Source organism: Emys orbicularis, chromosome 13, assembly GCF_028017835.1.
Source record: "Emys orbicularis isolate rEmyOrb1 chromosome 13, rEmyOrb1.hap1, whole genome shotgun sequence".
NCBI classification, from domain to species: domain Eukaryota; kingdom Metazoa; phylum Chordata; order Testudines; family Emydidae; genus Emys; species Emys orbicularis.
In genome coordinates, this window is record NC_088695.1 from 5188395 (window position 1) to 5255495 (window position 67101).

A 67101-nucleotide genomic window follows, 5' to 3' on the forward strand; every position below is an offset into this window, starting at 1 on the left:
TGGTAAAGTTGCCCAACGCTTTCCTTTACAAGCCCTTGTGTTCAGTTGCTTATAACTTTGCTATGCATCATCCATTTGGGCTGAAACTTTCAACACTACGTGTCTGCCTTGGGTTGAATATTTGGGAGAAATTTCAGCCGTTTCCAAGAATGAGGCTAAGGAAAAGCACCTTATTTTATGCAAGCTAAAAGGTTCTGGTGACCATGTCTTTGAGAAGTTCTGTTCTCCCCATGTTTCAGAGCAGGGACTCAAAACTGGGCAAGGGCGTAGCCTGTGTGTCAAGGCTGATGTGCTTTTAGCCATCCCTGGGAAAATTTTGCCTACATTTGGCCACATCATAATCCTTTGAAAAATTGTGCTTTGCACACACTCAGCGGAGACGCTTTAGATTTTAGCTGCTAAGTTCTCCAAAGATCCTGTGTGCGCGCTCCAGCCTCGGGCTGAGCACAGCTTCCCCTGTGATTGCAGCTCTGGGCAGACTGCTGGGCTCAGGCCTGGGGGCGGAGAGCAGGCAGCCGCTCTCAGTGCCCCTCCGCTGGGCCCAGGCAGTGTGGAGGAGAAACCTGCCTGGTTGGAGACAGGGGCTGAGAACCAGTCTGAAGGAGGAGGGCAGATGTGTCTAATGGGTGCTTATGTGTGGGGAGGGAGAAAGGGACAGGAATGTGGGTGGAGGGCATGCTGACTGGAGGCAAGGGTGAGGGGAGGAAACCGGGACAATAGAAGAAGGGGCAGAAAGTGTCATGCTGAGGGGTTGCTGGGTGGGTGGGGGTGAGAATATGCAGAGGAGTCTGTGCCTGCTATGACACACTCCCCTCCAGGCCAGGAATAGAGCCGAGATCCAGAGGCTCACTATACGATCAGCAACTAGCTCTAAAACCCACCTGCAAAGCATCTCCTGGCCTTCTGGTGCTAGGCTATAGAGAGGATGACAACCTACTACTGGTATCAGTTACACTGGTAGCTCAAGTGGCAGAGGGCTGGGTGGGGGACCTAAAAGCTCCAATCTTGCTAGGTGTCAGTATGATGCCACAGGATGGAATTTGTTTTTTGTTTGCTTTTTAAAAAGGGGCCCTGTGCAGTCATTGCTGGAGGGAGGGGTGGTGAGCACCTCCTGCTGCATGGGTTGCTCTAAGAAATTGCAGGTGGGGGGGGGGGGGGTCAGAGTCTGAGGTTTAATCCCTTCCCTCCTGGGCAGCAGGATTCTGTGTTGCTGCTTCCCCCCAGCAGGCTGGAGGCCAGGGTAGAGGAACTGGCACTGAGTGATCAGAACGAGCACCACACCATGCTGGTGGAATAGTGCACCTGATTGGCCCCTGCCAGCCCTTTTATGGCTGCAGAGAAGCTTCCACAGGTGCCTTGAGCCACAACAGCTGCTTGTACAATGGCCAACAGACTCACGGTCTGATGTCCCCCTTTCCAATCACCTCAGTGATCTGTTTGCCCAGCAACCATCAGTAGGTTTCAGAGTTTTCACAAGTGGACCAGGTAGGACAGCTGTACAGTGCTCAATGAGCCAATCTCCTATACCGACCATTCAACTTGCCAGATGTTAATCCTGAAACCTACTGTTGACAGTGCAACTGGTAAATGGGACTTGATGGGCTGCTACAGGGGCCTGTAATAAACAGGTCTGAGATGAACAACTCAGCCCCCTCACCTTGTTCACATCAGGGGGTGTTGAGTCTGAAACCGACCAACGATGACTTGGCCATCCTTAACTACCTTGCAGTGAATCATGTTCACTGACAGGGCCTGGATGGGGTCAGGGGGAAAACGGACCCAAAAACAAGGTCACTTCCAGCCTTGACTCATCCTTGCCATATCTAGCACCTAGAGACCCTGCTGCAGTCACCTTCAGCTCTGTTTTCCCCACCCCTGCTGCTTTTGCTGATCCACGGAGCATTTAATAGCTAATGCTGAGCCCCACCCCATGCAGCATCAGCTCACTGGGATGTACTAGAATCAAGGGCCGACCATGGCCCAGCCTGTGCTAAAGGAGAGCAGCTGAAGGAACAGACACGCTCCCAACAGATGCAGGGTAACAGAAGGATGCAACAAGGGAGGGCTGAATCGGCCTGGCAGAGCTGAACATGGGGACTGCGACTCTGAGGGCACCAGGCTAATGTGCTGGCAGGGGGAAGCAGGTGGGGGACAAGGGGGGTGTCTACACTTGCCCCAGCCTGGGCTCAGCTCCCAGGGACTGGTTCACTTAAGGCCATGGTTCCCAACCAGGCAGACACACCCCTGTGGGTGCACTCAGGTCTTCCATGGGGTACATCAACTCATCTAGATATTGGCCTAGTTTTACAACAGGCTCCATAAAAAAGCACTAGGCAAGGGAGTACAAACTAAATTTTCATACAATGACTTTATACTGCTCTATCCCCTGCACTAAGAACAATCTTTATATTCCAGTTTAATTTATAATTATATGGTAAAAATACGAGAGCAATTTTTCAGTACTAGGGGCTGTGACACTTGCATCTGATTTTGTGAGCAAGCCATTTTTAAGTGAGATGAAACTTAGGGGTACAGTAGCCTGGAACGGTGGAGAGTCCCTGATTTAGGGAGCAGGATACAGGGGCCTTTCTGCACTGGCAGGCTGGGCTCTGCTCCAGCCAGTTGAGAATTGGGCCTCTGATTTTACCCTAATCGAGGCCCCCGTAGGCAGCAAGTTCATTAGACTACACCATAGCAACCCTGTGGACTGGAAAAGGTCTGAAAGGGGAGAGCCGGACCCCCAGCTTAGCCCAAACACACAAGCCTCGTTAAGAACAACAGCGTCAAGCCAGAGCTCCATGACCATATACCAGTATGTCCGAAACTAGGCCTAAGGGGGGGTATGAAATGAGGTGGGTGGGCTAGCCTATACTCCTTCCCCCCCCCCCCATTCCTTTTGGGGATTCTTAAAGAGACTCGAGGGAGGAAAAATTGGCTACTGTCTGGCAGCCTCCCCCACCTGGGCCCACCTTCACCTGAGCAGAGCAGGTCTAAGAGGACCCAAAGGACCCCTCCGCTTGCTGCAGCAAAATCCCAACCCCCACATGGGACATGACTTAGTCCCCCAACCGATGTGTCTTTTCCCTTCCTCATCAACACTGCTGTAAGCCTGCAGCCAGAGAGGTGGCCTGAACTGCCCGTTGCTGGCACAAGTTTGCCACGTGGTGGAGCTGCTGATCAGACCCCCACTGGGCCCATGCTGCTGTGGTACCTGAGGTTGCAAGCGAGAGAGAGGTGCGAGTGCCAAACCCTGCACCCTGTTCTACATGGTTCAGCCTTTCCCTCTCTGTGGCAGTAACACAGATGGACCCATCCCAGTCAACCTTTTGCCCCATGTTTGTCACGAGTTGTGGGGACTCAGCCCAGCCTCCAGCAGGGCAGGCACCCCGCTCCCAACGCCCCCTCCCCACCAGCCACGTGGGCAGAAATGGCCCCAGCTCCCCTCTGCCCCCTTGAAGGAGTGAGTGGGCCAGACAGACACCCTCTGCTCCCAACCTCGCCGGCCATGATGAATCCCCACCCCCCGCACAATCAAAGCCACCACCAGCCACTTTTTTCCTTCCTTTTTTAATGGAATCCTGTCACACAGAAGCAGAAGGAGGCTCAAACCATCCTCGGAGCAGCTGGGGGGGTGAGAAGAGTCCAGCAATGGGGCACAGGCCCCTCCCCGCCTGGCCCAGAATAGACCATTCCAATACAAACATCCCCCCCCCCCCCTTCATATAAATAACCGGTGGCCCTTCCCAGAAAGGAAGCGGGTGGCAAAAAAAAGCACCCCACCTTCACAGGTTTAGCCCCATCCCCAAAGCCACGCCCCACCCCATCATTATAGCCACGCCTCCTCCGCTATCCAGCTGCACAAAAGTCCTGCTGCAAAGGGGCAGGCGGGTGAATGGAGAGTCCATCATGGGGGGGGAGGAGCTTTGGGATGCTCCACCCCTGCCTCACTCGCGGGGCCGGTTGATGATGACCTCGCCCAGGGCCTCCAGCACCTCGCGCTTGTAGTCATCGAAGTCGCCGTCAATCTGCTCGACGCTCTGCTCCTCCACCACCCACAGCTGGCAATTGGTCTCCGTGATCAGCCGGGCATCGTGGCTCACAATGATGACGGCTGCAAGGGGAAGGGGGGGTTATGGGAGCAGGGGGATCCCCCATTCCAAGAGGTGGGAGATGGGGCATATGTTTGAGGGTATCGCCCAGGAAAATGCATGCTGGGTAGTTTGTGCAGGCCCTTTTGTGGAGTGGTGTCACTCAGTGAGGGGCATTATAGGACGTGGTTTTTATCCCTAAATAACCAACCTCTTCCCCTCGGAACAGACCAATGGGGCCCATCCAGCCTCGTATTCCCTCCCTTCCCTGCGGAGCAGACCAATGGACCCATCCTGCCTGGAATTCCCATCCCAGTCCCAGCCCTGGACCAGACCAACAGACCCTTCTGGCCCAGAATTCCTTCTCCCCACCCTTGGACCAGACCAATGGGCCGTTCCAGCCTGGAATTCCCTCCCCACCAGGGCAATGGGCCCATCCAGCCCGGTCCAAGCACCCGCTGGCGTCACTCACCCCCTTTGTACTCATTGATGGCGTCAGCCAGGGCATCGATGGACTCGATGTCCAGGTTATTGGTAGGTTCGTCCTGCGGAAGAGACAATGGGCTGAGATGGCGAAGGGGCAGATCCCAGAGAGAACCCAGGAGTCCTGACTCCCAGCACCCCCCTGTTCTAACCCACTGGACTCCACTCCCCTCCCAGAGCTGGGGATAGAACCCAGGAGTCCTGGCTCCCAGCCCCCTACTCTAACCTACGGGGCCTGGTGCTCTCCAGGGCCCTGTCCCACCCCTTGCCCCAGAGACACTCACCAGAATGAGGACGTCGGGCTCCCTGCAGGCCAGCTCGGCAAACACCACACGAGCCTTCTGGCCTCCTTGGGGGAAGAGAGAGAGTGGGGCAGGGTGAGGGATGAGACAGGGGAGCCCTCTCCCCACTTGTCTGCATCATCCCTCACCCCGGACAGCCAAGCCCTTCCCACCTCCAACCTAAGCTGCTGGGTGCCCTCCCCCCTCCCGTGCCCCCCACCTCTCCTGGTTGCCCAGACCCTGACCCTCTCCCCTCCCCCAACATAAGCCCCGGCCTCAACCCCCACCTCCCCTGGGTGCCCCCCCACTTCTCCAGACCCTGCCGCTTACTCTGTATATTCAACCCCAAGCCTTCCCTAGACCCCCCACCGAGGCCCCCGCAGCCCTGCCCCCTCCCCCGGTACCGGAGAGCTTGCAGATCTGGATGGTGTGGGCGTGGCTCTCAAGGCCAAAGCGCCCCAGGCACTTGCGGGCGTCCTGGTAGGGCAGGTTGAAGTTGCGCTGCAGGTACTCGGTCGCCGTCTCCTGCATGTTCAGCTGGTCGGCGTATTGCTGGTTAAAGAAGCCGATTTTCTACGGGGAAGAGAGAAAGGGGCAGAGTCACCACCCAAAGCACCACCCCCTTGCTGCTGGTTCCCCCTCCCTGTCGCACCCCGGCTCTGCTGGTGCTCCTCAATTGCATCCTGCAGTCCCCTGCTATCCCAGCCCTGGGCTCCCCCCGCCCAGCTCTGCCAGTGCCCCCAATGCGCAGCCCCCTGCTATCCCAGCCCTGGGTGCCCCCCAGCTCTGTCAGTGCCCCCCAGTCCTGACTCGCAGTCCTCTGCGGTCCCAGTCATGGGCTCCCCTACCCACACAAACCTCAGCATTTGGGTCCCGTCATTACTTACTAGTCTGTGGTTTTTCCTCATCTCCCCTCTTGTCTGAAAGGAGAAGAGAAAGGGGTTAATGGATACTACTTTCCTCTGCCCTCTAGTGTGTTAACAGCACACAGCAAGCCCTCGCCCAGCACTGAAATGCAGCCACCTCTGGGGTGGGGCAGCTGGGGAAGAGCTGCACAGCAGTTTAGGACAGGAGGGAAGGGGAATCCTGTCCCCAATTGAAGACACACAGAGGCAGAACAGAATTGGACGAGTTTGGGTTGAGTCTGGATTCGGGGGTTTCGGGAAGGGCCCCTTACCGGTGTGAGCTTCCCCGTCAGCAACAGCAGCAGTGTGCTCTTCCCTACGCCGTTCGGCCCCACGATGCAGACTGAGAGACGGAGAGAGAGCAGCCATCAGTGACTCAACCAGACCAGGAGGCTGGTGGGTTAGCACGGGACTGATTCATTAGCATTGGACTCCCCGCTACCCACCCCACGACTGTGTGTGGGAGCTTGTTATTGTAGGATCTCTCGGGGGTGCTACGAGGGCCGCTTCGTTAACGTCAGATCTCTCGGGATGCTACAGGGTCTGCACGGGCTGGTTTGTTATTGTAAGGTCTCTCAGGCATGCTAGTGTGTTATTGTAGGGTCTTCTTGGGGTTGCTAAGGGGCTGCACAGGCTGGTTTGTTATTGTAAGGTCTCTCAGAGGTGCTAGGGGGGGTTGTGCAGACTGACTGTTACTGTAGGGTCTTTCCTGGGGCTGAACAGTCCAATTCATTGTCGTAGGGGTGTTGGGGCTGTGTGCAGGTTTGTTATTGTAGGGTCTCTCAGGAGCGCTGTGGCTGCACCGACTAGTTCATCATCATCGAGTTACTGGGTGAGGTTATTATAGGGTCTTGCCCACAGGTGCAGCCTGTACACCCTGGTTTGTAGCGTCATTGGGGCTGCAGGCAGAGGGAGTTTTGGGGCTGTGCGCAGGTCAGTTTGTTATTGTAGGGTCTCTCAAACACCGGCCGGTCACTTACTTCTAGACTCCATGTCTATCCCAAAATCCAGACTCTTGAACAGCAGCTGCTGTCCCTCGTAGCCAAACACGACACCTGCAGAGAAGGGGCAGGGAGGAGGGTGAGGGGTGCGGGCGCACAACTGCTGGACAGCGCTCCAGGGGGACCTGCCCATAATGCACCACTCAGCTCTGGGGCCCCTGGGAAACCGGGGTCGGAAAGAAAACTCCTCAGCATCCTGTATCCCCAGAGGATGAAAAGGAAGCGCTCACCCGGTGCTGAAATGCAGCCACCTCTGGGGCGGGGCGGCTGGGGAACAGCCACATAGTGACGATGCACAGGGATTGCTCATCCGGCGCTGAAATGCAGCCACCTCTGGGGTGGGGTGGCTGGAGAACAGGCGCACCGCAATGTCACCCAACAGTTTGGGGCAGGAAGTGAAGGGGAAGCCGGTGTTCAATTGTGGCCACAGGGTGGGAGGCAGAATGGACGTGGGTTGTGGGGAGGGGATTTGGCCAGGACAGCAGGGTTCACGCCCTAGGGGAGTTCTAATAATGCCACAGCGCCCACTAGCGTCATGCCGGGGCATTGGGGTCAGCACCCCTGCGAAGGCCCCCGACGCGGTGTGGGGACATACCGTGCAGGCCCAGAATCGGGGGGCTGAGCGACGGCGGGTTGGGGAAGGTGAATTTCACCGTGTATTCCCTGGGCCTCTTCAGCAGCTCGGGGGCCTCGTTAGCTTCTTCATCCAGGTTTTTCTTGCGGCATTTCTGCTGCTTTCGTGTCAGGGCCTCCTTGGTTTGCTTCTCCTGGAGACGAACAGAGCGACAGACCAATGAACCCATCCAGCCCGGTGTCCCGCCTCCCTCCCTGTCACCCCAGATCAAACCCATGTGCCCATCTAATCCAGCTCATCAGATCAGGAGGCCCATCTAACTTGGTACCCCCTAGCTCCAGACTCCAAGGAAGTACAATCCACCACACTGTACCTCAAGGGGCAGTACAGCCCCATGGCAAGGAAGGGCTAATTTTCATGAGACACCCAGCTGGGGCTCAGCTGCCACCCCTCAGCGCGAGGGGTGAGCGTTAACCCCATTGTTGTTGGGAAAGAGATTCTTAATTCAGTAAAATCCTGCAGCAGTGAGTTCCCTGAGTCATCATGATGGGGCTAAATTCAAGGTAGGAAAGCTGGATTGAAGCCAGTGGCCTCCTAGAGGGGAAAGGCCCCATATCCTATTCCCCAACCTGCAAACCAGCCAGTCCCCACTGCCCTGGGGCTGGATCTCAGGACTGACCGCCTGTTTCGTCGACTTCCCGCCAGCCTTGAGGTCTTTCAGTTTCTTCTCCTGTTTCTCGTACTGTTTGAGCAGCTCTTTCTGCTTCTGCTGGTACATCTTCTTGAAGGTCACTGCAGCAGAGAGGGGGTGAGGGGTTGTAGTTAGGGCGCTGCTCTGGAACCGGGGAAGATCCGGGTTTGTCTTCCCACTCGGCCACCAAAGCTCTCTGTGCAGACACAGGGAAATGCCACTTCCCCTCCCTGCCCCGCTTCCTGCCTGGGGGATTGAACCTGGGACCCTCTGGATGTAAACAAAGTGATCTCAACTCCTAGAACTAGAGGATGAGGCCTGTGGAGGAAGCTCACCATTCAGGCTAGTCAAAAATTTCCCATCAAAACTCTGTTTTGGGGGGGGGGGGGGGGAAACGGGGTTTTCAGCCAATGGAAAACTTGGGGTTCTCACATGCCCCTGCGGCACCTCATGGGACTTGTAGTTCAGGCACCTCATGCTCTCATTCTCTGCTCTGGGCTGAGCTCCCTGGCTGGACTACATCTCCCATGAAGTACTATGACACAGGGCTCCCATGATGCAATTTGGCAGTTCAGTGGGAGAGATGCATCATGGGAAACAGTTTGGCCAAGGAGCCCAGTCCATAGGTATGGGGCAACTGAACTACAACTCCCATGTTGCACCATCAACCCACAAAACCTACCCCTGGAGGGAGACCTAGGGGCAAACCAGCCTCCAGATGGGCTCAGATCTCTGGGTGACCCAACCCCCCCTTAATCCCCACCCTGGGCAGATCAGTCCCCGCAATTGCCCCAGTCCCCATTCATACAGTTCCCCTACCTCCTCTTCCTCCCCCTCACTGTAGTTGCCCCAGCTGCTCCCCCAACTCACTGTAGTTGCCCCGGTAGTAGAAGAGTTTTTGCATGTCCAAGTGGATGATGTCAGTGCAGACGTCGTCCAGGAAGCCTTGGTCGTGGGAGACGATGAGGAGAGTTTTCTTCCACGTCTGCAGGTAGCTGGGGAGGTGAACGGGGGACAGACAGAGGAGAATCAGACAGACGGACAGACCCTGATCCGCAGCTAGGAGGGACACCCCGGCCAAGGGGGAGGGGACAGAGCTAGAACACCCAACGTACACCCCATGGTGGGATGTTGGGCAGCCTCACTTAGCCCAGCAATGGGGGGAATCTACAAATGGGGGCTCTCTCCTCTGACAGCCCCCCACACACTGGGCCCTGTGCACCCTCCCTGTCGCCCCACCAGGGGGGAAATCCCAGCCAGTCCAAATCCTGGCCCTCTGCTGAGACCCCTGCCCCATAGGGGAAACCCCCAGAGCCCAAACCCTGCCTCTTATTCAAACCCCGGCCCTGACCCCAAGAATCCAAACGCCGCCCCCCACAGTCCAAATCCTGCCCTCTCCCCAATAAGGGAATTTCCTGCCATCCCCCAATCCTGATCATCCCCTGCCACAATAGGAAACCCCTCCCCCAACACAGCTTATAACCCACCTGACTCCTGCCCCCTATCCCGCCCCCCCATCTACCTCTGACAGTCAGCGAGACCCCTCGCCCCACCACAAGGGGCTGAGCAGAATTCCCCCACCCAGAGTCCCAGTTGTGTGGGATTCCTGGGTCCACCCCCCGTTCAGTCGCTGCTTGCTGAATGGGCTCCCTCCCAGCGGTGGCAGCTGCTGATCCGAGCCAGGGGGCCCCGGCACTGAGGGGAAGGGTTTCTCCAGGGCTGGGCACTCACTTGTTGAGCCAGATGACGGCGTTGAGATCCAGGTGGTTGGTGGGTTCGTCCAGCATCAGCAACGTCGGCTCCATGAACAAGGCCCTGAAGGAGATGGGGTGGGTGAGTGGTGCCCCCTAGTGGCTCCTTGCAGGACTGGCCGGATTAGGGGGAGCAGGGAATGGGACACAGGGCCTTTCCCCTCTAGGGGGCCCCAGTTCCAGATTGGATCGTTCCCATCTGGGTGTAATGAGCTATCAGGTCTCAGGCCAGCCACCAGCAGACCCAGTGTGTGTGTGTATGGGTGGTGTGTGACACCCCCCCCTTCGCCAACCGATCTACTGCATGGACTCACCCAGGTCAGCACATGTGGGATCCCAGACCCATTATGCTGCCCCCACCCCTGCCAGCCTCACCTGGCCAGAGACACTCTCATGCGCCAGCCGCCCGAGAACTTCTTGGTCTGCCGGTTCTGCATCTCAGGGTTGAAGCCCAGACCGGCCAGAATGCGCCGGGCTTTGGCCTCCGCCGCGGCCGCCCCCGTGGCCCGGAGCTCCTCATACACCTGCGGAGGGGGAGACGGGCGGATTCACCGGGAAGCCTTCGCTTCCTCCTGACGCTAGAGCCTCCTCCTCTACATCCCCTGGCCCCCTCCATTTCCCCCCTCCCCAGACCCCTCAACTGCCCCCATGCTTTACCCCCTTGCCCACTCTCTGCTCCCCCACACTACTACAACCCTCCTTCATCCCCCTGCACGCCTGCCCCCCCTTAGCCCCCCGCCCCCCCAGCTATCTCCCTTCCCCCACCACCCAGTACCTTTTCCAACTGCTCAGCCACGCTGTCGTCCCCTTTCTCCAGCAGAGCCTGCAGCCGCTTCTCCTCCTCCAGCAGCTTCAGCCGCTTGGTGTCAGCCTTGAGCACCGCCTGGACTGCGGGGGTCTCATCCGCTATCACCTCTGGGGGTGGGGAGGTAGGGGCGGAAGAGGACTCAGTGAGTGCAAGGTTCCTTGCTCTAGCCACTAGCCCCCACTCCCTCCTCCCAGAGGCAGGGAGAGAACCCTGGAGTCCTGGCTCCCAGCCTCCCCTGCTCTAACCACTAGGCCCCACTCCTCTCCCAGAACCAGGGAAAGAACCCAGGAGTCCTGGCTCCCCCCAGCCACCGCTTACCTTGCTCACACAGCAGCACATCAATGTTAGGGGGGATGCTCAGGGCCCGGTTTGCGATGTGCTTCAGCAAGGTGGTTTTGCCCTTCCTACAAAGGGGGAGGGAAAGAAAGGGTGAAGCCGGAAGGGAGGAAGCAAAGGGGAGGCTGCAGCACAGCGCCCCCTAGCGTCACACGGGGGTAGCCCTAACCGCGAGGGGAGAGCATCCCTGGGAGGGATCCATCCATGTACCTACCCGTTGGGTCCCACCAGGCCGTACCGGCGCCCGGCCACAATGTACAGGTCCGCATTGACGAAGAGCTCCTTGCCGTGAGCTGAGATGCTGAATTTCTCCAGCTGTAACCGCACAGGAGAGAGATCAGGACAAGATAGTACAACCCTCCCCACTGCCAGATGTGTCAAATGGTATGACCCATCATTGGGGGAGTCATCTCCCCCCAGAAGACCCCTGCCATCTCATGGTATGACCCTCCCTCCACCTAATGGTCCCCATGACCACCTCTTGGTACAACCCATTTCCTCTCCCATTGTGCAACCCCCCCTTCAGATGGCATAACCCACTCCCTGCAATCCCAGATAATATGACCCACTCCCTCTCCCATATAACTATGCCACCCACTCTATATCCTTGCCAGATGGTATAATCCACTTTATGTCCTCCGCCGCCACGACCAATGGCCCCGCCATCTCATGGTACAACCTGCCCCCCCGTCCACTCCTCACACCCCCATCAGGTGGTGTGATCCACTCCCATCCCCCTCTTACCACATGGTTCAACTCAATCTCCCACCCAACCCCTGCAGCATGCCACAACCCAGACCCACCAATGGAGGGAAGGGAGGGGCTTAACCCCTTCCATGCTGTTGCTGGTCCTCCTTGTAGTGGGAAATACCAACTCCATCAACGTGGGAGGGGAGAGGGGGAGAAGGAGAGGGAAAAGAAGGGGGTGGAATTATGGGACATTAACCCCTTCCACGTGGCTGCTGAAAGGAAGACAAGGGAAGGCATGACAGCGGGAAACACCAACTGCTGACCATATGGGTGTGTGTGTGTGTGTGTGTGTGTGTGTGTGTGTGTGTGTGTGTGTGTGTGTGTGTACACACACACACACACACACACTCCAAATAAACTCGGGGGTGGGGGAGGTACCTTGATGTCGGAGGCATTCTCCAGCATGGCCTGGCGTGAGGACATCTCCGCCTGAGACACCGAGAAGTCGTTCTCCGCCGCATTGGCCGCCTTCAGCGTTGCCACCTGCCGCTCGAACTCCAGCTGCGGGAGAGCCTGAGGTGATGCCCCGGCCAAGGGGCCGTCCCCGCCAGTACCCAGCCTGCCTGGGGGCCATCATGCCCAGCTAGATGGGTGCCCCAGTGGGGAGCCTATCGGGCCAGGACTCGCTCTGGGGGTGGGGGACTCCCTCAAAATGGATCCACATTAGTTAACAGCCTCTCCTCCCCCCGCAAGCAATTCCTATGATGCTTCAGTACCAACTGGATGGCTGCAAAGGATCCCGGGAACACTGGCATGTGAACAAGAAGTGCGGCTATAGACAGCTGGGAGCCACCCCACTGGAGGGAGGTGATCACCACACACAAGGGGTTGGAGGAGCTTGTTTGGCAGAAGCTCCGCCCCCTCCAGGAAGGATCCTCCCACCCAGAGCTCACCTGCTTCTTGAGCTTCTTTCTCTCTTTCTTGCTGAGATGAGCATAGGGGTCATCGTCCTTCTTCTCCCCCTCGTCCTCCTCATCCTCCTCCGACTGCTGTACCAACCACAGGAGGCTGGTTACCAATATCACCTTCCGCCCAGAGCCAGGGATAGAACCCAAAAGTCCGGGAGCCCAGCATCCCACCCAACCACTAGACCCCACTCCCCTCCTAGAGCCAGGGATAGAACCCAGGAGTCCTGGGTCCCAGTTCCACAGCCTCATCCCCTTCTGATATGCCTCAGCCCTACTTCTGCAGCGATCCCCTTCCAGGGGGCAGAGGGGAGGTCGGCTCCATGGCCGTTCACCCTGGGCCTCTCTGCTGAGGTTGCCCGTGCGGGACTGGGGGCCAGCTGGATGCTGGGAGATGAGCTGAGAACCCACCAAGTTGTCTCACACCTGGGCCAGCCCAATTAATGCGGTTTGGTTTGATCAGAGCAAACCCACCCCCGCCGCCGAGAGGCTTGTCTTACGGGCTCGCTGCCTCGTTTGGGCTTCTCCTTGCTCTTCTCTGGCTCCTCCTCATCTTCCTCCAACTCCTCCTCCTCGGACTCCAGAGCAGCAAATTTATTCTGCAGCAGAACAGAAGCCAGCTCATCCAACCACAATGAGCAGGGACCGCTCTCCCAGCGCCAAAATGCAGCCAGCTCTGGGGTGGGGCAGCTGGGTACTGGCCACAGCGATATTGCACAGAGACTCTTTGTGCAGCATAGCGCCCCCTAGCGCCACACTGGGGCATTGGGGCCAGCACTGACTATGAGGGGAGAATGCTCCCTACTGAGCCCGCCACCTGGTCCCTGCAGTACAGCGCCCCCTAGTGTCCACCAGTAGCAGGGAGCCCCCCATGAACACTCACTTGGGCTGGTTGATTCTTTTTTCCTTTTGTTTTTTTCCCAGCTTCACCGGATTCCGTCTGTTTATTCACAGTCTGGAAGGAGGATTGCGAAGGAGTTCAGGACACTCAGCTAACCAGTATCCCGCCCCCCCTTCCTCCCCGGGACCCCAGATCACCCCAATAGACCCATCCAGCCCGGTATCACACCTCCCTGCCTGGATCAGACGAAAGGGCCCATCTAGCCTGGTATGCTGGCCTCCCTTTGCACTGCGCCACATCAGACCGATGGGGGTCAATTCCAGAGTATTCATTGGAAGCCAACCCCCATAATGCTAGTTGGGCCATTCTGCCTGATGGGGATAGAACCCAGGAGTCCTGATTCCCAGCCCCTCCTGCTCTAACCACTAGACCCACTCTCCTCCCAGAGCTGGGGCTAAAACCCAGGAGTCCTGATTCCCAGTCCCCCCGACTCCAAGCCCCTCCTGCTCTAACCACTAGACACCCCTCTCTCCCAGCGCTGGGGATAGAACCCAGGAGTCCTGGCTCCCAGCCCCACGTGCTCTAACCCACTAGACACCACACGCCCAGTACTCCTCTTGCCCACCTTGCTTGCTTTGCCTTTGAGTTCCTCTTCACTCTCCTCCTCTTCCTCGCTCTGGGCCAGAACAGCAAAGCCTGATCCTCCTCCCTGGGAGCCGTGGGAGAAACAAGAGCATTTAGAGACAGCAGGGTTGGATGAAGTCAATAACCTCAGTTCCTAACACCAGATACACATTGTTCAGCACAACGCCCCCTAGTGCAGCGCTGGGGCCTTGGGCCAGCATTGGCTGCGAGGGGACAGCGCCCCCTACGGAGCCCCCATCCTGCTCCCTGCAGCACAGCGCCCCCTAGTGCAGCCCTGGGGCACTGGTTTCCACGTGCCAATCCTGCTGAATCTTGTAAATGCCAGCTTCGCACCTGCTGCCTCCCTTTGTTCTTCTCGTTTTTCTTGCTCTTCCTCTTTTTATCGTCCTCTTCTTCCTGCTGAGAGCACAGAGCAAATCCTGGCCCGGTGAGACGTGGCGTCTCTGAGTGTACCTGACCCAGCCCAGCATCCCCGCCCCACTGCCCCGATTAGATCCCTGGCCAGCGGAGCCAAAACTCATAATGCAGCTGGTTGGCTAAGCTATTCTGCCACATGGGACTCCCAGCCACTCCCTTCCCCCCCGCCCCCCCAACCCACTGGACCCCAATTCCCTCCAAGAGCTGGGGATAGAACCCAGGAGTCCTGGCTCCCAGCCCCCCCGCCCCACTCTCCTCTCAGAACTCGGAATAGAACCCAGGCCTCCTGATTCCCAGCCCCCACTGCTCCCCACTCCACTCCCAGAGCTGGGATAGAACCCAGGAGTCTTGGCTCCAATCCATGCCAGACCCAGCCATGACCGTCCCGGTTAAGACCAATGGGAACCACGCAACATGGGGGCAATGGGAGACTGACCTGTTTTCCCTTTGGCTTGTCATCCTTTGTCAACTTCTTCCCTGGCTGCTTCGCCTCTTTGTCATCAGGTGGGGCCTGCAGGGGGCAACGTGTCAGCCCCACAACTTGGCACTGGAAGAGTTACCCCACCACCAGGGGAGGAGCGACCCCCACAGTCTAATCCCCCTGGACTCCGGCCAAGTCTGGTACGGAATATCTCCAGCACAGGGGGCTCCCGGACCCTCCCTTGGGGGGGAGGGGATGATCCCCCAGGCTGTTGGGAGGGGCTATTCCCCCATTTCCTTGTCCTCCAATAGATCTGGGAATCCAGGAGTTCTGCCTTCCAGGCTCCCTATTCTAACCACTAGCCCTCTCCCCCCCCCCGGAGCTAGGAATAGATAGAACCCACAAGTCCTGATTCCCAGCCCTCCCTGCTCTAACCACTAGGCCCCACTCCCCTCAGAGCTGGGGATAGAACCCAGGGGTCCTGACCCCCACCCCTCCCACCACTGCTCTAACCCACTAGAAGATGTCCCCACTCCCACTCTGTGCTAGTTTTCGTCCGAGCGACCTAACCTTGTTAATCTTGTTCTTGTTGGGTTTGGCAGGTCTTGGCGTCTCTTCTTCCTCCTCCTCCTCCTCCTCTTCCTCACTCTGCTCCTGGCTCAGGGCGGCAAACACATTCCCTCCCTAGGGGAAGGTAAAGCCAAGGTCGTTAGCAAAGAGTGGACATTTCCTCTCTCCCCCTCACCAGAGCCCCCCAGAGAAATCCAGGGCAGGATCACCCCCCTACAACCTATTCCTCAAGTAGATGCTCCATCAGGTCCAATCTCGACCGGGGCAGGACTGTCCCCTACAGCCCGTTCCCCAGCGCAGAGCCCTGCACAGTCCGAGTCTACACAGCAACCCCTAGGGCTCCTTCCAGCCCACCCCCAGTTACAGCCCATTCCCTTGTGTAGGGCCCCTTGCAGCCCAAGTCTAGAGAGCTCTCCTGAGCCCTATGGCTCCTTCCAGCCTAGTCTCACCTTCTTCTTGCCACCTTTGGTGATGGGAACAGTCACTGGAAAGGAAACGAGAGAAGGACTTTAGGGATCAATGGAATGGAGACGCAACTGCTCCCTCCATGGGGAGCTACCCCCATAGAGCTCTTGGTCCTCCAGCACCTTGGGAGATCTGGGATGGGAGGGAGAGGGCTTCCTGGTGGGTTGTCATCCTCTAGCTCCCTGCTGACGCACGTGGGGCTGGGCTCTCCTGGGGTAGGGGCTGGAGCCAAGGGGCTAGTGCAATGGGGCAGGGGCTAGGAAAAGGCAGGCCATGGAGAAGAGAGGCCTGTGCTTCTCATCCTATGGGGCAGGTCTCAGGAGGGATTGGAGAGGGCCCCCCTCTGGGCTCACTGGCAGAATGGTGCCGCTTTTTATACCCCAGAGATGGCACCACAGCCGCTGTCTACCTGCCCCCCTGCACCAGGCGTTACCCACCACGTTAACCCCTCACACACCAAAAACAATCACCATATTCCAGGGCGTGGAAGTGTGGCAAGTTGAGCTCCTGCCAGCTGTCCAGATTAATTACTTGGGGGTATGGAACCCAGGAGTCCTGACCTCCAGGTCCCACCCCCACCCTAACAGTTAGCGCTCACTCCCTTACCAGACCTGGGAATGGAACCCAGGAGTCCTGGCCCCCAGCCTCATCCTGTCTCACCTTCCTCATCCTCATCGCTGCCCGGAGCCGACAGCTTCTTCAGCTTCTCGATCAGCTGGTGCTCTTCCTCATCCTCCTCTGCCTCCTTCTTCTTCTTGTCTTTCTTCTTTTCTCGTTTCTTTTTCTGTTGTTGAAGCTGGGGTGGGGGAGACAGAGATGAGACGTGGGGGGGTCATATCTCCCTTGCACACAGCCCGTGAGAACCTGGGGGGGGGGGGAGCCCTGGTTAAGCAAGGCATCCCTTTCTAGCAGCATAGTTATTGTAGGTCCTACAATAACATCCAGCAGCCCTCCGGGGGAGTTCCTTTAGCTCAGTGGTTCTCAAACTTTTGTACTGGTGACCCCTTTCACATAGCAAGCCTCTGAGTGCGACCCCCCTTATAAATTAAAAACACGTGTTTAAATATTTAACATCATTATAAATCCTGGATGCAAAGCGGGGTTTGGGGTGGAGGCTGACAGCTCGCGACCTCCCCATATAATAACCTAGCGACTCCCCACGTAATAACCTCGTGATCCCCTGAGGGGTCCCGACCCCCAGTTTGAGAACCCCTGCTTTAGCTGCTCACCTGTTGCTGCTGCTGCTCCTTCTCTTTAATGACAGCCTGCTGCTCGCTGACTTGTTTTTCTTCCACGGCCAACTCCTCAAAGAACTGGGGAGGGCAGCAGGGATAGATTAGAGCTCTGCTTCCTACCTCCTTCCCCCTCCCCCCCCAGGAGTCTCCCTGCCCCTAGTGGTGAGGGAAGGGCACTCTAGCTGGTGACCATTCCCCGTTTCACTCCCCCCGCCCCTGCCCCCCGGCAATGGGAGATTGCACTGTGCTATGGGAGATACAGCCACCTTCCTTTGCCTGTCCCCAAGCAGTGAGATCTGAGAGACTCAGCTACTCGTCCCCATTTTTAGTACTGACAAACCCCAGCTGAGATCATGGCCAGATGCTGCACAGACACACAGTGAGAGACAGTCCCTGCCCCAGCTGAGATCACGGCCCCGTTGTGCCGGGCGCTGCACAGACACACAGGGAGAGACAGTCCCTGCCCCAGCTGAGATCAGGGCCCCGTTGTGCCGGGCGCTGCACAGACACACAGGGAGAGACAGTCCCTGCCCCAGCTGAGATCAGGGCCCCGTTGTGCCAAGCGCTGCCCAGACACACAATGAAAGACAGTCCATGTAACTAGCTATATGGTGGGAGGAGATATTAAGGCACAAAGAGAAGTGATTTAACTCAAGTCACACAGCAGGGTGGGTGTAGAACCGAGGTCTCCTGAGTTAAAGCTCAATGCCCTGCCCACTAGGCTCCTGTACCAGAGCTCACACCTCCCCCAGCATGGCCTGGCTCAGTCCCACTTCTTACCGACTTCTTGGTCTTTTTGTCCTTCTTGCCCTTTTTCACCACTTTGTCTGAAACAAGTCAGGAGAGATTAATCCAGGCAGGTGGGAGAGAACCCAGAAGTCCTAGTTCCCAGCCCCTCCGCTCTAATCCATTAGACCCCACTCCCGATGGTGAGCTGGGAATAGAACCCAGGAGTCCTGGCTCCCAGACCTCTCTATCCACAGCCACTCCCTCCACTGCACAGGCCCGGCTGGGTCCCACCTGGGGCAGTTCTCGTGGGTGGATGTGTGGGCACCTCTTGTCCTCCACCCCCACCTTAGTCCAGATCAGCCCTGGCTGAGCCTAGTTCATCCCATTGCTCCCTCCTTCTGAGCCTGGTTCACTTCAAAAGTTTTTTTTCCTCTTACTTAATTGGCCTCAGAGTTGGTAAGACAATTCCCACCTTTTCATGCTCTCTGTATGTGTATATATATCTCCTCAATATATGTTCCGAAGTTTCTTCTATGCATCCGAAGAAGTGGGCTGTAGCCCACGAAAGCTTATGCTCAAATAAATTTGTTAGTCTCCAAGGTGCCACAAGTACTCCTGTTCTTTTTGCAGATACAGACTAACACGGCTGCTACTCTGAAACCAATGGTTCACCCCAGTGTCTCACCTGGTTCAGACCCAACCCCCCTCCCCCCAAATAATCCAGCTTCGGTTCCAGCTCAGCTCCTCCCCATCTAGCCCAGCCCCAGGACTCCTCCTCCCGCCAGTCTCTTCGTCATTAACTTCCTTTCCACTTCCCCCCCACTTCCCTCCAGGGTCTCTTCCCCCACATCTCACCCCCCACTTTAGCCAGCTTAGGGTCCAGCCCCTTCTCCCCCTGCTTTGGCCCAATTCAGTCCCTCAGCTTTTATTCCACTCCAGCCCAGCCCAGCCCTCCTTGGCCAGGTTCTAACCCCCCCCCCCCCCCACACCACAGTCCCATCCAGTACTGTCCCCGCCCCCCCAGACCAGTCCTACCCAGTACTTCCGCCCACTGCACTCCCCCCACCCCCCAACCCAGTCCCCCCCGGTTCTCTGTGCCCCTCCCCTCCCCAGCCCGGTCCAACCACCCCCCGCCCCAATCCCCCCCGGACCTGTATACCCCCCCATGGACCAGTCCCCCCACCCCAGGCCCGGTCCCCCCCAGGTCCAGTCCGGCCTGCTCACCTGCGGCCTCCCCAACCTTCTGCTCCCCATCCCCGATCCACTCTTCCTGCGGCGGCCGCGGCGGCTGCTTCCCCCCCTTCGGCATGGCCGGTCACCGCGCCCAGCGCTCACATGCAGTCCCGGCCAGCAGCTGGGAAACCTCACCACTGCGCCTGCGCGGGACGGCCCAGCCTGACTATCGAGTGCCGGAAGCGCCCAGCCCAGAGTGGCTTTCGCGGCACCATGGAGCGCCCAGAGAGCCGCGGAGCAGTAGAGACGCACTGTTGTGTGGCTAGATAAGCCCCTTAACACCAATGATGTGGTTCAGTCCTCCATGGAAGCGGGGGCTGCTGATTGGGGGCAGGGAGTCCCCTTCTCCAAGCCAGGCCCAGCCTGGGGGGTCCCTCCCTGTCATGCCAAACACAGGGGGAAGCTCATAGGGCAGGCGGCACCCCAAGGCCCCATCGCACGACTGTCGCACCAAAGCAAACGCCACCATGCTACCCCCATCTGTTCCCCGCACTGGGAGCTGGGAGCCAGGACTCCTGGGTTCTGTCCCCAGCTCTGGGAGGGGGGCTGGGAGCCAGGACTCCTGTCCTTGCTGTGCTGTCTGCGGGTGCTAGGCCGGGCCAGGTGTTTTAGGGGGAGGAACCACGAAAGCGCAGCCGGGGAGCAAGCGCTAGGGGGGCAACAGGGACAGGAGTGAGGGTCAAAGGTTGAACATCAGGGATCTGGAGGAGGGATGCCAAGCAGAGAACCGCCGACAACGCCCGCCACTCCTTAAAGGCGTCTAAAGAGACAGTGGATGCTGCCCAGAGGAACTCCATCTCAGGGAGGCCACATGCCCGGGCAGGCCTCTTTTTAAGAGGTTCGTCCCTCATCCAGTATGGGGACTGCGGTGTCAGCTGGGGAATGTGATTCCACCCCCTCTGGCTCTTAAAGAGCACACCACCCTCCCCACATGTGGCGTGACCTCGCAGGCACTGTCATGCCAGCAGGAATGGGACAGCATGCTCCTAAAAATGGTCCGTTCTGCCACTCAGTGTGGTATGACCTCGCATGTGCCATCATGCTGGCGGGGCTGGGATGATCCTGGGAATAGAAGCCATGAATCCTGGTCAAACATATGAAGTATCCTACCCTCTCTTCACAAAACTAACTGGTTGAAACATGAGACAAGGTAACATATAGTATTGGACCAACTTCTGTTGGTGAAAAATGGTCTGATTTGGACATTAAATGTTCCCAGAGCCCCAAAGAAACTGATGTGCTATCCAGCTGCCTCAGAATCAGGGTAAACAAATCTACTTAGGTTATAGTTATCATCTATCAATTAACAAGAGAAAAACGTATACATAATGTAAGGTTTGACATGTCCAGTGGGTTCGGAGGGGGTGGCGAGGGGCTGGGAATCAGGACTCCTGGGTTCTGTCCCAGTTCTGGGAGGGCAGTGAGGTTTAGTGTGTTAGAGCCCGGAGACTAGGAGTCAGGTGCCAGGACTCCTGGGTTCCATCTCTAATCCACTCTCCCTCCTGTTCTCTTATCTTGAGTAGTTCAGCCCAGTTGCTCCCATACACCTAGACTGAAAGATTTATCATTGTCTCCATGTTTCCTCCTCCTGAGCCTAAATGGGAAGGGATGGGATGGTTGAACTCCCTCCCCCTTTCAAAATGGTTCAACCCAGTCCTAGCACACCCACCCCCAGCAACAGAATGGTTCATCCACATCTCTGCCCTGTAAATAATTCCGCCCAGTGCACCCACCTTTAACAAAAATGGTAGAGCCCAGTGTTTCCCCTCTAATGGTACAACCCAGTCTCACTGCCCCCAGATCTGAATGGTTTAGCCCAGCCTCCTGCCACTCTGATATCCCCCAGCTAAATGGTTTATCCCATACTAGTCTGTTCTTAATAGTTCCTCTCCCTTCTCATTCCTCCCCATATCTTTTAATGGTTTATTCTGCCTCCCCGCTCTATTGGGATCTATATGGTTTCTTCTCTCCCCCGTTCAGTGGTTTCTCCCAGTTGCCGAGTGGGTTATTCCTTCCCTCAGCGGTTGCTCCCAAATGTCACACACACACACCCGGCTCTCGGCGGTTTATTCTGTCCCAAGCTCCATATGGTTTATTCCCCCCTTCCTCAGTGGTTTCTCCAAGTTTCCTCTCCCCCCCCGTCTCAGTGGTTTATTCCTCCTTCCGCCATGGTTTCTCCCATATTTCTCCCTCCCGGGTTCTCAGTGGTTTCTTCCAGTCACAGTGGTTTGCTCCGCCCCCCTCCCCCTCGGGCCTGCAGAGTGGTTCTTCCCGCTTCCCTCCCGGTGCTGCGGGACGGCGGCCGGGCCGGGACATGCCCCGCAAGAGGCCGTTTAGCGCCAAGCAGAAGAAGAAGCAGCTGCAGGACAAGAGGGAGCGGAAACGGGGTGAGGAGGGGGCCACGGCCACCAACATCTGGGCACCGACCCCTCCTCCACCCCCTCCCCCAACATCTGGGCACCGACCTCCCTGCCCCCGCCCCCGCCCCCACCCATATCTGGGCACTGACCTTCCCCCTCCCTCCACAAGCATCTGGGCACCAACCCCCTCCCTTACTGCCACTAACACCTGGGCACCGCCCCCCTCCCCCCCCACCAGCAACATCTGGGCATTGACCTTCCCTCTCCCCCAACTAACATCTGGGCACCGACCCCCTCCCCCTGTCCCCACTAACATCTGAGCACCAAACCCCTTCCCAATATTTGGAGACTGACCCATTCTCTCCCCCCCCCCCCGTTCCCAACAGCTGGGGAGTGAACATTTTCCTTACAAAAAATACATCTCCCGACCCCAATATTGGGGGAACCCCCCCCCATCCCAAAACATCTGGGCACTGACCTTTCCTTTCCCCACCCCAACATCTGGGGGCTGACCCAATCCTGGCACTTGAAATTGCCTAGGGTCCCTGGAGCATGGTGGTGGTGGGGGATTTAATGTGGGGGAGTTAGGCAGGCGAGAGGCCTTGGAGTATCCCAGCGCCCTGTAGAAATTTAGACAACCTCCCTGGGCACAAAGGCCCTCTCTCCGAGCAAAACAATTGGGTGCTCTCCCCCAGTGCTGCGCTGTGGCAATCAGGCACCAATCTAGCAAGCCCCCAGTTCAGCTTAACATCTGGGGGTAGCCAGTCCCGGAGTTGCAAGCCCTGCCCTGGGCATGTCCCATTCTCCCCCCCCCCCCCCCCCCCCCCCGCATAAGTCTGACTCTGGGCTCAGCCCCCTGGAGAGAGAGCGCATGCAGCCTGGTGCCTGTTCTTAAAGCATTGAAGACAGTAAACAAGGGAAATTGCTAGGCAAAAACTCAGCGAGAGCTATAAAATAGAGAACAGGCTATATTAAAGTGGTATCAACTGGGGCTGGATCAGAGCTGGCACCCCTAGAGGGGAAAGGCCCTATATCCCCAAACTGAGATGCACCATTGGACTTTGAGCACCTAGACAATAAACCAAGGCAATTCCCAGGCAAAACCGAGCTGTGTTAAAGCCCTGTTACCCACAATTCAGCTGACAGCCAGTCGAGAGCACAATGGGCAGGACTCTCTTATCTGTGCCTTGCCAAGGAGCTTGCCCCTGGCATGCGGCGCCAGCCCTGGCACCCTCCAAGGTCTTCACAAGGGGGGCCATGGATCAGTGTGGCCAGGGCATCTGTTCAGAAGGGCAGCTGTGGTTGCCTAAGGTATTTCCAGCCGTTGTTGCCACTTGAGTGTCGGGTGCAGTGCTAGGGGGCGCTGTGCTGCAGGGAGCGGGATGGGGGCTCAGTAGGAGCGCTCTCCCTTTGCAGTCAGTGTGACCCCAATATGGCACATGGGAGTGCTGTGCTGCAGGGAGTGGTACAGGGGGCCCCCACACTGTGCCATGCCATGTGCTTGCCTCTGACCCAGGGCTGGGTGGACGGTGGTGCCCTGCGCTAGGGAGTCCTGACTGTTGAGGCTGAGGTAGGCTGCAAGTCAGCGTTCCTCGGCCCTGCCTCACAAACAGGCTGGGAGCCGCCGATAAGGGGCCCCACCCTGGCCACACTAATCTCCTCCCCCAACTTTCATTCGGCCCCTGGGTGACCCTCGGCTCTGCTGCTGACATCCACTTGGGGCGCCTCAGAAATTCCTGCCTGCGGCGATCCTTCGCTCAACTCCAGCGCCTGCCCAGAGTCACACTGTGGCAGAGCCGAGGATAGAACCCAGGAGTCCGGGCTCCCAGCCCCCACCCTGCTCTAACCCACTAGACACTCCTCCCGTTTCATGAGGAATGATGCCATCCCCTCTGCAGTCTCTGAGGGGGATGGAGTCTCGCGTGGGAGGGAGACTGGATCCAGCCCCCACCTCTGTTGCCGCAGACACGCGATACGCTGCAAGCGTCCCCGGCTCTGAGCAGCTCTGACGCAGCGTCATGGGCCCTGCAGGGCTGCATTGCAGAGCCTGGGTCTGACCTTGGGGCCTTGATCTGTGGAGATGCATTACGCTGCCTTGGGCCGGCTCGCAGCTAGCGCCTCCTAATGGGGAAAGGTCCCTGACTCCGCCCTCTCTGTGCCCCAGGTCTGCCTGATGGCGTGAGGTCGAGCTCCAACAGCCGGAGTGGCAGCCATGAGCGGCGGGAGGACCACACAGACACGTCGGACAGCGAGTCCCTGTCCCTGCAGGTCCGGAAACTCAACCAGCAGCCAGCAGTCCGCAGGCTGGGGGACCGCAGCTATGACCCCAACAGGTAATGAGGGGTGGTGATCGGGGGGAAACTGAGGCACGGAGCCGGTCACACACAGCGTATGTGGCAGAATCAGGTGTAGAACCCAAGGGTCCTGATTCCCAGCTCCTTTGCTTTAACCACTAGATCCTGCTCCCTTAGACCCCATTCCCCTCCCAGAGCTGGGAATAGAACCCAGGAGTCCTGGCTCCCCCACCCCCCCTTGCTCTGTTACCCCTGTTGATAGCTTCAGTGGGCTGAATTTAGGCCAACCTGCCGCTCCGGGGTTGGCTCTGAGGTCTGTCCCCTCCTGGGCAGGTCTAGCCTTGCTGCTGGACAGGGGGTTATAGTGGAGGGGGAGAGTGGTTTACCTCAGCGGATCCTGCTGTACAGAAGGGCCCTATGGCCTGTGAGACCCTATGCAACGAGTCCAGCCATGGCAGATCAGCTGGGGAGAGGGGGCTGCGTCGGGGGTCTCCCTGCTGGGTCGGGGAGAGCTCCCCCCAACACACACAGCACCCCTGCTCATGGGCCTCAGCCCTGCCCCTGCAGGGATCTGCCCCTAGGGGGCAGGGGGGAGCTGGGGCTCTGTGGCCAGTTCAGCCCTCAGTTTCCCTGATGAGGCTGCCAGCGTGGGGGCTGGTCAGTGCTGGGGTGTGGGGTGGGGACAGGGTGCCTGCACTGCGGGTGGCTGGGCTGAGACCCCACAACGCGTTACACTCAGACAGGAATGATCAGATCAGAGCCGGCGCCCCCCTAGAGGGGAAAGGTCCCAGGTCTCATTCTCCCCTGAGCCAGCCAGTCCCCCTACACTGGGATCGGATGGGAGCTGGCGCCCCCTAGAGGGGAAAGGTCCCAGGTCTCATTCTCCCCTGAGCCAGCCAGTCCCCCTACACTGGGATCGGATGGGAGCCGGTGCCCCCCTAGTGGGGAAAGGTCCCAGGTCTCATTCTCCCCTGAGCCAGCCAGTCCCCCTACACTGGGATCGGATGGGAGCTGGCGCCCCCTAGAGGGGAAAGGTCCCAGGTCTCATTCTCCCCTGAGCCAGCCAGTCTCCCTACACTGGGATCGGATGGGAGCTGGCTTCCCCTAGAGGGGAAAGGGCCCATGTCTCATTCTCCCCTGAGCCAGCCAGTCCCCCTACACTGGGATCGGATGGGAGCTGGCGCCCCCTAGAGGGGAAAGGCCCCATGTGCCATTCTCCACCCCCATGACCCAGCCAGTCTCCCCTGGCTAGCGCTAGATCAAGCCAGTGAGACCAACTGTCTGAGACACCTCTCATCAGATCTGAAGCTAAGCAGGGTCGGCTTGGGTCCGGATGCAGGTGGGAGACCTGGATTGGCATCTTGGCAGCGCTGGGAGCCCCCGTTGGGGAGGAGAACTGGGACAACTAGGATCTCTGCCCCCGGGTCTCCCAGCTGGCCTGATGCTCTGTAACTTCCCCCCGCTGCCAGGTACCGGCTTCACTTTGAGCGCGAGAGCCGGGAGGAGCTGGAGCGGCGCAAGAAGGTGGCTCAGGAGAAGATCCTGGAGCCCGTCCCGGAGAGCGAGAAGGAGCTGGACATACAGGACGTCTACAGATCCGGCTCCGGTGAGCAAGGGGCTGCAGTGGGGAGGGACGTCACCCGGAGGGGCCAGGACCCTCCTGAATTTTTCCCCTCCCTCCTGGCTCCGTCTGTGCAAACATCCTGTGGCGGGGAGTTCCCCAGGCTGCCCTCCTCCTGCTGACGCCTTGCTTTCTGAGGAACTTGGATCTGGCTGACGTGTGGGCACAGCGGGTCGTGGCGGGGGTGGGGAATATTGGCTGAGGACCATGTATGGGTGATGGAATCCTGGTTCCCGGGGGCCGGCTCGCATTCACTGGGGTTGCTGGAGGGCCCTTTCACAGCTTCTCAAGATTGGGATCCCTCCGTACTGACCGCTTCTCCCCCCCCGCCCCACCCCTCCAGTGCTGGATTTCCCCAAGCGCCCCCCCTGGAGCTACCAGATGAGCAAGGAGCAGCTGCTGGTGCGGGAGGAGAAGTGTTTCCGGGACTATCTGGAGGGAATCTACAGCACCTACCAGCCCAGCCAGCTCAGCTACTTTGAGCATAACCTGGAGGTGAGCAGGGGACATAGGGCCTTTCCCCTCTGGGGGATGCTGGCACCGATCCAGCCCTAGGGCGGGGGACTGGCTGGCTCAGGGGCACGGGGCCTATCCCCTCTAGGGGGCCCCAGCTCTGATCCAGCCCCAGGATAAGAGGACTGGCTGACTCAGGGGCTTTCCCCCTCCGCTTGCCTTGCAGACCTGGCGTCAGCTGTGGCGGGTGCTGGAGATGTCAGACATCATCCTGCTGATCACAGACGTCCGTCATCCGGTAAGGGCCCCTCCCCTGCCTGGGATCCCAGGGCAATGGGGCAGGGACAGCTTGTGGGGGGGGGTGTTGAAGAGCCTCACTCCCAGCCGCCGGGGTCCTTGGGGTCCTGCTGTGGGGGTAGTTCAGGAGCCCTGTCCACAGGCGGCCCCCACAGGACACAGGAGATTGGAGCAATTGCCCCGGGGGCTCTTGGGGGTCCCATACAAATTGTGGGGGGAGCCCTGAGGTCTCCCTTCTCTCTTGGCATCTGGACGTGACCCTGTGGGTCATTGGGTCCCTTCCTGTGTCCCAGCGTTACAGGGTATCAAACCAGGATACCACTCCCTTCCCCACGTCTGTAAAGCCTCTGCGTGATCTCTGTTTCCCTCCCTCAACTGCCAGCGTCCTGGCCTAAAGCTGCTGCCATCCTAGCTCCTGAAAGTAACGGGATTGAAGGGGGCAGCATGGATGGGGCAGTGACCACTGCTGACCACTACAACCTCCCAGAGCTGGTCACAGAACCCAGGAGTCCTGGTTCCCATCTCCTCTCCCGCCTCCCCTGGCTCTAACCCACTACACACCACTCCCCTTCCAGAGCTGGGGACAGAATCCAGGAGTCCTGGCTTCTTCCTCCCCCCCCTCCCCCCCACTCTAACCACTAGACCCCACTCCCCTCCCAGAGCTGGGGATAGAACCCAGGAGTCCTGGCGCCCCGTCACTCTAACCACTAGACCCCACTCCCCTCCCAGAGCTGGGGATAGAACCCAGGAGTCCTGGCGCCCCGTCACTCTAACCACTAGACCCCACTCCCCTCCCAGAGCTGGGGATAGAACCCAGGAGTCCTGGCGCCCCGTCACTCTAACCACTAGACCCCACTCGCTTGGCTCAGCCATCCCTGTCTCCCCCCCCCAGGTCATTAACTTCTCCCCTGCGCTGTACGACTTTGTGACCAAAGAGATGAGGAAGAACCTGATCCTGGTGCTGAACAAGATCGACCTGGCGCCGCCGGCGCTGGTTGTGGCCTGGAAGCACTACTTCCAGACCCGCTTCCCCCAGGTGCACGTCGTCTGCTTCACCTCCTACCCCCAGCAAAGCCAGGATCCCAGCACAGGTAACGCCTCCGCTCAGGGGTGCCGGCCCCGATCCGGCCCCAGCGCGGGGGAGTGGCTGTCTCGGGATGGGATATGGGGCTGTTCCCCGCTAGGGGGTGCCAGGTCTGATCCAGCCCCAGGGCGGGGGACTGGATGGCTCAGGGAATGGGATACAGGGCCGTTCTCCGCTTGGGGGCGCCAGGTCTGATCCAGCCACAGGGCTGGGGTCTGGCTGGCTCAGGGTTTGGGGAATGGGACTCTGGGCCTTCCCCCTGAAGGGGGCGCCATCTCTGATCTGGCTGCAGATGAATTAGTGCCTGGATATTGGGATGTGACATTGGAAAACTTTAATACTGAGCTGGGAATGGGGGATAGAACCCAGGAGTCCTGTCTCCCAGCCCCCCTGCTTTAACCACTAGACCCCACTCCCCTCCCCAGTCAGGGATAGAATCCAGGAGTCCTGGCCCCTAATCTAACCTCTGGCTTCTCCCTGTTCGTGTGTCAGTGTTTAAGAAGCGGCGGAAGCGGAGAAAGGGCAGGAGCACGGCCATGGGACCAGAGCAGCTGCTCCATGCTTGCGAGACCATCACTGCTGGGAAAGGTGAGGACCATTTATAACATCCTCTTAGGGTCATTACTGTCTTATCCCCTACCCTGCTCCACAGCTTCTCCTGGTACCACATGGTGGTCAGCACTGCAAGGGGAGAGCCTGCCCCCTGCAGCACGGCACCCCCAGAGCCATCTCCCATCCACGCATTGAGCGGAGCAGACCCTGCTTAGCTTCCTGCACACTTGCCCAGCCCTAGGGCACGTGCTACAGAGTCATTGGTTGGCCTCTCTTTGACCCTTTTTCCCTCCCCAGTGGACCTGAGCAGCTGGAAGGAGAAGATCGAGCGGGACGCGGCCAGCGCCCACCTGCCCGCCGAGGACTCGGATGAGGAGGAGGACGACGACGAAGGGGCGGCTGTGCTGGTGGAACACCAGACTGATGTGGCCATGGATGTTGGGGTTCCTTCCCAGGAGCTCTACAAGGACGGCGTTCTGACCGTGGGCTGTGTGGGTGAGAGCATCCTGCACTGGATGGGGGAAAGGGGGTCATGCTCCTGATCTGCTACTTGGGGACCCTTTGGACTGCTGAGGATTAGGGGGCAGTAGCTGGAGTGGCTGGATAATGGGTGCAGGGGAAGGGGTGTCTGGGTGGAGGACGAGGGATCTCCATGGGGTTTTTGAGGGGGCATCTGAGGGGGACGGTGTCCGGGCAGGTGGGAAAATGGGGGGTGGTTGCTGTGGAAGGGGGTTCGAGGAAAGGGGTGGTGCAGGATGTGGAGGGGGGTGCTTGGTTGGGGGGCAGTGAATGAAGGGGAGACGCAGGGTGTCTTGTTGGCGGGTGGGGAGAAGGGGGCGTGCAGTGGGGGTGACTGGTGGTTTGGGGTCAAAAGGGGAGTTGGGGGGCTGGATCGGAATTGGGGAGGACCTTGGGGGGTAGCTTTTTCTGGGTGGGGGTTTGGGGGGGCTCCGTCCACATTGTGACTCCGCCCCCTCCCCCAGGGTTCCCCAATGTGGGTAAATCGTCGCTGATGAACGGGCTGGTGGGGCACAAGGTTGTGAGCGTGTCCCGGACGCCCGGCCACACCAAGTACTTCCAGACCTACTTCCTGACCCCCACCGTGCGCCTCTGCGACTGCCCCGGCCTCATCTTCCCCTCCCTGGTGCACAGGGAGCTACAGGTACTGCCCCACAGCTGGCTTGGGGTGTGTGTGGAGAGTTTAGTGGTTAGAGCGGGGGGGTCTGGGAGTCAGGACTCCAGGATTCTATCCCCAGCTCTGGGAGGGGAGTGGGATCTCGTGGTTAGAGGAGAGGGGCTGGGAGCCAGGACTCCTGGGTTCCGTTCTCTTCCCCTCCCCGTACATCAATTTCCCCCCATGTAATATTGGGATAACTTATGCCAAATCCCTGGTCATGGCGGCACTGAGACATCTTCCCCCTGCTGGTGGATGCTGGCATTACACCCAGTCTCCCTGCCCTAGCTGAGCGCTGCTTCCTGTCTCTCCTTGCAGATCCTGTCTGGCATCTACCCCATCTCCCAGATCCAGGAGCCCTACAATGCCGTGGGATACTTGGCTGGCCGCATCCCCATCCAAGCCCTGCTCAAGCTGCGCCACCCCAATGCCGAGGAGGGCAAGCCCGAGACCCGGTGGTGCGCCTGGGACATCTGTGAAGGTGAATGGGGTCTGAGCGCTAGGGGGGCGCCATGCTGCAGGGAGCGGGACAGCGGCTCAATAAGGTGCACTCTCCCCTGGCAGTCCATGTGACACTAGGGGGCGCTGTGCTGCAGGGAGCGGGACGGGGGCTCAGTAGCGGGCGCTCTCCCCTGGCAGTCAGTGTTGGCCCCAGTGCGGCACTAGGGGGCGCTGTGCTGCAGGGAGCAGGATGGGGGCTCAGTAGGGGGCGCTCTCCCCTGGCAGTCAGTGCTGGCCCCAGTGCGGCACTAGGGGGTGCTGTGGTCCGTGCTGACCCCATCTCGCCCTCTTTCCCCAGCCTGGGCCGAGAAGCGCGGTTACAAGACGGCCAAAGCGGCTCGTAACGACGTGTACCGAGCTGCCAACAGCATCCTGCGGCTGGCGGTGGACGGGCGCCTCTGCCTCTGTCTGCGGCCTCCCGGCTACTCCACTCAGAAAGGTACTGGGATGGGGAGGGGACTGCCCTCCCAGGGCATTGTGGGTATTTACCCAGCATCCCTCTGGGAGTCTGGGCAGGAGGACCAGATCCTACCAATCCAATGGAAGGTTGCCTATAATGGCCAGGGGGGGGGAGTAGCCAATGGCAAGTCGTGTTGGGCTAGTGATTTTTCTACCCCGCTTGCCCCCCTCAGGGAAAGGCAGGAATGGCTGGGAATTCACTCCAGTGACTCGGCACTATCGTCTATGACAGAATTTTAACCTCAGCCCCTGAGCGAAAGGCTGATGAGTTTTTAAGGCTCGTTTATCCCGATATCCAACCTATTCAGAATTCTAAAATCCTTCCCTCTCCACCTCGGCGATTATTGATGCTGTTGCTATTTTAGAGCAAGATCCAACGGCTGGAAGTTGACGCCAGACAGATTCAGGGTAGAAAGACATACGTTTTGAACAGTGAGGGGCATTGGGGCAATTTACCAAGGGCCGTGGTGGGTCACGGGCAGCTTTTAAATCAACATTGGATGTTTTCAAAGGGTTGCTCTGGTTCACACGCTTAAACCAGGGCCTGTGTTATGCAGGAGGTCAGGCGAGAGGATGTTGGCTCGGGAATTCGTTAATGAAGTTAGCGAGCAATGATTTTCCCCAAGGAGTAGTTTAGGAACAGTTCATAAACTCGCTGATGGGCCATGTGCTGAAGACAGTTACATCAATAGTTACTCATTGCTAAGGAGTCTCCGCTCCTTTGAATTCAAAATAAGTTTACGAATGATAATCAGTAGTAGTTAACAGTGACTGCTTTCTTCGTTCTCGCCACAGAAGTGTGCTGTATAAATATGTTACAGTTCATGTACTCGTGTGTTATGGTGAGTGTGTGTGTGCACATATAGAAAATCTAAGAAATGAGTGAAAATCAGAATTACCATTATGCAGGAAATTCTGGTATTTTGCCTTTTTTTTTTTTCTTTTTATATTGAATCAGGTTGAAAAATCAAAAAATTTTTGCTGATGGGTTTGGGGTCTAGTGGTTACAGCAGAGGGTCTGGGTGTCAGGACTCCTGGGTTCTATCCCCAGCTATGGGACGGGAGTGGGGGTCTCATGGGTTAGAGGAGGGGGGGCTGGGAGTCAGGACTCCTGGGTTCTATCCCCAGCTATGGGACGGGAGTGGGGGTCTCATGGGTTAGGGCGGGGGGGCTGGGAGTCAGGACTCCTGGGTTCTAGTCCTGGCTCCGGGAGGAGAGTGGGGTTTAGTGGTTAGAGCATGGTGGTGTACCCTCGCAGCCCACCCCTGACCATCCATCTGTCCCCTCAGCCATGTGGGAGCACCATCCCGAGACAGCAGAGATCGCCGCCCTGCAGGAGGCTCACCGCAAGCACAGCCGGCGCAGTTCAGAGGAAGAGGAGGAGGAGGAGGAAGAGGAGATATCCAGCTCTGGGGAGGAGGAGGATGAGGAGAAGGACCGTGATGCTGATGAGGAAGAGGAGGAGGAGGAAGAGCCAGCTGCCTCCAGTGGAGGAGGGAGCAGCGCCCCAGCCCAAGCCCCACCCAGGAGGGTGCTGAAGGGGAAACTCTCAAGCCGGAACTTGTTTGCTTTGCTGGGGGAGGACGAATGTTAGTGGCTCCCCCTGCTGGACAGATTGAGAAAAGGGCGGGAGGAGGGCCTGGCTACAGGCTCCACCCCCTGCCCCGGCTACAGGCTCCGCCCCCTGCCCTGGCTGAGCTCCGCCCCCCCCATTCTCCATGTTCATTCCAATGCTCTATAGCCTCTGTATATGAATAAAGGTGATGTTTATTTCCAGACCCCGCCTCCGTCATTGGCCGGGACACTGGTCTCCCTCCCCAGCCATTGGTCCATCTATCCTGGGATCTCCACCGCCCTGCTGCATCACACCAATGGGCTCATCTAGCCTAGTATCCTGCCCCTTCAGATAAGATCCATGGGTCCATGTAGCTCAATATCCCAGCCTGGTCCTTGCTGCCCTGGCTCAGAGCAGTGGTCTCTGCTCGGGCCTGTTCATTTTGGATCATTTCTATCTATCAAAAAGGCTTGTTCCTTTTAGTCTTCAAACCTTGGTTTTGCTGCAGAAGCATCCTGCTCCCCATTTTCCTGTGGAACTCCCTACCACAATATTCTCGCCCATACTGCTCATGGAAGTAGAGAGCAAAGGATAACTCAGTATTACAGCCCATGCGTTGGATCCCTTCAGCTGTTTATTTTTCCAGGAGTTTCTTCCGATCGCCTCAGGGCATCCTCCCAGCCTGCCCTGGGGCAACTGTTGAACTTCAGCCTGATCGTTGTGTTTATTGTGCGGCTTTGACACATCCAGCAAATCACCAAGAGGGCTTAGTATTAGATGTATTAGGGCAACACGTAGAGGCCACAGCTGAGATGAGGGCCCCGTTGTGCCAGGTGCTGCACAGACACACAGCGAGAGACAGTCCCTGCCCCAGCTGAGATCAGGGCCCTGTTGGCCCGGGCACTGCACAGACACAGGGTCATTCTCGGATCTGATGGAACAGACAGGAGTGAGGTGGAGATAGCAAACCGGGGGAAATGCACTGTGAAGCAGAGAGCCACTCCCATGTGCAAGCAAATGCTGGCTTTGCTGAAATATCTGCTCCAGAGGTGGAAGCGAGGACCGATCGCTGGGGCTCTGTTTGGGCAGCATTGCAACCCCTTTCCCCTCGGGCAAACTGGTCACCTGGGACTGACCACCCTTGCCCCTTGTCTTGTTCGAAATACTCCATTGGGAGTGCCCTGACAGCAGCCCAAAGCAGGGGCGCCGGAATTACTGGCCTTAAGTGCGAGCGACTGGCGGGGTGGGCCTCAGGGCGAAGAGGCAGCATCAGGGTGGGGCTCGGGGGGATGGGATGGCATGAGGGGGTGGGGCCATGGTTCGGGTGCCCATGGCCTCCCCACTTTTAGGGACCTTCCGTCGCCCCTGGCCCAACGGCCGCATCCAAAGCGCTCATAAATTTGCATCAGTTTTTTTTTAAATCAGCAAGTCAATGCAGATGCCCGTGATCTTCGTCGGTTCTTGTATCTTCCCTGCCAGTTCTGAGATGCAGCCACCTCTGGGGTGGGGCAGCTGGGGAAACAGTTGCATGATGACGCTGCATAGGCATCACTCATCCAGCACTGAGATGCAGCCACTTCTGGGGTGGAAGGCAGCAGCTATTTAACTACCACAATTTAGGACAAGAAGGGATGGGGGAATCCTCCTAAATCCAATGACAACCACAGGATGAATTCCAGGGATGGCAATACATATTTGCCTCAGCTGGGATCGAGCCAATGCAATGCAGTTAATCCAGCCTTGCAAAAAAAGGAACCAGCCATATATAGTATTATCTGAAATTAGGCAAAGTAAAAGTGCCCCCTACTGAGCCCTCGCCCCACTCCCTGCAACACAGCGCCCCCTTGGGGGTCAGCGCTGGCTGCCAGAGCAGAGCGCCCCCTGCTGGAGGGAGGGGGAATGGCCAGCAGAGGGCCAGGGCTGTGCTGAGTCTCGGCTAGGGGGAAGAGAGCAGGGGGGACCCGAGGGGGCAGGTGCAGGAGGAAGGGGTGTCCCCCCCCCCCCCCCGCGCCCCATGGTGTGCGGCAGAGCCAGGCAGGCTGGGGAACTACATTTCCCAGAGGCCTTTGCTGCTGCAGCAGCTACGTCAGCTGGGGGGGGGGCTGGGCAGGAAGAGGCTGCAGCTGCTGGTGTCCCCATGTGACTGAGGTCCGGGGCAAACGGGGGAGGGGGGAAATAAAAGGGGCTGGCGGGGTACTGCCGGGAAGGGGATCTAGGGGGGCTGGAGGAAGAAGGTTGGGGGGCTGTGAGAGGGAGGGGGCTGGCAGGGGAAGCGATAAGGGTCTGGGGGAAGGGGCTGCCGGGGAGGAGGGGGGCTGGGGATTTGCAGGGGAGGGAGATGTGGGGAGGGGCTGGCAGGGGAAGCGATAGGGGTCTGGGGAAGGAGCTGAGATGGGGGTTTAACGAGGAGGTGGGGGATGTTCTGTTGGGGGTGATCTGGGGGGAGCAGGTGTAACCCTACAAGGGTGTGTGTGGGGGGGGGGGAAAGGGGGTAGCAGGGCCCAGTCTGGTATGGGGGGGGGACTGTTGTCCCTCCTGGAAGAATAACAAAGCCCGGGAGCCCCCTGTCTTTTGGGGACAGATCCCAGCTCTGTGTGTGGGGATCTGTCACTAGAAATGGGGTGTCACTAGAAATGGGGTGGTGGGGGGGGTGGATTGTGAAAACGTCCCCACCCGGGGTAATTGCTGGAGGCAGCATGGAGCCAGCTGGGGGAGGGGCAGCTAACAGCCCCTTAGGGGACTGGCTGCCCCCCCTCAAGTATTTTCCCCCATTCCAGATCCGCCTCCCACAGCGATGTCGGCCCAGGTGAAGGATAAAGAGGCTTTCCAAAGGCTCAGCTTCCTCTACCAGGTGAGGGTGGTGCCCCCTAGTGCTGGGATCCCAGCAGAACGGGGGTTACACACCCCCAAGTGCAGGGGTACTCAAATTGGGGGTTGCCCCTCAGGGGGTTGTGAGGTTATTACATGGGGGTCACGAGCTATCAGCCTCCACCCTAAACCCCGCTTTGCATCCAGCATTTCGAATGGTGTTAAATATATTTAAAAGTGTTTTTAACTTATAAGGGGGATCACACGCAGAGGCTTGTTATGTGAAAGGGGTCACCAGTACAAAAGTTTGAGAACCACTGCCTAAGAGAGACCCTGGGAGCAATTCCCCCTAGTCCCAGGGCTGGGGGTCTCTGTGGGGCCTGGGGAGGGGGGATTTCTGGGGCTCCCCCCAGGATTCCTGAATAGAGCATGGGGCAAAGAGGGTTGGTGTGTGTGTGTGTGGGGTGGGGGTGTGGAGGATTGGAGGAAGATGGGATTGGGGCGACTGGGAGGGAGGGGGGATCGGTAGGGCAAGGGGGTCACGTGGAGCTGGGGGAGGTGGGGGGAGTGATATGGGACTGGGGGAGGTTGGATGGAGATGGGGCTGGGGGAGGGGGGAATTGGTGGGAGGGAGGACTGGTGGGGGGAGATGGGGTTGGGGGATCAGTGAGACTGGGGGAGGGGCGATCAGTGGGGCTGGGGGTAGCGACATAGGGCTGGGGGAGGGGGGACCAGTAGGATAACATGGGCGAGGGGGTAATGGTGGGGTGACATGGGGCTGGGGGGAGATCAATGGGGAGGGGAGAGCCATGTGGGGCTCGGGGACTGGAGGGATTGGGGGTGACATGGAGGAGGGGGAGATGTGGGGCTGTTCCCCTCACTCTGCATCTCTTTTCCCCCTGCCCACCCCGCAGGCAGCTCACTGTGTCCTCGCCCACAACCCCGAGAACCAGGAGCTGGTGCGATTCTACTGCCACGCGCAGCGCAGCATCAGCCGCAGGCTCGTCCTGAGACAGTGAGTGTCGGGATACGGGGCCTTTCCCCTCTAGGGAGTGCCGGCTCCCATCTGGCCCCAGGGGGCGGGGACTGGGCCATGGGGCCTTTCCCCTCTAGAGGCCCATCTCCCCAGGCCCAGCCCCTGTCTGTGTTTCCCCCCGCCAGGGACCCCTCGGTGAAGAGAACCATCTGCAAATCCTGCTCCTCCCTCCTGGTCCCTGGAGTCAGCTCCACGGTGCGCCAGAGAAGTGAGTGCTGCCCCCTAGTGGGGAGGGATCAGTACTGCTCTGGGTGGCTGGGAGCCCAGACTCCTGGGTTCTATCCCCAGCTCAGGGAGGGGAGTGGGGTCTAGTGGTTAGAGCAGGGGGGGCTGGGAGTCAGGACCCTGAGAGGGCAGTGGGGTCAGGTGGCAAAGCCTCTCCCCATGCATGCCTGTCTGTGCCTGGTCCCTGACTCCTTGCCCCTCCCCCTCCCCCCAGGGCGCCGCGGCCGGCGCTGGTCAGTCGTACGGTGTCTCTGCTGCGGCCAGACCAAGTGCTTCCCAAGCAACCCCGCGTACAAGCTGTGGGCGGAGCAGCCTGAGGCTCTGCTGGAGAACCAGCCCCAAGCTGGTGAGAGGGGGCAGCATCCAAAGGGTTAATGGGGGCGGTGTGGGGCTGGACCCCCTGAGTGGAGGAGTGGGGCATCTGGAGGCAGGGCTCAGCAGGGAGGATGGGGGGGGGGTTGCCGGGCTCTGGATTGTTTTGTCACTGTGGGGGGGGGGGGGGGGGGAGGCTGGATTGATCTGGGGGGGATTGGGAGGGATTGGTCAGAGAGGGGTATGGATGGGGGGGGGGAGCCAGGATTGGTCTGGGGGGTGAAGCTCGCATCAGTTGGGCGGGGGGATTGGGGGGAGGAGGAGCTGTGGGGGTTGGTCAGAGCTGGGATTGGTGTGGGGGAAGGGGCTGGGATTGGTCCATGGGGAGTTTGTTGGGGGGGGGAAGCTGGGATCAGCCAGGAAGGGATCGAATCCGGGAGGAGCTGGGGTTGTTCTGAGAGGGGTATGGACTGGGGGGGAACTGGGATTGGTATGGGGAGAAGATGGGATTGGACTGGGGGGGACTTTGGGGAGGGGAATCTGGGATCAACCTGGGAGGGGATCTGGGGGTGGGGGAGGAGCTGGGGTTGGTGTGTGTGTGGGGGGGGGTTAGCCGTGTAGGGGGGAATATCAGGATCAAGGGGGGGAGGGGAGAATTTGAGGGCAGGGGAGCAGTGGGAATTTCCTGCATCTCCATCTCATCTCTTCCCCTCCAGACCAGAAACCTGCAGCCCCCCAGGATCCCCCGAAGGAGCCCTCAGCACAGAAGGCCAAAACCCCCAGTGTGACCTCCGGTCTCCAGAGCCGCCCCACCCCGCAGGGGACTACAGAGGCTGGGACCCGGGTGGGGAAAGGGGGCCCAAGCAGGAGGTGACCCCCGGGGATGGCCGTGAGCAGGGGCCAGTGGCTTGGGGCCTGATCCCAGTGGGGGGTGGCAAGGACAGGCCTGGGGCAGGTTTTAGGAGACTCTGTTCATAAGAGAGGTGCCAAGACTGATTTGAAAAGGGGGAGGAAGAGAAATGACCCCCTCAAAACTATCCACTCCTGGGGCACTGGCTGGCTCAGGGGGTGGGGAATGGGATACGGGGCCTTTCCCCTCTGTGGGGCACCAGCTCCCACCTGGCCCCAGGGCAGGGGACTGGCTGGCTCAGTGGGGCAAGGAACGGGACGTGGGGCCTTTCCCCACTCGGGGGTGCCAGCTCCGATCCAGCCCAGGGCAGGGGACTAGCTGGCTCAGGGGGTGGGGAATGAGACATGGGGCCTCTAGGGGGCGTCGGTTCTGATTTGGTGGTTTTTTTGGGACCCTTGTCTATTTATAAACGTACAATCAAAATTCATCTCCGTGTGCATTTTTAGAAGCACGTTTCCTGCCTCAGCATCTTTTATTGGCTTAAAACAAGCTGGTGGGAGGAGGGACCGTAATGGACGATACCCCTCTAGGATTACGTGTAGGGGAAGGGGGGAATACAATGGAGGGGACTCCTGGGGGGGCGGTTCAAGGACGGAGGGACTATATGGTCCTGGCTAGACTTGATGGGGGGCTGGTAGGAGAAACAGTCTACCATTACCAGTGGGAATACTAGGGACTGGGACGTCCCATGAGAAGCGTTTGCTCCCCTGGCTGGTTGGCCGTGGCACTTCTTGCTTGGCCCCAGTTCGCTTTCCGGTTTGGGCCGTCAGCTGGTTGGGGTGTTACCGGCACAAAATTCTCTGTTACACACTGTAGGGCACCCACCTTTACCCAGTTCCTCGGGTTCAAGGCGCAATCCTCTTAATTTAGGCACCCACCCTTACCTGGTCCTAGGGCTCCAGGTGAAAGGCACCTAACTTTACCCCTCCATGGGCTCTGGGCTCTACTACTCCAAGGGCTCTGGGCTAACACCCTTTCCGTGTGGGCTCAGGGCTTAATCTTTTGCAGGTTTATGGGGTCTTTTACCAGTGAAAGAGCTTTACACAGTAATATCCTACGTAACCTCTATTTATTAACAATCACCAAAAACCAGACTGCACACGCTACACATACAGTGCTCACCACTCCCAAGAAGACAAATGAACTTTTCCTGATGGCCAGTCAGGATCAGGTAGGGTGACCAGACAGCAAGTGTAAAAAATCAGGACAGGGTGTGTGTGGGGGGGTAATAGAAGCCTATATAAGAAAAAGCCCCCCAAATCAGGATTGTCCCTATAAAATTGGGACACCTGATCACCCTAGGATCAGGTCCATTTGGGGGACTCCAGTTTCTGCACGGCGTCATTGGCAGAGCGTTGAGGTCTGACAGCTCTGAGCTTTGGGGCTGTGTCCTGGAGTTGGTTCCCCAAGAACTTTCTTTTGGACCCCAGTTTATATAGTGAAACTTGAGCCCTGCTTAGTTATATCTTAACCAATCAATATACTAAAATTTTACTAACCAATCCTAACAAAATTCTCTCACCAGGCCTACCCCACCACCTTCATTAATTTACACCTCGCAAAATTAATTATGTAACAGACAGAAACAATCAAAGAACCGGTCACAGCTCATCCAGACAAACAATAGGGAAGTGGGGACCATAAAGACAAACCAATAAAGAAATGAGGATTCCACAACTATTGATAAGTGGTTTCTTGTCAGACAGAATGCCATCAAACGAAGTGTTCTTTAACCATCTTAAGAGCTGTTTCTTTATCTGGCACTAGTGGGTGCCATTAGGACGGGGTCTCCTTAACAGCCTGATATTACATCGTTTTAATGTAATTTAGATGGAATGTGAGGATGTGACTTCCTGCTTCTCCGCTGCTCTTTTAATCTGGCTGCAAACGGAGGCTTTAGGCCTTGCAATATGGCTGCAGACAAAGGCCTTATCCTTCCAGGGGCTTTTCTCCTTAGGCAGGGCTGGGGTCCTCTCACGTGGCGGTGCTGCGGCACTGCAGGTGGGAAGCTGAAGGCGGGGAGCAGAAAGCAACAGAGTAAGGGAAGAGAAAACCATACAGGAGCTTACGTGGGTGTGTAGTGCTGGAAGTCTTAGTAACCCTAACACTCGGCTGGCTCCCTCTGGGGACGAAAATCCCTTAATCTGGTTTGCTCCCGTGGTCCCGGAAGCTGAGATAAGGGGAGATGGCCAGGTGGGGGTGGATATATGAGCTGGGGAATGAGAATGATTCTTTTATTTTTTTCAAAGTCTCTTTTTAAGCAGCCCCCCAAAAAGGAGTACAGGTGGGGGACAGTTTCTCCTCATTATTTTGGCCACCAATTAAATCCATTTCCGGAAGGCCACGTTCGCATAGGTAACTTTGTTCCCACATTTACTTGTTTGTTAAGTATGACCTCACCACAGTCAGTGATTGACAGCCCCTGCTGTCTGGACTGATTCAATTTTTGTGTCTGGTTTTTCTTGCACCTGTTCCTAACATGGTGCGTTTATTGAAAAACAGCTAGACTTATATTTCATGGTCAATTCTCTGCCGAGCAAACCATCCTAGGTTAGCGTGACCTCTGATAAACTTTCCCAGACGTCTCACAATTAAACTTACAACTGGGGTACATTTTTTAGGTCCCGTGATCACAACAGACCCCAAAGATGGTTAATTCAAGAAGGTCCCCCAAGGATATGCAGCACGTTGTCACAAACTCCGCCCTCCTCCCAGAGTCAGGAAGAGAACACAGGAGCTGGGGATAGAACCCAGGAGTCCTGGCCCTCAGCACCCCCTGCTCTAACCCACTAGCCCCCACTCTCCTCCCAGAGCTGGAGATAGAACCCAGGAGTCTTGACTCCCAACCCTCCCTGCTCTAACCCACTAGACCTCACTACCCTCCCTTCCCCTCCCAGAGCAACTGACTGAGCATGGGGTCCAGGGGGGAGGGGGCTGTGTTTTCATGAACCCTTTTTCCAGGTGAGGCCAGCACAAAAAAAGGAAGGCAAAAGGGCCAGAGTCCCTAGAAAATGTTTGCGTAGGGTCACCCGTGACGCACACACACACACGTGTGTGTGTGTGATTTGTGTGTGTGTCAGAGGGAGTGAGACTGGGAAATACACAAGCCGTGCCCCCACCTAATTCAGGGTGGTTCAGAGCAGTGTTCTGGCCCTCTTGGTCTGGCCCCCTTGATCCTGCCCCGTGCCCAACTGGGGATGACACGTTTCATTCCCGGCCAAGCGGCAGATCCATGGCAGGCTGCCTGGTCTGTTTGGTACCCATCCTCTGTCCTGCCCGCAAGGGAGTTTGCTAACCCTGGTCAATACAGCAGGCAGGGGGGTGAGGGCTCTCCCCACACAGTCAGTGCTGGCCCCCGGGCCCCCACAGGGGGCTGCCTGCTCCTTCTCTCCCTGCTGGGCCCGGGCCTGCCTCCAATGACCACACCGTGGAGTTCACCACCAGCAGCCCCGGCTGGGGCAAGCGCCTCCCGGCCGGCTCCAACAACAGGGCCGGCCTTCCTGGGTGTCCCCTAGGCTGAGCCCCAAAGTGCTTCCCCACCAGCCCTGGAGCCGCGTCCTGGAGGCCAGTGCCTGCCTCCAGCCAGAGGAGGATATAGGTGTTTTTAGCTGTGTGGACGGGGCCAACTGGGCATCTAGTGGTGCCACCACCCAAGACCTGTCTCTTCCTCAAAGGCTGGGTGCCGCATCCCGGTTCCCACCCTGGTCTGAATCCCCCAGTCGGTCTCCCTGGACGCCAACAACCGGTGCATCCCAGCCGTTCCTGAGAACGGGCTCGCGGCCTCCGCGAGCTACCGGCTGGGGGCGCCCTGGGGAACGCCGGCCTGTGGGATCCGCGCTGGCTGCAGGAGAACACGGCCGCCTTGGGTGGAGACCTGGCCCGTTCCATACACTCCAGCCAGAACGCTGGGGGCCCCTCGATTGGCTTCCTCACAGCACCCCCATTTGGGCGTGAGTGAGGCCGGAGGAGCCCGGGGTGAATGCCCCGGCGCTGGGCTGACAGGGATTTTGGGGGCAGTACAAATGCCAGCCGGAGCTGGGCCAGGCTGTTGCTCATAAAGGATTTGATGTTGGCTTGGAAACATGCTAACGCTCCTACAGCTTTGGGTTCAGCACTGACTGGGTGGAGAGTGCAGCCCCTACTGAGCCCCCCTGGCACTGCACTGGGGCAGGGGGAGTGTGCCCCGTACTGCCTCCTGCCCCCTGCAGCACAGCACCCCCTAGCATCGCCCTGAGGCAGTGCAGGAGTCTCCTTCCATTATCACCGCACCCCCAGGTGCAGGCGGCGCTAATTCCAAGAGGCCGGTGCGCCCAGCTGCCCACAGGTTTTGTCGGAGTGTGTGTGTCTCATCCACGCAGCCGCCTGCCTCGCCCGGGCTTAGCTGGCAGGCACAGGCCGCCCTGCACCAGCTGCTGCTCCGGCCACACGCGGGAGAACTAAACAGCCCAATGGGAGGGGGCTCCTGCAGCCAATGGGGGAGATCACCCCTGGAAACCGCCCCCCCCAATCTGTCATTTCGCAGCGCTCCCCTCCAGCCTGCGGGGGCTGCTGCAGACTCTACAGCCAAGCAGACACAGCCCCGGGGAGGCAGGACGAGACCTCTCCCCCCACAAACACCCACTTCCCAGGCTGCCAGCCGGGCAGCTAACGCAGCACTCCCAGGCTGCCTGAGGTGGCCACTAGATCACGCACTCCCACCCAGGCCAGGCCTCCAGCCATCCTACCCTGCCCCCGGCCCCGGCACGGCTCACCCCACGCCCCACCCTGCGGGGTATCCCCTTCCCCACACGCCCAGGGTGATGGCCCCGCAGGGCGGGGATGGAGCATCTGCTGGTGATTCATTAACCAGGCACCTGCTAATGAGCAGGTGAGGGAATCAAAGGAATGAGTTCTGCCCCCTGATCCCCAAGCCTCTCCTTCCCCCAGATGGACCCTGACTATATTAAAGAACATTGGGTCTGCTGGCGCGAGAGATATTTTGTGGATGCCACCCATGCAGTGGGGAGGGATGGGGGGACACAGGGGGATTATGCAGTTAGGGGTACAGCTCTGACTGCAGCCCCGCCCCTCACTCTCCCACCCTGGGCTTCCTCCCTGCCCACCAACAAGCTATGCCAATGACCCACAAGCCTGACTCTTAGTTCACCTGCTATTTCAGCCCTGGGCGCCCCATCCCCTCCACAGCTCTATTGAGACCCCCTCAGTCCTGCTACCCCTTCAGAACAATGGGCTCAGGCTCTCTGCAGACTCAGGCAGTGTTGCTGCTTCGGGCACACTTGGGGCAGCTTCCCCCCCTTTCAGAGTGATGGGCTCAGCTCTCTGCTTGCCCCAGCATGTCTCTGCAATGTGTTGTGGGGAGCTCAGCAGAGCCCATGGATCCTATTTTGAACAGAGATGAACAGACTCCTGGACGGCGGGCGGGGCGCCCTGCTGGCACCTCGAGAGGGCGGAGCTAGGTTGGTGGGCGGGGCTTGGCTTGTGGGCAGGGCTAATGAACATCTTCGCCTACCTCTTGTCTTTTTCCATTTCAAGCCCAAGACACAGCTGGAACCCTGACCCCTCAAGTGTAAAATGTCCCGTCCCTTCCCCCCAAAGGGGGCGTCCCTTCTGGCGCCACCAAAATCCAGCTGTGGGATTTCCCCTTCACCTCCTGTTACCCCGCTGTTCCACCCTAGAGCCAGCCGCATCTCAGCAGCAGCGAGCGAGCCCAAGGCAGCTGTGCTGTGCGGCTGGGCCCCAGCTGCCCCACCCCAGAGGCGGCTGCATTTCACAGTGAGCCTGTGACCCTGCTACCGTACCCCAGGGGTGCCGAATTGGGTCTCTGAGCCCATGGACCCTGCCCTGGGAACCCTCCAGCCACCTTGAACCTGGGCCCTATGTGTGCACAGCCCAGCGAGCTTGCTGCTGCCAGGGTAAATAAACTCAGGTGACTGCGCCCTGGCTGGTGCTCTCAGCGCCAGAGACGAGAGCCGCTTGGCTCCAGCATCAGCAGATCCCCCCCTCGTGCTGAGCTGGGATCTGCAGTAGGAGCCACAGAGCCGTGCCTGCAGCAGGTGAGTCTGTGTAGCTGGGGGTGTCCCTCGGGCTCCGCGATGGGCAGAGAGTGGTCAAGGGCTGACTGGTGTCAGGGGAGCTGGAATTGAGAACTCGATTGGTAGCTTCCCAGCTAATACCCCTTCCACAGACCCCATGCTGAGAGCTGGGGATGGAACCCAGGAGTCCTGATGCCCAGACCCCACTCCCTTCCCCGAGCTGGGGAGAGAACCCAGGAGTCCTGACTCGCAGCCCCCTCTGTTCTAACCCATTAGACCCCACTCCCCTCCCAGAGCTGGGGCTAGAACCCAGGAGTCCTATCAATCAGGAATCAGGACTCCTGGGTTCTCTCTCCAGCTCTGGGAGGGGAGTGGGGTCTAGTGGATTAGTACAGGAGGGCTGGGAGCTGGGACGCCTGGGTTCTCTCTCCAGCTCCAGGAGGGGCAGGGGCGGCTCTATGTTTTTTGCCGCTCCAAGCACGGCAGGCAGGCGGCTTTCGGTGGTGCGCCTGTGGGAGGTCTGCTGGTAACGCGGACTCGGCGGCATGCCTGCGGGAGGTCCGCCGGTCCCGCGCCTTCGGCGTACCCGCTGCCAAATTGCCGCTGAAGCTGCGGGACCAGCGGACCTCCCGCAGGCGCACCGCCGAAAGCCGCCTGCCTGCCGCCCTCACAGCGACCGGCAGGCTGCCCCCCCGCGGCTTGCCACCCCAGGCACGCGCTTGCTGCGCTGGTGCCTGGAGCTGCCCCTGGGGAGGGGGGCATATGGATTTTTGTCCCAGCCTTTCAGCATTTCCCCCTGGCATTAAGGGGCCTCTTGTTGCAGAGGGAAATGGGCCAAAGGGCAAAGCCCAGTGATACAGATCAGAGCTCAGTGGAGAGCTGGAGCAAGGGGCGGGGTGGGGGTGACTGACCGGAGCCCGTGTTTACCAAAGGGGAGTCAGGCTTCCTGCTCGCATGGGGGTTTAAATAGGTTGGGCTACAGCAGAGCAACTCCCCCAGCAGGGGAAGGGCCCCACATCCCATTCCCCACTCCCCGAGCCAGCCATTCCCCTGTGACCTGGGGTTGGATTGGAACCAGCGCCCCCTAGAGGGGAAAGGTCCCAGTTCCTTGTAACTCCCTCTGGGGGGGTTTCCCTTCCAGGTGCCGTGATGCTGGGACTCCTCCCTGCGCTCCCTTGCCTGCTCCTCCTTTCCCTGCCGGGCTTCAGCTCTGGCTCCGATGACGACGGCACCGTGGTGCTCACCACCAGCGGCCCCATCCAGGGCAAGCGCCTCCCAGCCGGCTCCAGCACAGTGACGGCCTTCCTGGGCATCCCCTACGCCGAGCCCCCCATGGGGGCCTTACGCTTCCAGAAACCACTTCCCCACCAGCCCTGGAGCCACGTCCTGGAGACCACCAGCTTTGGCAACGCCTGCCACCAGCCGCTGCTTACTGGTTACCCTGATGCCTATATGTGGACACCCAAAACGCCGCAGTCCGAGGACTGCCTCTTCCTCAACGTCTGGGTGCCCCATCCCCGGCCCCCCGCGCCGGCCCCCGTCCTCGTCTGGATCCACGGCGGGGGGTTCTTCGTAGGTGCAGCCTCCTTGGAGCTCCAAGATGGGCGCTTCTTAGCCGCCACCGAGAACGTGATCGTGGCCTCCATGAACTACCGCCTGGGGGCGCTGGGCTTCCTGTCCCTGCCCCCGGCCGCCCCGGGGAACGCCGGCCTGTGGGACCAGCGCCTGGCGCTGCGCTGGCTGCGGGACAACGTGGCCGCCTTCGGTGGGGACCCGGCCCGTTTGATGCTCTTCGGCCAGAGCGCTGGGGCCGCCTCGGTCGGCTTCCACCTCCTGTCCCCGGGGAGCCGGCCCCTCTTCACCCGCGCCCCGCTGCAGAGTGGTGCCACCACCTCTCCCTTGGCCTGGTTTAGCCCAGAAACGGCCAAGGAGATAGGCCGGGCACTGGGCCATGACCTGGGCTGCACCGATTTCAATGACACCGCCCTGGTGGGCTGCCTGCAGGGGAAGGAGCTGGGAGACTTTGGGAAACGCATTATGTCCATGTCTGGATCCGTGCCGACCGTAGACGGGGATTTCCTCCCCGATGAGCCACTGAGACTCCTGGAGGCCGGGCACAGCCAGCCTATACCCCTCCTGGCCAGTGTCACGGCCAACGAAGGCTCCTACCTAATCATCAGTGTCCTTAACTTCACCAGGGTGAACGCCAGCCACATGAGCTGGGAGGAGCTGCTGGAGGTGCTGAGGGTGACAATGCCGGGGCTGCCATGGGAGGGCATCCAGGCGGCAGCAGAGCGGTACAACCAGAAGGGCAGGGCTCGGCGTGGTACCACCGCACCATGGCTCACATAATCAGTGACTATCATGTGGTGTGCCCCATAGCCAAGACGGCTGGGCAGATGGCGGAGGCCGGCGGTCCCGTGTACGCCTACACCTTCACCCACCGCCCCAGTGGCTTGTCTTCCCCCAAGTGGATGGGGGTGCCACATGGCTCCGAGGTGCCTTACCTGTTCGGGACCCTGGCATCCATGGGGGGAGCCAATCACACGCACACGGAGGCCGAGGTGGTGCTGAGCCGCAGAGTGATGCGCTACTGGGCAGAGTTCGCCAGAAGTGGGTAAGGGAACTCCTAAGAAGTCGCAACCCTGAATGCCAGCAGGCCTGGATCTACCTGCACTTTCAGCTTTGCTCCACAAACCTGCATTCAAATTTGGTATCCCTAGGACAGGCAGAATCCAGTCCTATCAATAATGGAATCAATGATTACTAGACCATAACACTCCTGTTTATTTCTTTTTCCCCAACCCCGATAGCTGCCATGCTAAATAAAACAACAAAGCTCCCCCTCTGAAATCTGATAATAACTTGGTCCTGACTAGCCAACCTGGGCCCATTGACTCCCAGGTTACGGTGAGCCATGCTTCCCAATCACTAACATCCTCCGGCTCTAAGCCTTTCCACCTCGTTCATGTCCCTGCGGTCACACAGCCAATGTGAGACAGATTGTGAGCGTGGAAGCTGGGGAAAGCCCTGATTGTGCAGCTGGGGGGTATTACATGACGCCTGGGATATCTATGCAAATTACACCTGCCAGCTGGTCCTGAGCCCTTCCCACTTCCCCATCGGAGCCAGAGAACTGTATATCAGATCAACCTGGCAGCTGGCATGACAGCAGCCACCATTTCCCCACTTCACCACCAGAGGGCAGCCTGTGACTTCAGCCCGTGAAGAATAACATGGCGGGGTGGCCATTTTGGAAGAGGGCAAAACTGGGTTGTTTGGCTCTTGATCCTTCCTAGCTCGTGGGAAGCCTTAGTGAGACCTGGCTGGAGACTGTGGGTGGCTGGGAATGTCCCTGTCCCTCTCTGCTGCCACTTGCTGTAGTGAAGGTCACCTGGTCAGGGCATCCTCCTGTCTGCCCCCTTGTGGCTGGAATTCATTCCCTTCCCCCCTATGTTGACCATAGTTGCATTTCCCCCCAGGAACCCCACAGGGGCAGGAGGCAGCGGGGAACAGTGGCCTCGTTACAATGCCACAGAGAAGAATTTTTTCCGTGTCGGAATGGAGCCGCCCCAGGTGGAGGGGACGTCGCCCGCCCGGCTCTGTGGCGTCTTGACACCATTGGTCCCAGACTATCAGCGGTTCAAGGGTGAGTGTCACAATTTGGGGCACAATCCGGAGCAGTGAGGGGCTGTGTCACCCAGTAACCCTTAGTGCCTGAGCTAGCCAGTCCCCCCAGCCTGGGGATGGATTGGAGCCGGTGCCCCCCAGAGGGAAAAGGACTACATAATATGCTCCCATCAGCCAGTTTCCGCTTTCCATAGAGATGGGGGATATTCTGACCTCCAGGCAAAATCTGGGGGGAGCCCTCCCATCCGTGGGCCTCTGGCATTCACATGCCTGGGCTGCCACTTGACTCTAGGCCCGGCTTTTTAGTGATGGGACAGTAACCTCCATACCTCTCTCTTAGCCCAGCCCAAAGGAACTGCTGAACCAGCAGGGGAGACAGAACGTCTGGAGGACTGAGCACCATGGAGAAACACAGGATCTTCAGCAGGAAAAGCCCAGACCCCCTCCGCCATCTCAGCTATGGGAGTTAGGCCCAGATTCTCATGGGTATTTAGGTGTCGAATGGGAGTTCGCTGCCTAAATAGCTTTGAGGATCTTGGCCTAACTCTCCCAGCTGAGCGTCGGTAGCATTTTTGTTGTAGTAATGCCGGCCGGCCACTAGATGGAGACAAGATCCGGCACATTCATCCCTCTTCCTAGCATCCCTACAGTGATACCTTTATGTGCAGTATATAAATAGGCCACTAGATGTCACTGTGGAGGGGAAGCTGTCCCCTGGTCAACAGTGGAGACAAAGGAGGGTTGCGATTGCATTTTGAAATCTCTGCTTGCCAGTGCATCAAGTTAATAGCCGAAGTTAGCTGGTTCAAAGCCCAGCTTTGTCAGTGCAATACATTCGTTAGACTACAACAGTGCTAATTCATTGCTGCTTTACCAGGACATTACCAGCATTAACTCACAACACTGAGCTAATTTTCTTTTTCGCAAGTGAGGCTCACAACAGGTTTTAGGCAAAACAAATCCAAGCATAACTTAAGGGGTCAGCCCAATGGTCCAGCTAGCCCAGTATCCCGTCTTCTGACAATGGCTGGCGCCAGATGTTTCCGAAGCACTGACAGAACAGGGCAATTAGTGAGTGATCCATCTCCTGTTGTCCAGTCCCACCATCTGGCAGTCAGCGGTTTAGGGGCACCCAGATCGTGGGGTTGCGTCCCTGACCATCTTGGCTAATAGCCATTGATGGACCGATCCTCCATGAACTTATCTAATTATTTTTAAACCCAATTATACTTCTGGCCTTCACAACATCCTCTGGCAATGAGTTCCACAGGTTGACTGTGCATTGTGGGAAGAAATACTGCCTTTTGTTTGTTTTAAACCTGCTGCCTATTCATTTCATTGGATGAATCCTGGTTCTTGTGTTATGTAAAGGAGTAAATCATTCCTTATTCACTTTCCCCACACCCTTTAAGATTTTATAGACGGCCCTCATATTCCTCCTCCCTTGTCTCTGGCTAAGCTGAACAGTCCCAGTCTTTTGAAATCTCTCTTCTTATGGAAGCCGTTCCACACTCCTCATCATTTTTGTTGCCTTTCTCTGTACCTTTTCCAGTTCTCATATATCTTTTTGGAGAGGGGGTGACCAGAACTGCACACAGTATTCAAGCTGTGAGTGTACCATGGATTTATAGAGTTGCATTATATTTTTTGTCTTAATATCTGTCCCTTTCCTAACGATTCCAAATATTCTGTTAGCTTTTTTAAACTACTACAGCACACTGAGCAGATGGTTGCAGAAACTTCTCTACAATAACTCTAAGACCTCTTTCTTGAGGGGTAACAGCTAATTTAGACCCTCTCATGTTAGCTATAGAGTCGGGAATGTTTTTCAGTATTTATTATTTCTAGATCCATTTTTTTCATTGTACATTATTGAGCCCCTCCTTTAAAACATTCCTATTATTAAAATAAAACTACAAAACATGCCCCCTAAAACACCATTAGTTGGGTCTCACTATCCAACACGGGCCCACTCATTCCCAGGTTAGGGTGGGCCTTTTTCACCATTCACCAGTTCTCACGTGTTCTCACGCTTGCTGCCGCATTCGTATCCTTGCAGTCACATGGCGAAGGTGACAAAGATCGTGAGTGTGGAACACAGGGAAAGCCACGACTGTGCAGCTTTGGGTGCTCGGAGGAGATGCAAATATGGAGATCCTCGGAGATATATGCAAATTACACCTGCTAACAGGGCAGGAGCACCATCCTTTCCCCCCGTTCCCTCATGGGGGAGCTAGAGAATGGTGCATGCAAATTAGCCCAGCGGCAGGTAGGAAGGTGGCCTCCACCCCCCATTTCACCTCCAGAGGGAGCCAAAAAGCTGCTCGTCCCACAGGCCGACTCAGCCATTTTTGCTATAGGCAACATCCCTGCTACTTGCCCATTTGCACTTCTGTGAGCAATGGGAGGTGGTGGACATATTTACAAGGAGCAGCCTCACTGTAGCCTGCAAGGGACCTAAGCAGATGGCGGCCATCACTAACATCAAGAATAATAGGACTGTGCCCATTCTGAGTGAGGGCATAGTGTCTTCAGCGTCCTTGTGAACAATGGGATGTGGTGGCCATCTTTGCTAGGGGCAGCCTCACTTCTACTAGCAAGGACTGTAGGCAAATGGCAGGCATTGTAATTCGGGACAGGTTGTGGCTTCAATTGCACTGAGAACAATGAGAGATGGTGGCCATCTTCAGTCAGGGCAACATGTGCCTTCATCCTATGTGGAAGGATGTGAGATGGCAGCCATCTTAACTGAGGGCAAAGTGTGGCGTCAGCCTTCCTCCCAGTTTAGATCCTCCTGTCCATGCCCCCATGTTTCCCTACCACCCTAGTGTCCTTCCCTGGTCTGCCATATCCCTCTGGGCCCACACTGCCCTTCTGAGAACACAAAGGATGCCCATCTTCCCTGAAGGCAGCCTGGCTTCAGTCCCATTGAAAACAATGGATAATGGTAGCCATCTTTACTAGGGGCAGCCTCAGAGCCATCTAGAAGGGCTGTAAGCCAATGGCAGCCATCATAATTGAGGGCAGCCTGTGGCTTCAGTCTCATTGAGAACAATGGGAGGCAGCTGCTAGATTTATAATGGGCAACCTGTAGCATCACCCCATATGAGGTGAACTGGACGCAGCAGCCATCCTAACCGAGGGCAGCCTGTGGCTTCGCTTTCATTGGGAACAACAGTGGATGGCAGCCATTTTGGAAAGGGGCCAAACTTGGCGAGTTAGCTCCTAACGACCCCTGTGTGCAGCTGGAGCATGTTCCTGCCCCTGCCCGTACTCTGTGGGGTGTGTTGAAATTCTCCCCAAGAGCCCCGTGGGGATAGGGAGGAGAGCAGGAAGCAGTGGCCCCTGCAACGACCCCATGGAGCAGAACTTCTTCTGCATCAGCACAGAGCCACCCCAGGTGGAGGGGATGTTGCCTGCCTGGTGCTGTGGCTTCTTGGCATCGCTGCTCAGTGAGCATCAATGAGGTGAGAGGACAGCAGCCCTAAAGGGGAAAGGCCCCATGTCCCCCCATCCCTCTGAGTCAGCCAGTCCTCTCCCACTGGGGCTGGATCAGAGCTAGCGCCCCCTAAAGGGGAAAGGCCTCATGTCCCATTCCCTTTTTAAAGTGAATATGGGATCTTCTGGCCTCCTTGAGGGGCAGACAGCTTTGAGGAGCTCTCCCATCCCCTGAGGTCCCCAGAACCCACGTGCTGTGGGGCAGGCCCAGACTCAAGCCTAGTTTGTGGTTGTTTGGGCCTTTTCAGTGGGACAATGACAGCTGCATTTCCTCCTCTAGCCGAGACCCACAGAACCATTGAACACTCAAGGGGGAAGGAACATGAGGAAGAGGAGAACTGAGCCCCATGGAGGAAGCCAGGACCTGTAGTATCAAATCCCAGATGCCTTCTACCAGCTGAGCAAAGGGAGTAATTCCCCCAGCTGGGAGTCAGTAGACAGCTGCTGTAGTAATTCCATCTGGCCACTAGATGGAGACATGATCCTATTCACTTAGCATTGGTTACCTCTCCAGGCATGGTTCCTTGCAGTATGTCATTCAGCTATTAGATGTCGCTGTGTGCAGCATATAGCTCCAGCCAATGTGGTGTCCCTGGTAAACAAGGGAGACCACGCTGGAACGCGAGCTGTGCCTGTTTGGGTCAATAGCTGCTTTCTTTAATAAATGCCTTCTGTTGTTATTTATTATGTGTGTCACAAAGCGAGATGCATTACCCTCTGTGCTAGGCTGTGTACAGATGCAGTGAAAGACATGCCCTGCCCGCATGAGCTTCCCATTGAAATAGACAAAGGATTATTATCCCCACTGTACAGAAGGGGAAACCGAGGCACAGAAAGATGAAGTGACTTGCCCAAGGTTACACTGGGAGGCTGTGGCAGAACTGGGAACGGAACCCAGGTTTCCAGGGTCTTGTTTGGCTTCAGATCCACATTCTGGAAGATTTGCTGTACTCATACCCAAGTTATTGGGCTCCGTGCAGGGGTGACTGGTGAAATATAATGGCATGTTCTATACAGAAGATCAGACTAGGTGATCTAATGGTCCTTTTGGCCTCAAACTCTGCAATTCTCTGCTTCTCTAACACCAGGACACGCTCGGCTGCTGTCTCAGCTGGGTCATGACCCCGGCAATATCCGCGTCAAACCTTCATGGCATCTGGACAGGGTCCTGATTTGGTAAGATGGGTTTGGGCAGCTGCCCCAGTGTTTTGCCCAGCAGGGAGACATGCTACAGAGGGTGCAGAGAAGGGGAAGCTTTATTGGAAGGGCTTTCGGATGCTAGCCAGCCACAGGCTGTGATGCAGACAAAGCAGATACAGAGCAACTCAAACACTGCCACTGCCCAAGCAAATAGAGAACGGCAGTCCCGTCCTAGCTAGCAGAGAGATTTGTCCAGGGGATTGCACAGGGAACCCACAAACAAAGGAGTTTGGACAGAGGCAGAGAACCCATGAGACACTCAGAAATAAGGAGGATTCATGGTGAGAGACAATACACAGCGGGGCCATATCCCGCCATTTTACAGGGGGAGGAAACTGAGGCATGGCCACTCAGGGGTGGAGAGGGGATTAGAACCCAGGAGTCCTGGCTCCCCCTGGCTATCACCCACTAGACCCCATTTCTTTCCCAAAGCCAGGGATAGAACCCAGGAATCCTGGCTCTAAGCCCTCCTGCATTAGACCTCATTCCCCTCACAGAGCCAGGGATAGAACCCAGGAGTCCTGGCTCCCAATTGCCAGGGCTCTCATGCCCATAAGACTCTGCTCCCTTTCTCGAGCCAAGATTAGAGCTCAGGAGTCCTGATTCTCAGCCACTAGACCAGTGATCCCCAAAGTTTTTCGGTTGCGTCCCCCCGGGAGCCACGGTTGGGAGCCAGGGCCGGGAGCGAGGCCAGAGCCGGTGGTTGGGGCCGGGAGCCACGGCTGGGACCAGGTCCGCGGTCAGGGCTGGAGCCAGCACTGCAGCTGGGGCAATGGTCAGGGCCAGGAGCCGGGGCTGGGGCAAGGAGCCGGAGGGCCACAGCTGGGACTGGAGCTGTGGCTGGGGCTGGAGCTGCAGCTGAGGGCAGAGTGGGGCTAGGTGGTGCTCCCTTCCTGCCCCTCCAGGGGCTGGCCTGGGCCCACCATGCCCACCGCACATTCCTCCATGCCCCCCACGGGGCATGCCCCACAGTTTGGGAACCACTGCACTAGACCCCACTCCCCTCCTAGAGGCAAGGATAGAACCCAGGAGTCCTGACTCCCAGCCCCACCCCCACTTTATCTGACTATATTGTCCCCAGGCTCTGCAGCTGGATAGAACTGTACATCCCCATAACAAGTTTATTAATCACAGTGAATCAGTGAACGTGGGCAGGTCTCACACCAGGAGCGTGAGTGGAGGAAGAGTGGACGGGGGGAAGATCAGGAGGAGGAAGGGAAGAAGGGAGAGGAAAAGAAGGGGGGGGAGGACAGATGAAGGAAGAGGAGAAGAGAAGAGAGGGATGAATGAAGAGAAGGAGGACGGGTGGGAAGAAGGCGGAGGGAGGATGGGGAGAGAGGGATGGGTGAATGGTGGAGAGAAGAAAGGAGGGAAGAAGATGGCTGGAGAACTGCAGGAGGGGGAGGAGGGATGGGGACCGGGACTGAGGACAGGCAGGGACGGAGGAGGGTGGCAGGTGGCAGGCCGGACTCAGTGCCCTCCCTTGCCAGGGGGCAGCGGGACCCACTCGTTGCAGAAGGAGGCGTGGGAGCAGCAGGTGATGTTGATGTGGTACTCGGGGACCATCAACTCCTTTACCATCCCGCAGCGGCTGGGATTCATGATGCAGCCCTGGAGGAGGAACTGCACCTCACCTCCTGCAGGGGGCAACAGAGAGGCAGAGCTCAGAACCACGCCACTCGAACACGCCACCCCAAAGCACGGATGGGATCAGAAACCAGGCCATCCCGACCCCAGGCCGCTCAGCCGCTCCATCACCGGCTGAGCCCACATTGCAGTTCTGAGCCTGACCACAAGGGGTCAGGCCAGAGCCAAGCAGCAACTTGCCCAGAAAGGAGTAAGGATCAGTACTGGTGGGGGCATTTGGGACAGAGAGAACCCCACTCACTATAGCTGATGTTGACAGTCATGCATGGATGCCCGGCCTTAGGGGTGCACTCAGAGACTCCGGGGAGGCAACCGACGTAGGGCTCGTCCAGGGCGCATTGTCTGCAACGCAGATTGCTGCCTGCAGGGGGCGAGAAAGGGGAGATGCAATGAGAGATGGGCACAAAACCCCCCAACCACCATCCCCGCAGGCAGCCCACCCTAACCCCACTAGACCCCATTCCCCTCCCCAAGCCATGGATAGAACCCAGGAGTCCTGACTCCCAGCCCCCCACACTCCAAGCATTATACACTGCGAAGTGACACCACTTTTCCCCATCTGAGGTTCTGTCAGTTTGACTGGGTTACCCCAGACGTCTCCATGGCCGAGCAGAGATCTGGTGGGTTGCTGACCCGAGATGTGGCAGAGAAGTGGCCTGTGCGTGACTGGGGCTGCGGTTCAGGCTCTTTCAACGGCACTGTGGGGGTTGCTCACCCCAGGCAGGGCCGGCTCTAGGCACCAGCGCTCCAAGCATGTGCTTGGGGCAGCACTTTCCAAGGGGCAGCACTCCAGCCCTCCACCCTTTTTTTTTCTTGGGGCGCAAAGAGCCGGGAGCCGGCCCTGAACCAAGCTGTTCCCTGTCAGCTGAGGCTTTCAGGCTGAGCTGGAACTGACGCTGCAGTTCTGGCTGCAGACGCTAGATGGCGCTCACGGCAGCCGGAGTCGCACAGGCTGGACGGCAGTTCCGGCTGCCCGGCCGCTGGAGAGCCGGAGCGTCATCCCCGGAGCTGAGCCCGGCTGCGGCGGCGAGAGGGGCTCAGCTCCGGGGGATGATGCTCCGGCTCTCCAGCGGCCGGGCACCCTGAGCTGCAGCCCAGCCTGGGTGTGAGGAGCCGGGGCGGGAGGGAGGGAAGTGGGGCCCGGGATGCAGGGAGGGGGGAGGGGTCCTGCTGCCGCTGCTGCTCTGAGTCTCCCCAGGGCGGCGCGGCGTTTCCCCGCCCGAGGGGGCTGTGCAGGCGCCGCCGGGCTGGGCAGGGGGCGCGGATCCCGGCTCGCGCACTGACAGGGCGAGTGGCTGGGCAGCCCGAGCTGCCAGGGAGCTGCCGCCGCCCCCTCCTGCCCCCGGACCCAGCCCACCACGCACCTCCCCCGCCTCAGCCCCGCGCTGCCTGCCCTGGGCGGGGAGAGGCAGAGCCCGGCTCCGAGCGGGGCAGCGGGGGATACTGCCCTGCCGGGGGACCCCTGCGGCTCGGGCACCTGGGGGTCAGTGTCTGTCCTCTCGGCTCTGCCTGCACGGGGCTGGGGAAGCAGCTGTCAGCACCTGCCCCTCTCAGCCCTTGCACCCCCCATCCCGCTCGCAGCCCCTCCACTTGTACCTCGCCCATCGCTCCTTCGCTGCACCCCTTCCCCTTGTACTCTCCTTTCACCCGCACCTCTCCCCTTGTACCCTCTCCCAGCCCTCTCCTCCCGCACCTCCCCCCTTCCCCTGCACCTCTTCTCCCGCAACCTTCCTGATACCCCCTCTCCTCCTCCACCCTCCTCCGCGAGTACATCACACCCCGCCTCTCTGCCAGTGTAGAGCCCCCAAGCACCCCCACACCCGCTCCTCTGCCTGAACCCTCTTTACTAGCTCCCCATCCCTTTCTGGGTACAAGGTTTGAGGGTTAGTCCCTATGCCTTCCATGTGCATTTGGAGCACTAAAGATGGGGTTGCGGGGGCGAGAGTTATACTAAAGTGAAATAAAAATAGGAGAAACGGTTTGATCCCCACTGCAAGTGTAAATGGGGATTGCTGTGGTGAACAAGGTGGTCATGTTTGAGGGGGGGAGCTCAGGGCTGGGGCAGCAGGGGGTGCGGGAGGGGGGGGGAAGAGAGAGCCCAGGGCTGGGGCGTCAGGGGGTGCGGGTGGCGGAGGGCACTGGTTGGGGGGGGGGAAGAGCCCAGGGCTGGGGTGGGGGGCAACCAAATTTTTTTTTTTGCTTGGGGCGGCAAAAAACCTAGAGCCGGCCCTGACCCCAGGTTGACAAGCCCCTGCTAAAAGCTGCCTGTGTTGAGCACGTAACCCCTAGCATGGCAGGCAGAGACCGGCGATCCCCATCCACACTGAGTGCTCCAAGGAGAGCTCCCCCTACACCAAGGACACTAATTGACACTGCCGTTTCCAGGGCAGCTGGACGTGTGCATCTGAGTCGGCTCATTAGAGGGACATGGACACCACACCAAGGGGATGATTTCAGCATCTCCAACACTCATTTGTCCAGAGGAAGGGGGCTGGGAGGCAAGACTCCTGGGTTCTATCGTTGGCTCTGGGACGGGAGTGGGGTCTAGTGCAGTGGTTCCCAAATGGTAGAGCATGGGACTCTTAATCCCAGGGTCGTGGGTTCGTGCCCCACGTTGGGCACCATATTGATAACAATTTGGGGGCTCGTCCGGGATCACTCGACGTCCCACCGGACTGGAGGACCGTGGTCCACTTCCACACCGATCCCAGGCGCCAGGTAAGAGACCCTTGTCTCTATTTGGGCTTCAGTGGGGAGCTGCCTGTAGGCTCTGGGTTCAGGTAAGGGCGTGCTGTGATCTGAACCTTTTGAGGCTAGACTCATTTGCCTGACGCCTGTTTGTTTTGTGTGTGTCCGTTCTGTAACTTGTCTGTGTTGGGTTTTGTTTGTTTTGTGTTAGTTAGCTTCGTGTGGCTTGGCCTTCGGGGACTGGTCCCCCCGGAGGACAATAGACCGGCTGCTGGGTGACCCCGGGAAAAGTGGATCCTACCGTGGGTAGGGTGGAAATCCAAGAAATCCCTGGATCCTACCGTGGGTAGGGTGGAAATTCGGGGAATCCCGGAGCAGCCGAGGGGGTTGGCAGGGCTCCCACCAGCAATAGGCTGTGGTGGACTGGTGAGAACTGCCGTAACAGAGATCCCGAATTAGGTGTGCTGTGTGACTGTGGGTCGTAAGGGGTCCCCTATCCTTGCCTTTCCGTGAAGTGCCGAATTACGCCCCTCCTTGCTCGGAAAGAAAGGAGGCCCCGGGAAACCGCCCACGTACTCCTGGGCAGTAGAGTATCCCATCCCGTTCTCTTGAAGACGGGCCGGTGCTCTCTGCCAGAGGAGGGGTGTGCGGGGACCGTGCCTTTCCTAACCCTTTGTGTGGCTGACCTACGACCGAAACCTTACCCCAGATCTTCCTCTTGGAGCCGTGGGCTCCCTCCCCTTGCTCGGAGAGAGGGGAAGTCCCTGGAAATCGCCCGCTGTACCGGAGGCAATAGGGTATCCTACCCCGTTCCTTTAAAGGACGGGCTGGTGCTTTTTGCCGAAAGGGGTGTGTGCGAGGACCTCCCTTATAAATCCTCCCCATTGGTGTGAATGTTGAGGAGTTAGCCTCACCTGGATAAGGAGGCTTGGGAGTTGGCCTCACCTGGATAAGGAGGCCAGGGCTTATCGCAGTAATCCTGTATTGTTTAATCGTTCAGTAAATATTATAGTGTTAAATTAATCACCTCCTTAATTTAGCTAAAAAGTATAAATAAATAAAAGGGGGGTTAGCCAAAAAGCCCACCCTCCTTGCTGAATTGGTAGGAAAACAATGCCTGTGCCCATGGGAAAAAAAAGTGAACCAGCAAGAAAAAAGGATCGGGCCCAGACAAGCAGGCAACCGCAGTTTAAGGAAGTTAAAAGAAAGAAACTAAAAGAGTTAACTCTGTAGTTACTGGGAAAAAATTAAGCAGTAACACTACGTAAATGTTAAAAAAAAAAAAAAAAAGGTATTATAAAAGAAAAAAAAAATTCTTGGTTTCTTTGCAGCCATTCCTTTGGGAACGTCTGTAAGTAATCCAGGCAAAAGGATTATTTAAGTGAAATCATTTAACTATAAACAAGTTATTCAAATTTGCTAAAAAAAAACCACACTCCTGGTGTGTACAATTTTTGTTTTATAAGTTTAAAATTAATGGGTGTTGCTTTGGGGTTGTAAAACCAAAAAATACTTTTGACAAACAAGGTAAACTAGTGTTGTTTGATTTTGGTATTTAGCATTTCATCTTTAAAGTAACTTAATGCTTTACAAAATTTAAATTGTTTTAAATAAAACCAAAGTTGTGGCTCCAGCAGGGCAGCCAAAGCCAGGAAAGTGGTAAGGGTTCTTGGACGGGTTGCTGCAGCAGTTTGGGCAAAGGTGTTTCTTGGTTTGCGGAGGCTGTTGTGGAGCTTGGTTTAGGAATTTTGTGCTGCCACAATTTGGCATATCTAAACAAACTGTAACCAGTTATGTGAAGCTTGACCAATATGGCCAAATGCTTTTAAAAACCACTCTAAATCAAAAGACCGAACTCAGCTCTCATAAATTTCTAACAGAATCGCCCGATGTGACTACCGGCAGTGCCCTGCTGGCCCTGGCTCAGATAAACAGTCGTCTAATAAATTACACAATAGTCAGACACTAACGAAATGTGTTAGGTCTTTTTATATACATCAGTCCTGCCACTCACTGAAACCAGGAGACTGGGTCTACATAGAGGTCCATCAGCAGAGAACTGCCCTGGCCCCATGCTAAGGGACTCTTATTAAGTCCTGTTAATTATCAACACCGCTGTAAAGTACTGAGAATTGACTACCCGCCCATGTTTCTCATTGAAATGGCTCTTCGACTGATCGGTCTGTCGTTGTTGCTCCTTCTGGACGGCAAAAGTGAAGGACAAGGTAAAAAGCTGGTAACCTCTCCTTTGTCCGCTGACAAACCCACTGAGCCTTTGGATCTTGCTAAAAAACAACCTCTCCACCTGAGGACATAATAAAGCCTCCAACCAAGCAAGGTGATTGTGCTAGTAACCCCTCCCTTGCAGCCTCATTGCCGGACAGCTAAGTGAACTAAGACTACGAAATCTCGAAGAATAGCTTGCAGAAGCTAGCCAAAACTACCTGAAGATGAAGCTTTTGGTGTTCCTCAGCCTCTCCTCCTTGGCGGGCTTGGGGTGGGGAGGGAAAAAGTGGTATTTTTCTGGGTCTTGGCCGATTGGTGGCCTCCGATTTGGCCTGTGTCGTGTTGCAGTGTGCCCCTGCTTGTACCATTGGTGTTGGTGCCTCTCTGCCCTTTGTAAAGGTGTTTAGCCAACAAATGTGGTATAATTCTTCACAGGGAAAAATGTGTTAGTGTGTTGAAACACTGATAAACTGTAATTAATGCCACATTAGGGACCATTAAGTTCACGCTGTCCTTATCCAGGTTTCAAATTACATATTATCTCCGCCCTTGGTGCAGTGGCCCAGAAACTTCTAGCAAAAATTGTATTAAGTATCGGCAAGTCTAGAAGGGGCCTTGCATGGTCTAACTGGAGCAGCCGCTATCTGGACAATAGACAAGGCCCAAGACCATGAACAACGCCTGGGAAATTTGGAAAGGGCATCGGGCCTCCTTACTGAGGCAGGGTTAACCAACATCCACTCAAATATAGAAACCCTCCATGCCCTGTCAGGACTGGGAGCCACAACCCAAACCCTCTTAACAAAATTAATAAACACTCTCGTTTTAATAGGATGGGATTCAGCTTGTAGCCAGATGCAGGATTTCTTTAATGGTCTCTTAGCAGAAATACGGAGCAATGTCCTCAGTCAGCAATGGCCCAAAGCCCTTAACACTACTGCAGGAGTGCCACCCGAGCTGTGGAAATGGAGGCATACGTGGACGTTGTCAGGATGGGCCTGCGACTCCTCAAAATGCTCTTTCCAGGCCTCGGGGCCTGTCAATGGCACATGGGCCCCAGTGCACTTACTTTTGCCGGGACCCTAGGCGGGCTGCCTATGGGACTGGGTTATCGGCCGGCAGGTATGGAAAATCAAGCCACCCCACGAACCTAGCCATTTTATCACCACTCCCCATGATTTCGCTGCTCAACACGTCTGGGTGGGAATCGGAACCTTGTGGTCCTTATGGCCCTTGGAACCCCCATAGTTGTTTTGTCTCTGTAAGTTATACCCTGGGGAATTACTGAATATCTTTGATACAGTTTGTTGGGAAGGAGAAGCAGTAGGTAAGGCCCCAGGAGGAGAACTCCTATTTAGCAAAAAGGATGGTTGCGCCCTGCCATCAAATCCCCACACCCCTCTTCCCTTTCACCTTAACTTAACCACTACCCAGGGTAGCCGCTTTATCACATGGCCTGTTAATCCCCAAATCTACATAACCCTCCACCCAGCCGTCCCCTTTACTTTCGATTGGACTTCCCTCATCCCGAACCGCTTCCTAAATTTGACTTTTCTGATCTCCCTCCTCCCCAACATATCTCACCTCCAAGACCAAATACATCTAATAGAGGTCAAATACAACAGAGAGGCCAAAGCATTCCAAACTGCCTACCGGGTGGGTACCCTATGTTCTTCCTACGACGTTTTGTGTTTTGCCTCTAAAGAAATCGCCCAAGCCACGCCCAGCCTCTTCACATCCTCAGTCTTAAAAATACTAGCTGGTCTAATTCTTGCAATCTGTTGCGTTTTATTAATCGCCACCCTTTGTTGCCCGTGCAGGGTGTGTTGTTTACCCCAGCTACAGGTTAAATCACCACTCCAAGCCCTTCTTTTTCCCATCGATACCCCCAACACAACACTATACTTTCCTACAGACCCAGAAGTTGGTCACCTTAGTGTCCACCCCTCCGGTACTGCCAGTCTCGTGTCCACTGATCCCCTTTTACAAGAAACTAAGCCTAAATACTGCACTATGGCCTCTTTAGCAAATTATAATAATGATGCCTACATGGCATCAGAGGAGGGAAATTGTGGGGAAAAAGAACTAGGTGGCCTTCTTTATGACAGCCAAAGTAACACCGAAGGCCCAAATTCAGGCCCTCTGACAGAGGCTGACTATATAGACGGCCTTTACATAGAACAGTACAGGCCAAGGCCTGGACAAAACTAAGCTGTACAATTCCCTGCCAAATACGGTCATGGGCTATGACCAGAGGAGGGAGGGGAAGGAAGCAATGCGAAAGGCCTTAGCAACATGATAACCGCTTGTTGATGAAAAAAATGATAACTGCTTGTTTATGAAAAACATGATAACCACTTGTTGACAAAACATAATAACGGCTTATATGAAGAAATTGCTTCTAGTAAAGGCCAACTTCTCCTATAGTTCCAGCTATCTGCCAACCAGCTAATCATATATCATCTTTGGGCGTCCCGTAATAAACCCCTATGACCCCGGAAAAAAACAATATGTACCCTGACGAGAACAACACTCCAACTGGTGCCAAGTACCACCCATGTCGGAAACCACCAAGAAACCCCCCACCCAATAGGCACCCAATTCGCGTAAATAATGAGGAAGCTGCCGGGAAAAAGGGACAGACCCCAACCCTTATTTTTGCATAAATGACGTATTATTTGTACTATGCTTGCGGTTCGACGGAATAAAAGCAGCCTGCGTGCTGTGCTAGGGGTGGCGATTTTTGGACTGCTACCCCAACGCGTTGGTATGTTTTGCAATAAACTGGCCTCAGGCTTGAGTCTGTGAACTAAAATCAATGCGTGGGTGACTTTTTCCACGACAAGTGTTTAGAGGGGGAGGCTGGGTTTCAGGACTCCTGGGTTCTATCGTTGGCTCTGGGAGGGGAGTGGGGTCTAGTGGTTAGTGGGGGAGGCTGGGTGTCAGGACTATTGAGATCTATTCTAGGTGCTCAGGGGAGACAGGCGTCCGCTGCCTCAGGAGCCGCTCAGGCCTGCGTCACCCCAGAGTGAAGTTCCCCCGAGCTGCCCAGCGGCACTTACCCCCCAGCGCGAGGCAGAACAGGGCAGATGCTGCGAGGAGCAGAGCGCGGGCCATGCTGGGCTCCTCTGGGTCGGGTAGGCACTGGCTCAGGGGAGCACAGAGCTCTGAACTGGGACGGACTCCAGGGCTTGGGGCTGGTTTTATCCTCCTGTGCCGGTGACCAGCTGCGCAGGGAGCATCGCCTGAGGCGGCTAGAGGGACAGAGCAGACCCATTTTGAAGTAATCGCCCACACCGAGAACAGTCCCTGCAGGGAGGTGACTAGTCTCCAGAAATAGATTCATCAGGGCAGGGCAGGGCAGGGGGGTGGGGGTGGGGGGCTGGGTGCCAGGACTCCTGGGTTCTATCCACAGCTCCTAGAGGGGGTGAGGTCTAGTGGGTTAGAGCTTTAGACGGGCCAGGGTCTGGATTTTACATTTCATCTTCAGCACAGTGGACCCCTACACCGCACTGGAGTATTGGGGTCAACCCTGACTGTGTGGGGAGAGCGGTCCTTTCTGAGCCCCCACCCTGCTCTCTGCAGCACAGCGCCCCCTAGTGCCGCACTGGGGGAACTGCCTCCCCCATATTCGCAAACAGCCTCCCGCACAGATCAGGCCGAACCCATTAACTGTGAGATCAAAGTGTTTGTCCTTATTAGCGCGGGTTCATCAGGATCCATCCCACCTCTGCATAGGGTAGTTATAGCTCACATGGTGAGGTTACATATCCGAAACACGTTTCAGTCAATGCAATTAGTTTACAAATGGGGATAAGTCTTACACAAATCAGTCATGAGTCCGGGACTAGAACCCAGGAGTCCTGGCTCCCAGCCTCCCCTGCTCTAACCTACTAGACCCCACTCCCCTCCCAGAGCAGGGGATAGAACCCAGGAGTCCTGACTATAGCTGACTGGAATGTCTCATCCAAACCTCTCTCCATCAGAAAGTGCTGCTTCTCTGAAAGAGAGACTTTCTGCAGAACCCTCCTCGTTTTGTTAATGTTTCAGGAAGGTAGTTCAGGTCCTGGATGGAGTTTCTGGTTGACACCAGAGAGAGAGAGAGTGAGAGAGCTGCACACCTGATTGAGAGCAAAGATTTGAAACTGGGTCATCCACATCGCAGCCATGTGCCCTACTGAACTTCCCCCAGGAACCGAGCCCCATCCCAAACCTCCGCCCGTTCTTCTCCATGGGCAAGGTCTAGTTCTTCAGCCGGGCCTCCTCTAACAAACACACAGCAGCAGCAGGTAGATTTGAAGTTGCTACTGAAACAAGATGCTCCATAGCATCCTTCCTCCTCTGGGTAGAGGACAAGAGACCAAACCCCACGTGATGGATGCGTAGACACCTGGCTTAACGCACTATTGGGAGATGCTCAGATACTACAGTGATGAGGATGGTATCAAAACTTCTACAGACTCGAACCACTTGGTTCTCTTGGTGTGGGGCTGGCTCTTCCTGTCTGGTTCTGAGCACAAATTCCACGATGAATCTGAATTAGCTTCCCCACCGAAAGCTTCATGGAAACGGACCTTTCGCTCCAATTTCAACCCTAACCCTAATTGAAATGTAAATGAGGCTTGCTCCATACCAGCTGTTCCCTTTGCTCACCAACAGGTGGCAGCAGAGTGCCCTCTGCTACAGAGCCCTGGCCCATCTGGGGTTCTCAAGTAGTTCTGGGCTACTCTTCTGTTCACAAACAGGCATCAAGAGCAAGAGGTCTTCTCTCTAGGGCTTCAGGCTGTTCGCTGACCAGCATTAATCCTGATTCCCAGTACCCCCTACCTCTAACTGCTAGACCAATGTTTCCTCTAATTTTTTCCATCCATGTGCGGAATGAATTTTGTGATGTGCACCGTATCGAGGTAATGTGCAGATGTGCGCCACCATTAGAGATACAATATATATTTTTTAAAACTTACCATAGGAATAATTAATTCAGCCAGGACAGGTTAGGCATTTGTACTCACTACTCAATGAATTAAATTTAAGCGCAAGAGAGAAATAAAAATTATGAAATGCACAGACCAGTCAAAAAACTAAAATAACGCACTTTGAAAGACGTATCAAGAAGTAACAACAGTACCACCACAAGTATGTGTTGGGAGGCGAGTGTGTATGTGTGTGTGACAGAGACGTGTGTTGCCCCTTTAAGTACGCTGCCCTTTTAAGTAGATCAGCAAGTTCAGACACAGCAGCAGCTGCCAGCAAGCTCCCTCCGTCTCGTCCCCCTGCTCTGTGGAGATGGGGTACAGGGCAGGGGAACACCCTGACATCAGCACCCTTATCCCCTCCGCCGCTCTGCACAGCAAGCAGGAGGCTCCCGGGAGCAGCTCCAAGGCAGAGGTCAGGAGCAGCACACGGCAGTGGCGGGGAGGGACCCCTGAACTGCACAGCACTTGATAGCCTCCTGAGTGGCCACCCAGCTGTGCACCTTACAGGGAACTTACCACTAAACCCCACTGCCCTCCCAGAGCCTGTGACAGAACCCAGGAGTCCTGACTCCCAGCCTCCCCTCGAACCCACTTAGACCCCACTTCCCTCCTTGCTGGTGCTCAGTGCACAGTGAGGAAGAGCCGAACACACCAAGGAGTCTAAGAAAATTGGTGGTTTATTGATGACAAGTTGCAGGCCATTATACGATACAAGCCACAGAGACAGGTTCTTGCCCGGCCAGCTGGGACAGACCGCAGTGCAGACAATTGCCCCCACATTCCAGGGGAGCAGAGGCGGCTTCTTTGTACCCACCCCCCAATGGGGACAGGAGCAGGGAGTGCACCCCCCACCACAGAACACCCCCTGCTGACGGGTCACAGCCCCACCCCTGCAGGGATCCCCCTACGGGGATAGGGGGGAGCTGGGGCCCATTCAGCCTTTGGCCTCCCTGCTGAGGTGACTGGCACTGGGGTGTTCAGGGCAGGTAGGGATCAAGGCACCTTCTCTGCTGAGACCCACCAGCTCATTACACACATCGGTGCACCAAGTGGGACGCACTTCCGCCCTGCACGGAGATGGGGTCAGATTGAAACAGGTGCCCCCTAGACGGGAAAGGTCCCATGTACCATTCACCCCCCACCCCCCCGAAGCCAGCTACCCACCCAAACTAATGGGGAAAGGCTCTGCGTCCCATCCTGCCCTGCCCTGCGCCAGCCAGTCCCTGTCCTGGGCCACTAGTTACACACACAGCTAGTTAATTCATTACAAGCGGTGCCCCTCTCACCCCTCCTTCACACACAGCTACTCAAATATGGAGCATTTCGAGGTGCTGCCCTGCCCCTCTCTGCCTGGGGCAGAAAAGCATCTCCCCAATGAGGCTCTGACCCCTCCTGGGCATGAATGAATCCTTGATACTACCCCATCCGCCGCGAGTCAGAATCTGAGCCCTCCGTCCCAGCTCCTGCAAAATCTCCACTCCTAAAGAGCTGCCCTGCCCCACCCCAGAGGTGGCTGCATCTCAGTGCTGGGTGAGCACATCCTTTGCCGATTTGCTGGGTAGCTGTTACCCAGAGATGGCTGCATTTCAGGAAGTCTCACCTGAGTCTGAGCCAGACTGTTTAGATTGGAAGCTTTTTGAGGCAAGGAGTATCTCTGATTACACGTGGGGGCACAGTGCACAGCACAACGTGGTCCTGATCCCAGCTGGGAACTAGCTACTACTGAAATACAAATCATCATCAGCTCCTGCGTAACCCAGGCGAGAGTATTCCACCGCATAGTGATCAGGCTTGGCCATATGTTCTCGAAACACTAACCGAGTCTTGCTAAAGACTCCCAGCGATAGACACCCTACCTTGGGAAGCGGCTCCAAGAGTTAATCGCCTGTTCTGTGGAAAATCTGCACCTTGCCTCCACTCGGAATCTGTCTCGCTTCAACTCCCGGCTGTCGGCTCCTATGTGGCTGCCGTCAGCTGGACTGAAAAGCCCTTGGGTGGCAAAAAACCTTTGCCTGGGTCAGCATTTATTCAAAGGGCTGAACCCAAACTCAAAGGGGGACAGATCTGGAGCGGCCTGTGATAATTTAAGTAGCTCACCATGTGGTATCCAGGGCGTAGTGTTTACTGTCCGCAAATAAGCTCCTACCACTGAGAGTTTCGCCTGTAGGCTGGTTGCTGTTCTAAAATCTGTTTCTCTCTTGCTGTGCTTTGTTCCTACTGTTAACAACACACAATCCTTTGGTTTCAGGTCAAGGTGCCCAAAAGACTGAACCTCGGGGGCCAACTTCCGTAGGGCCTGCCAGAGAAGCAGAGCTGATACTTGGGGTGCCGTAGCCCGGGAAGCGGGCTAAGAGTGGGAAATTAGGGGAATCCCACCCCAGGAAAGGGAAGGGCTTGAGGGCCGGTGGGGGTGCGCTCAGCTCAGAAAAGGAGCGAGAGATGCAGTTACTCCTGGAAAGGCAAAGGAGATTTCCGACCTGTAAACACGGGCAACATCAACACACCCAGTTACCCTTGTATTGAGTCCAAAAACTTTAGACTAAATCATTTCAATCCTCAGGGGACTTAATTGTTAAGTGCCAAAAGCGGAGATCACGCGAGACCAATATGCCACCACTCGGCAATGGCAGGGAACATGAGGTCTGCGTTCTCATCCAAACAGCCCCTGGTGGAAAGTCCTATTTAATTCCCCTCACGGCCACTTCTTGAGCCAATCAGGGCTGAACGATTGGCTCTTCTAATCTCACAGCTGACATCTGAAAACGATACAGGAGTCAGGGAAGAAACCAGCTTGCTTGAGAATGAAAACCTCGCATGTGCCACAGATACAACTCAGAGAGAAGAGACAGGGCCAGTTTTGACAGTCGATTTCCAACCGTAACTGCGCTGTGACATAGTTTTTTGGGTGCCCCAGCCTACTTCCTTGCTTTAACGGAGTTCTTCGTTGCCCAGAAGTTATTTACTCGCTTTTCTTTTCTCCAAAAGACACACACGCAATTATTTACTGTTAAAAATAGATAGGATGCAGAGCAGCACAGATATGGATGCACCTGATGGGTTATTAAAGAGCAAGTGGCAGAGGGCAAAGAAAGCATGGAGATGCATTTTCAAAGCTGCTGCAGTGGCGTGGAATGGGAGGGGCTGGGAACCGTGCAAGATCTCCCGGTATTCCCAGAGTGGAGGCTACTGGGTAAAATTCACCCTCTCATTGAGGAAGCAGAGGGGAGAGTTCAGTCTCTGTAGCCTATTCACTCATCGGCGTCTCCTGTTCAACACAGGTTAGAACAGATTATCGGGTGGGTCCAACGACTTCCACCCCTGCCACAAACAAATCCCAGTCGGCAGTGAGGAATTGTAACGGGCCTTCCCCAGAGAGTTCACCCCAGAGCGAGGGGGAGGACTCAGCCCAAAGGGACAGGAGCTGGTCAGTCCTAAACATTTCCTCTGGCCTAGACAAGGGTGACAGGTGATTTCCCAAGAAAATACACCACTCTCAAGAGACCGAGGGGTCGTGCCCCCTCAAGCAACGTAGAACACTGAGAAACAAAGCTCAACGTGCTCCTTTTCTGGGTACCAATTCATCCATCTAGTCTGCTACCCCGCCTCTCTGCTGGCACCAGATCAGGCTGACTGTGGTACCAGTATGCCCTCCTAGAACCCAGGAGTCCTGACACCCGGCCCCTCTGCTCTACTAGACACATCACTCCCCTCCCAGAGCTGGGAATGAAACCAGGAGTCCTGACTCCCCAGACCTAATCGACTGGACCTCACCCTGCCTGCTCTGCTCCAGAAGGGGAATAAACTTGGGTCGTACAAGGCCAAGGATTCTCTCCCTTGAGTCAGTTGCCTCTCCGAAGGACTCACCTTGGACAATCCAATGTGATGCATTTTCATGGGAGCCGGGTGGAAACAACACAGTTCCCCCCTTCCTCCCCCCGCCCCACAAAATCAGGAGACGAGTGCGAGAGGAGCCCAGGATCAAAGTGACTCAGGGACTGAGAACCCAGCCAGACAAGCATGGATCCGTCCCCTTGAGTCCATTCTGGAGGGGGAGCCAGGGCCACATCACGGAGGGAACAGAGTGATTTTGAGGGAGGGGCCACCCCATAAATCTGTTGGATCCCCGTTTATGCAATGCCCTCAGAATGAACTGCCGACACCCCCATAGGCTTCGCAGCCTGTCTCCCCCAATTCTAATCAGAACCCCCCCCTCCTCTTCCTCTCCCGTTGCAGTCCATAGTGACTTATTACCATCTACACACTCAAGAGAGATCCCCATGGGTTTAACCTAGTGGGGGAAATTTACTAGTCCCTGGGTCCAGATCCCCCTGAACGGCAGGGTCCCCCTACTCCTGGATGGGGGGGGGGAGGTAGCACCTGCCCAAGGAGGGAACCCAGGGTCTTGTCCTTCGGGACTGCACTGGAGTCTGATGT

The 67101-nt window shown here is 57.0% G+C and overlaps 4 protein-coding genes across 4 annotated transcripts; 3 read left to right on the forward strand and 1 right to left on the reverse strand.

Moving 5' to 3' along the window:
* Window positions 1-3944: 3944 nt before the first annotated feature.
* ABCF1 (ATP binding cassette subfamily F member 1) lies at window positions 3945-19259 on the reverse strand. The gene is made up of 28 exons (XM_065415100.1): window positions 19121-19259; window positions 17948-17994; window positions 17162-17245; window positions 16593-16728; window positions 15917-15951; window positions 15468-15581; window positions 14913-14987; window positions 14393-14458; window positions 14040-14123; window positions 13457-13528; window positions 13074-13172; window positions 12562-12657; window positions 12047-12169; window positions 11133-11233; window positions 10901-10986; window positions 10550-10689; window positions 10150-10298; window positions 9755-9838; window positions 8894-9018; window positions 8012-8124; window positions 7354-7525; window positions 6738-6812; window positions 6030-6100; window positions 5740-5772; window positions 5257-5425; window positions 4856-4920; window positions 4561-4633; window positions 3945-4111 (listed from the first exon to the last, which is right to left on the reverse strand). Exons 1-28 carry the CDS (start codon window positions 19203-19205, stop codon window positions 3945-3947), a joined length of 2739 nt encoding a protein of 912 aa, XP_065271172.1. The 5' UTR covers window positions 19206-19259.
* A 2140-nt stretch (window positions 19260-21399) lies between these two features.
* Window positions 21400-31700, forward strand: GNL1 (G protein nucleolar 1 (putative)). Its single transcript, XM_065415101.1, has 12 exons — window positions 21400-21516; window positions 23654-23822; window positions 25253-25389; window positions 25748-25899; window positions 26084-26155; window positions 27047-27245; window positions 27731-27826; window positions 28088-28285; window positions 28774-28952; window positions 29283-29445; window positions 29764-29904; window positions 31214-31700. The coding sequence occupies exons 1-12, from the start codon at window positions 21444-21446 to the stop codon at window positions 31516-31518; spliced, it is 1884 nt and encodes a 627-aa protein (XP_065271173.1). The 5' UTR covers window positions 21400-21443; the 3' UTR covers window positions 31519-31700.
* Window positions 31701-33574: 1874 nt separating this feature from the next.
* On the forward strand, window positions 33575-36734 carry RPP21 (ribonuclease P/MRP subunit p21). Its single transcript, XM_065416165.1, has 6 exons — window positions 33575-33627; window positions 34257-34330; window positions 35202-35302; window positions 35449-35531; window positions 35763-35894; window positions 36577-36734. Exons 2-6 carry the CDS (start codon window positions 34274-34276, stop codon window positions 36732-36734), a joined length of 531 nt encoding a protein of 176 aa, XP_065272237.1. The 5' UTR covers window positions 33575-33627; window positions 34257-34273.
* Window positions 36735-43951: 7217 nt separating this feature from the next.
* LOC135888032 (acetylcholinesterase-like) lies at window positions 43952-46856 on the forward strand. Its single transcript, XM_065415846.1, is given in 4 exon segments — window positions 43952-45110; window positions 45113-45419; window positions 46285-46451; window positions 46773-46856. Coding segments are annotated over 4 exon segments (1689 nt in total). The 3' UTR covers window positions 46829-46856.
* Window positions 46857-67101: the final 20245 nt, after the last annotated feature.

What these genes read in the sequence shown, in the direction of transcription:
- ABCF1 (XM_065415100.1), bottom strand. Translation starts at nt 19,205, where the DNA reads ATGCCGAAGGGGGGGAAGCAGCCGCCGCGGCCGCCGCAGGAAGAGTGG. An exon ending in CCAAACGAGGCAGCGAGCCC is followed by an intron (nt 12,658 to 13,073) that starts GTAAGACAAGCC and finishes TGGTTGGTACAG; the next exon opens with CAGTCGGAGGAGGATGAGGA. An exon ending in ATGAGAGTGTCTCTGGCCAG is followed by an intron (nt 9,839 to 10,149) that starts GTGAGGCTGGCA and finishes CATCTCCTTCAG; the next exon opens with GGCCTTGTTCATGGAGCCGA.
- GNL1 (XM_065415101.1), top strand. Translation starts at nt 21,444, where the DNA reads ATGCCCCGCAAGAGGCCGTTTAGCGCCAAGCAGAAGAAGAAGCAGCTG. An exon ending in AAGCCAGGATCCCAGCACAG is followed by an intron (nt 27,246 to 27,730) that starts GTAACGCCTCCG and finishes TTCGTGTGTCAG; the next exon opens with TGTTTAAGAAGCGGCGGAAG. An exon ending in CGGCTACTCCACTCAGAAAG is followed by an intron (nt 29,905 to 31,213) that starts GTACTGGGATGG and finishes CTGTCCCCTCAG; the next exon opens with CCATGTGGGAGCACCATCCC.
- RPP21 (XM_065416165.1), top strand. Translation starts at nt 34,274, where the DNA reads ATGTCGGCCCAGGTGAAGGATAAAGAGGCTTTCCAAAGGCTCAGCTTC. An exon ending in GGCTCAGCTTCCTCTACCAG is followed by an intron (nt 34,331 to 35,201) that starts GTGAGGGTGGTG and finishes CCCACCCCGCAG; the next exon opens with GCAGCTCACTGTGTCCTCGC. An exon ending in CGCAGGCTCGTCCTGAGACA is followed by an intron (nt 35,303 to 35,448) that starts GTGAGTGTCGGG and finishes TCCCCCCGCCAG; the next exon opens with GGACCCCTCGGTGAAGAGAA.